General features: G+C 42.9%; 1 protein-coding gene across 1 annotated transcript; it reads right to left on the bottom strand.

Annotated features, from left to right (window-relative positions):
- Window positions 1–7,726: 7,726 nt before the first annotated feature.
- Window positions 7,727–32,818, bottom strand: NR4A3 (nuclear receptor subfamily 4 group A member 3). The gene is made up of 7 exons (XM_009101420.4): window positions 32,691–32,818; window positions 29,236–30,122; window positions 26,915–27,044; window positions 25,791–25,963; window positions 20,270–20,469; window positions 18,929–19,107; window positions 7,727–9,557 (listed from the first exon to the last, which is right to left on the bottom strand). Exons 2-7 carry the CDS (start codon window positions 30,118–30,120, stop codon window positions 9,295–9,297), a joined length of 1,830 nt encoding a protein of 609 aa, XP_009099668.1. The 5' UTR covers window positions 30,121–30,122; window positions 32,691–32,818; the 3' UTR covers window positions 7,727–9,294.
- Window positions 32,819–72,089: the final 39,271 nt, after the last annotated feature.

The raw sequence follows: 72,089 nt of genomic DNA on the forward strand, positions 1-72,089 counted from the left end.
TTGGAAGGACCTTAAAGAGGATCCAGTTCAAAACTCCTTGCAATGGGCAGAGACACCTTCCACTAGAACAAATTGCTTAAAGCCCCATCTAACCTGACATCAAAAAGCTCCAGAGATGGGGCATCCACAGCTTCTCTGGGCAACCTGTTCTAGTGTCACACAAACGTCAGAATAAGGAATTTCTTCCTAATGTCTAATATAAATTTATCCTCTATCAGTTTTAAACCATTGTCCCTCGTCCTATCACTCCACTTCCAGATAAGGAGTCCCTCCCCTTCTACTCTCTAGGCCTCCCTAAAGTACTGGAAGGCCACGACAAAGTCTCCTGAGGCCTTCTCTCTTCCATGTGAACCCCAATTCTCTCAGCCAGTAGTCATGGGGAAGTGTTCCAGCCCCCAGTCATCTTTCTGGGCCTCTTCTAGCTCTTCACTTGGGCACGGCCATGTCCTTCTTATACTGAGGGCTCTAACCTGAACACAATATTCCAGGTCGGGTTTCACTAGGGGGGAGTGGAAGATCACCTCTCTTAACCTGCTGGCCATTCTTCTTTTGATGTATCCCAGAGTACAACTGTATTTCTGGGTTGTGAGCACACACTGCAGGCTCATATTCAGTTTCTCATCTGCCAGTCCTGCTGGGTCCTTCTCCACAGGGCTGCTCTCAGTTGGCTGATCACCCAGCCTGTATTCATGTTTGGGATTGACCCAGGCACAAGAGTTTGCACTTGGCCTTGTTAAACTTCATGAGGCTCATATGGGCGCAGCTCTCTGTATTATTGCATAAAAAATTAAGTGTCCATAAATGCTTTTGATATGCTTGAATTAAAATATTTAATATGAATTTTTTGGACGTTCACAGAACTTAGGCTTCTGTGAACAGAAGGTTTCTAGTCCGCCTTGAGCAAGATTTAGCATCTACCTTTAAAAGTAGCTTGGAAGCTACAGCTAAGCCTCCATACCTTTCCGTACTACTTTTGCACATGCTGATGTAGAAGCCAGCTGGTTGTACTGAAACTTGGACTAATTTGAAGTGGAAGGAATGGAGCTTAACACAAATGCAGGTAGGACTGCAATTGCTTCTTAACTGAGTGTGTGAGAACATATAAGAAAGGTGGCTGCAAATCAGAGGAGGTATTAACTGAATCCTGAGGTCATGTGGGAAAAAAGCTGTACACAGACTGAAGAAGTCAATCGTTAAAGTAAGGTATAATGAGAAATGGATAAAAGAGGAAAAATTATATGGGAACACACTGAAAACATTCCAAGTTGCCAACCCTAATTAGTGTTTGTGAAATCCCTGACTGTTGCCATGGCAATAAATGTGATACTACAAATGCAGCATTCTGACTTCTTCACAGGATCAAGCAAAGTTGGAAAGGAGCAAATCCCTATGTAAACATCAATATCGTCAATTAATTAGGAAACACAGCAAGATAAATAATAAGAACCCATGAAAGGTAAATTAATTTCTGTTTTCTGCCTGCTATATTTGAAAGTTTCTCCAGTATCAAGTATTTCTGTAATTCACTTTCATTCTACATTAATGTTTTATCATAGGCTACTGTGGAAGTTGTCATTAAGAGAGTTTTTTAATACATTATTTAGCAAGTTAAAGACTTTGGCTTATTTGAGCTATTCCAGCTACTTAAAACCATTTCTTTTTTTAAATGTCACTTAGCAAGTTATTTATTTATTTGTTTATTTGAGATAAAATTTCGCCTAAATAAGCCCTGAGTTCTCTGTTCCTTTTAGGAGCTGATAAACAATCTAAAATGGAGCTGATAATCCTGAGTGCCAGCAAGTGGCATATACAGGACCACTGGGGGAATCAGGTCCAGACAACAAGGGTTTATGAAAGGCATGTCCTGCTTGACCAACCTGATCTGTGACCAGGTGACTCGCTTAAGGGATTAAAGAAATGTTGTCCAGCTAAACTTCAGTTAAGCCTTTGACACCATTTCCCACAACATTCTTCTGGAGAAACTGGCTTCACATGTCTTGGATGGATGTATTCTTGGCTGGATGAAAAGCTGTCTGTATGGCCAGGCCCAGAGAGTAGTGGTGAATAACACCCAGCTGATGGCTGGTCACAAGTGGTGCTCCCCAGGGCACGCTGTTGGGGCCAGTTCTGTTTAATATTTATCAATGATCTGGATGAGGAGACCAAGTGCACCCTCAGGAAGTTTGCAGACTCTCACCAAGTTGGGTGGCAATATCAATCTACTGGGTAGGAATATTGATCTATGGAAAGGCTCTCTAGAGGGATCAGGACAGGCTGGATTGATGGGCTGAGGCAACTGTCTGAGCTTCAACAAATGCCAGGTCACAACAAGGGCCCTTGGGTCACAACAACACCAGGCAGTGCTGGAGGCTGGGGGCAGAGTGTCTGGAAAGCTGCTGGTGGAAAAGGACCTGGGAGTGCTGATTGACAGTGACTGAACAAGAGCCAGTGTGTGCCCAGGTGGCCAAGGAGGCCAGTGGCTTCCTGGTCTGCGCCAGGAATATGAGGCCAGCAGGACCAGAGAAGGGATCATCCCTGCGTACTTGGCACTGGTAAGGATGCACCTCAAATCTCGAGTTCACTTTTGGGTTCCTCACAGCTAGAATGACATTGAGGTGCTGGAGTGAGTCCAGAGGAGGGCAATGGAGCTGGTGAAGGGTCTGGATGGGAAGTGCTTCAAGCAGTGAGAAAAGGAGGGGAGAAAAGGAGGCTCAGGGGTTGTGGCAGCAGCTCTCTGGCCACAGAGAGCAACAGATGACTTTCCCAGGCATTTTCCTGGAGAAGGCTGTCAGAAGATCAGAGAAAAGAATGAGAAACAATTCTTATCTCCACTTGCTGTGCCTGTGGTTGTGCACATGTGGAATGTGTTATGGAAATTTGTTTACCAAAGGATGATTTCTTAATTGGACACTGGATGGTGTTCGATTCATTGCCCAATTAGGTCAATGCTGTATCGGACTGTCTGTAAGGGGATGAGTTTTTCAAGAAAGATAGTATAGTATAATATAGTGTAATAAAGTGATGGATCAGCCTTCTGCTATCATGGAGTCAATGCTAATTATTACCCAGCTGGGGGCCTGCAATAACAAGGGCTGACCTCATGGCTCTTTGCAACTGCCTGAAAGGAGGGTGTAGCCAGGCAGGGATCAGTCTGCTCTCCCAGGTAACAAGTAACAGGACAAGAGGAAATGGACTCAGGTTGTGCCAGGGAAGGTATAGATTGGATATTAGGAAAAATTTATTCACTGAAAGGATTGTCAAGCACTCAAATGGGCTGTCCATAGGAGTGATAGAGCCTCTGGGGTATTTAAAAGACACATAGATGGATGTAGCACTTGGGGACATGGCTTTTTCATGGACTTGGCAGTGCTAGGTTAGCTGTTGGACTCTATCTTACAGTCTTTTACAACCTACATGTTTCAATGATTCTACGAAAATATTAAACAATGTGAAAAAAATGCCTTTTTTTTCCCATGGTCTTATCTTTGGCAGGACTTCAGAACCTTGTATTACTTGAGTAATTTCATTATACACACATAAGGGTCTTGCCATAAACCGAACATAATTTATATCTGTGCTGCAGTTTAACCCTAGCAGGCAACTCAGCCCCACACAGCCACTTGCTCACTCCCCACTGGTGGGCTTGAAGACAGAATCAGAAGAGTAAAAGGGAAAAAAGTCTTGGGTTTCTCCCAATAATAAAGACAGGTTAATAGAGAAAGCAAAAGCTGCATATGCAAGCAAAGCAAAACAAGGAATTCATTCATCCCTTGAGCATGCAGGTGTTCAGGATCCCCAGGACAGCAGGCCTCTATCATGCTTGGGACTTGGGAAGACAAATGCCACCACTCTGAATGTCCCCACCCGCCTTCTTCTTTCCCCAGATTTATTGCTGAGCATCATGCTTATGGTATGGAAAATCCCTTGGGTCGCTTGGAGACTGCCTTGGCTGTGTCCCATCCCAAGTTCTTGTGTACCCCCAGCTTTTATCGCTGGAAGGGTGGGGAGCAAAAACAGCCTTGGCTCTGAGTAAGCTCTGCTCAGAAGCAACGAAAACATCCCTTTGTTACCAACACTGCTTCCAGCACAAATCCAAAGCACAGTCCCACATCACCTACTGTGACAAAAATTAACTCTATCTCAACCAAAACCAGCAGAAGGTGGAATCCCATGCTTCTTTATAAAGAAAATCCTTGGTTTTGTGGGGTACGGTCAGAATCTTTATCTCATTTGACTTTCAAAGCCATATAACAATTTCAAGTATATAAACCCCTTCTGTGATCAAATGCAGCAACAACATTCCATATTCTGAATATAAGCATAAAGGTGACTAAAGCTAAAACAGAAGACAGAATAAAATTTGCTGTAAGTGTTTCCATTTCGTAAACAAGTTTTTTTTACTTTTATTTGAGAAATCACCGCATTGGTAATATTCACAAACGCAGGTCTGGATTACATTCTCAAATATGTCCTCTGCTGCTAAGAATTTGATTAACTGGCACCCCATCTATTCAATTACTACATCAATAGTTTGTCATTTTAAAAAGTTAATCCTTTTTGTCCAATAGTAATTATTGTTTAATCCATATCTTGCAATATTCCTAACAGTTAGCTTCATTAATTTAATAAAGGACAGATAAGTATTTCTTTTCTAAATACTATCTAGTCTGGTTGACAAAGCATGTGATTGACCATGATTTTGAATAGTTTCATGGATGACTTCATAAGCAGGGTAAGAAAGGTCAGTTTGAATACCTGGGTTATTTTGAATTTGTCAATGTTTTCATCATGTTTTTATAATTTGATAGAGAGGCAGTATAATGGAATGAAAAGGAAAATGAAGTAAGAGCATTGACTAGACGCTAGCTCAGCAAACAGAAGGTTTTATTCCCAACTCCATGACCCAGATGCTGTATGCCCTTGGGTTGGCATTCTCCTATTTCTTTTTATTTAATCTGTTTGGATTGGAGCTTCTCCTGGGTGGGAACTGGAGGTGCTAATTAGAGTAGGTAGCAAAATGGGGTCCTGATCTCTGTTGTGGCCTCTAGGTGTTGCTATAATACAAATAATTAATCAAAAGACATGTTCCAGTGCCCTCAGAGGGTGTTGCCAATTTTTCCCAGAACCACACTTAATTTTATACAATTAGACCTCTCTCCCCGTCCTCTCTACAGCATAACTGAAATTTTAGCTTTGTATATTGGGCAAATGAACCTGAACGTGAAAAGTAAAAGTAGGAGAGCTGTAGAAAGAGATTTGACTCACCTCTAGTTAAAGTTCCTCAATTTTAGGTGCCTTTGTGATAGTCTCTTGTCCAAGGGTGATCGCTACTAGAGGAACCTGCTATTATATTCCTGACTCAGCCCAACCTTCCACTGCCAAAATCAACTTTTGGGCATCACATCCCTTAGCAAGGCCTCTGCTGCTGATGTGTTTTAGGGGTATAAGCACACAAGGCACACATAAAGACACAAGTGCAGGTTAGATCAAGAGATAGGCCTGTTCTCATGTCTAAGGACACAAGGCCCTAAAATAATTACAAAATGAGATACTTGTAAGTTTAGTGAGGATAAACTTTGTCTTGTAGGGTGAAAGTTCAGACCCTGGTGTGGCTGGATCTCAAGATCAGCACATTTTACCCAAGAGGAAGCTAATATGCAAAACTCATTGTCATTATCATTAACAATCTAAAGAGTCACAGTTAAAATTTTAAAAATACTGCATAGGGAAAAAAAAAACCAAAAAACCCCAAAAATAATTTGGAAGAGTTAGCACAACCTTTTGGTTTGTCACATTTCCAGGGAAGGGGCTGTCAATGCTGCAGCCCAGCCCAGCACATCATTTGATGTAGCCTCCAGCTGAGCAGCTCCTGCGGAACAGCGCTCGCGGAGGTGTGCCGGAGCCATCCGTACTCACAGCAATGCCCGGAATAGCGGCAGATGCCTCTCCAAACTGCGTTTGTTGGAAATGCATTTGTAGCCAAACAGTTTTGTCTGGCAGGGGAGAAACGATCCCTCCTGCAAGGCAACGGCACAGTAAGGAAAGGAGCTGGATGGGCGTTTGAAAAAAATGATGCAGGTGCCTGCTGGAGCGATGCCTTAACAGGATTTACTGATGGAAAGGGGCTGAATACGGGATGGGAGCTCGGTCTTCTTCCTGGCCTGACATAGTGCTATGAGCCCTGTAGCCATATACTCCCTTCTCTGCAGCCTCATCAGCTCTGGATTGACAACTACATTCCCTTTTTGTCACGGAGGAGAAATACAGTGAGGGGTGACTAGTATCTCTGCTCTGGTCTATATGTGGTTCAGCCTCTGAGACAACCATGGTCCAGCCCTCAATATCTAATTGAGATTGCATAACCAGATACTGCAGGCATGAATTTAAAAAAGCTATTTTAATCAAAAGACTAGCCATTAAATTGCCAGTGTTCTTAAGCATGCTTCACCAATTTTTCCACTTTTAAGACTCAAGTAGACAATTTTTTTAATGTTTTATAAATGATAAAAAATTCACATCAGATTTTAACAGAATTAAGCATACTTATTCAACACACATGGGGCCTCTGAAAAAAATGTTATTCAATTTAATAATTTTAATTTACATTGTATATGTACATGAGCATTTCTTTCAACCCACAGGTTAACACCACACAAAAAAAAAAAAAAAAGAAAAAAAAAAGAAAAGAAAGAAAGTACTGTGGTTAGCTGAGTGAAGAAACTCTTGAGACACTGTTGTCTGAAATAAAAGCAAGGCACTCTCCCTTAACACCTGATATATTCCTGAAATCTGCCTAGACAAAGGCATGTTCACACTGAGAGAGCTCTAAGAATAGTAGTAGATTTATTCTGCATTAACTCTTTCTTTTACCACTGTGACAGGTCACCGGTTGTACTCTAGGATGAATCAGTGTATTGAAGTTGACATGAAGGACAATTCCACAGATGATGGGATTTGGGAGAGTATCACAGCTAAGACTGTCTATGGAAGACTGGAGGACACAGACTACGTGAAATCTCACACGGGGCTCTCAACTTGCTTCCTCCCACTCACATTCCACTTAATAAATAAACCTTGCTCAACAAAAAAGCAATTTTACTGTACTATGCTGATTTGCTTCAAAATCCTTGATAAGGGCACGCTCGCAAAAAGCTCCTGCAAGCCCTTGTCTGGCTGGTGCTCAGCACCTGGCAGGATTTGTCCTTAGATAAAAGTAATTTCTCAAGGGACCTTGTGTCTTACACAAGGAGACAAAAGCAAACATTCTTTTTTTGGATTTTATGTCTGTATGTTTTTGTATGCGCACATGTGTGTGAGTGTGTATATATATATATATATATGTATATATATATATTTAGTATATACAAAAGCAAATTCAGTCAAAATATATTTGTCTTGCTGGTCAGGCTTGTTACAGCAACCTACAAGAAACATTAGCTTCTCTGATATTTAATTATGCTATTATGTTTGCACATAAGCTTAAAAGTCAATACAAAAAGCAATACTTCTCCAAATATTATCTGCAGGTAAACCAGAAATATTAACTATAGTGATTAGAAGTCTGTTTCCCTATTGACACTACTATAAATCTTGATATAAGAATAATTTTTTCATAAAAGCACATCCAAACATAGTAAGTGATAAAATACCAGATTACTTTTTGAAAACCATACAGTGACTCGATATCTGGGTTATCCTTTGCAGCAATTAGGCAATTCATTTGGCATCTGTTTGATTGTATAATTTAATTTCCATATAAACAGCATAGTTTAAAAAAAGACAAAAGCTAGAATGTTTAAAGCTAACAAAAGATACAGTGACATCAGGTTGACATTCAAAAATTTCTTTAGCAAAATGACCAACAAAATTTCGACTTAATACAGTGCATATAAAGTTTTTTAGAACTGAACTTTTTAAATATTATTTGAATTTAGCAAAACATGAGCAAGATTTTAATATCAAAGTGCTAAACAGTACTGCCTTAGAAGTCACTGCAAATAAACTGTAAAATAACTCTGCTTGTGATTTGACAGATATTTTATATACAAATGGTTAATAAAAAGACACGCGCACACACACACGCACACAAATATAGGTATATACATATATATACATACACATTATATATATGTATATAGTTTTCCAACTGGTGTATCTGAGTCAGTGTGAACACCCCATTTAGTTATCGTGTGTAACAGGGTTCCCATGAGCTGGCAGTCATTGCAATAAATACAGGCAAAGCCATTACAATATACCATGCATACAAACATTTATACAAATAAAGACACTATGCAACAAATTATCTCATATTAATATGGCATCAACAGTATAAACATACAAAAAGGAGTACGAACACGGAATGTTTAAACGCAGCCCACTATATCCTTCCTAGCACTTACATTCATACTAATTTACAAGACTTGCTTGTTCTTGAAAACCATCTTCTGTCTGCTTACTAACAAGTCGCTTGTGTTAGAAGTCTAGAACTGAACTATCCCTGATACTGACCCTGTATGCTCCAATCACTACTTACTCGGGTTTCCTTAGCTAAGGAACAACTGAGCCACAATTGCTCCCGTGTCTTCCACATACATTTGTCAATAAGTCACGCTACATGGAATCAAGTTTGGAAAACTCTGTCAGGTAAGTTAGTGCATGTAATTTTCTCCCTTGATTTCTTTTGTTTGTTTTCCTAATAAAATAAATTAGTTAATAAACGAGACTTAGTAAGACAGCACTTTAAAAAATTGCACTTGAACATGGGAGCTAACAGCCATTGTCATTTTGCTATATTTGATTTGTATGAAATGTTTAATTGAATGTACTTTGCTAAAAAAGTGAATTTTTGATTAGATTGTGCTGATGTATGTGCCCTTGATGCAGGAAGTATGCTAAAGGTATCCTCACAAAACACATACTACCCTGGCAAACAACAATTTGCTGTTCTTTCAAACACAGCTTCTACAATTTTACTCCTCATAGACCATGAGGTGTTAAACAACAGATTTAAAACAGTCATGTTAACCTTTTACTGCTGCTGGGATAGCATTGTCCAAAAGTGCCATATTAGCCATTTAAAAAACCCAAATCACACGAAAGAAAACAAAGAACACAACCCCAAACCAGTAAGCCAGTAAGTTTCAGGCCTCAGGTTGTAAGGACAAAGCGCCAGAAAAGACCTCATGTTAGACTCGGAGCGGCTTTTCTGTTAAGTGAGGGCAGAAATGTTAGCTGTAAGTCACGATCCGTTTGCCTGCTCTGGCGGGCGTTTGCCTCTCAGGAGGGTGGTTTGACTCAGAAGGGTAAGGTGTCCAGAAAGAGCCTGTCAATGATGGAAGGGGCTGGCACCAAATCTTCCAGTTTCAGGTAAAAGATGCGCTGCAGTCCCAGTGTGCAGAGAGAGCGCAAGTCAGCCAGAACACCCAGTACCTTCGGCTCTGCAGACTCGAGCGGTTGTCCTTTGTTTTGGCAACTGAAAGTTAAGTGATCTTTCAAACTGCTTGTGATCTTGTTGCATAGCTCTTCCACTTTCTTTGGTTCTTTTAATCCATGTCGTTCTGCAAAGCCAGAGGAAAAAACCACATCAGCATCCCTATCACAAATGGAGAGAATGCGTTTTCTTAGGTGCAACTCAGGTGCATACTCTGGAACTCAGAGCAAAAAGTGCTCTGGGAGTGTAGGTTTCTCAGAACAGCTGAGGTTACATGGAGTCAGTTAACCTTTTTGCCACACAAAATAAGAGAGGGCAAGTGCACTTTTCTCTTTATCTACTAAAACAGGTGACAGAGATGCTCAGTTATGACTGAAATTCTCGTACAAGGAATCCAAGCATCCTACGTATCTGACACAATTTTCATGATATGAGGCAGAATTAATTGGGTGATTTTGCAGCAAAACCATCACAGGAGGTGTTTTGGAGATTTCCGTGCTTCCCCACCAGTTGTGAATGCTCAATAACTATGGCAACCATTATTTATTCAGTGAATTCAAGTGGCGATCAATATCCTTAGCTAGCTCCATCAGCACCCGGCCTAGAATTCCACCAGGAATTTGCAGACACTCTTATAAGAAACTAAAGGCAACTTACTACCCTTTGTTATTTTGATCAGCTGCTGCTTTTTAGTTTATTCATCTATAAAAGCTCTAAGATAAAAGAAGCCTGGAAGTCAACTATTTTGCTTTGAGTGAGCAATGCCTGAACAGCTGCTATATTATCCATCACAAAAACCTCAGCACTCCTAGAAGGAAGGAGAGCTGGGGTTTGTTCGCCTTCAAATATCTTTTTAAAATACAACAATGATGTTAAATGAATTCACAGTTTTTTAAGCATAAGTAGAATGAATCAGATTTGTGATTCATTAAAAGCAGACTTTTTACAGGGGAAAGAATTCTATGTTGTTTGCTATCAAGGCTTAGTGGATGATCTAAAGTAACAGAACAAAAAAAAATCAGGAAAAAATCTCAAATTTGTGGTGTATTCATTTGCCTCTGACTTTGAAATACACAGGTAAGTAAGAAATGGCTTCACAGCAAAGTCATAATCATTTACATGTGAAATGGAATGGTGCCAGATACAGTAATCAAAGAAAATGCAGGTTATATTAACTCAATTAGATATATAAAACAATGACAGCAGTGGATAAGGAGAAATTGCGGCAGTTCTTGTGTTTGATGCTTTTGAAGTCATCTCCATCCCTGGGCCCCTCTCCCGCCCCTGGCAGCCAGCAGCCACATTGTGCCCATTGTCCCCAAGTCTTGTTCCTCCATGGCAGGAGGAGCAAGCAATAGACATGTCCTCTGTCTGTCCCCTAATGACCAGTGAAAAGAGTACAGTTCTCTTTACTTCCAGAAGCAGGAGTATTGCCTGCACCAGGCACAGTGGTGCCTTGCCAGGCCTGTGTATATAAACTCCTTGTTCACCACCTGTTTTGGCTTAGATACTCTGTACAAACCAATAAAACAGACAGGATTCAATGAGGGCAGTCAGAAATGCAAAGGTCTGGTTTTCCACTGATATTCACCCATTTTACACTTTTTTTTCCAACTGTATTTACTTAGGCAGAGTCAGCTCCTGGATAATACTGGTTTGGGATCAGAATCAGAGATGTGCAGACATGGACATCTCTGTCCAGAAGTTACTGTGCTTTACCATTTAAGTACTGTCAATCTGCCCTGTTGTTTCAAAGCAATACTTATCCAAGCAGTGACATCTGCTTCAGACATCGTTTTCACCTTGCAGGAATTAAAAACCCTAGGTATTCTAAGTGCCTTGTTTACATTAAAACATGAGAAGTCAATGAATATTTAAAGACCTTCCAGTAAATGGTGTATAGTGTAATTATGTAAGCCTTAACTATACAGGTCACCGAGAGTAAATACTTAGGCAGATTCTGCCATTAAAAATCTTGGCAGATAAATATTTTATACAGGTTGGAAGAGCTGTAGGGTTTTTTTTTTTTTTTTACCACTAGCCTACTGAGAGAATCTGCAGGACATTAAATTAATCTTGCAATCTTTGAAGAGTTCCCATCTTTTAATCTGTTTTGTTTCCTAGTTGTGTAAGTAAAGATATTTTTATAGATGTAGGGAGCTGGAATACTAGAATGGGTCCAAAACCTCACTACAAATTAGCAGAGCACATTTTCAAACCACTGCCTCAGTAGGTGTGTGTACCTTGCTGCAGAGCATGGAAAATTATCTCTGGCTCTGGAGCATGCAACAACTTTGTTAGCATTTCCAGCCAGAACTAAACAGCTTGTCTCCCACTGACAAGTTCAGAAGGTTTCATGAAAAAATCATGTTTTACGTGAATAGCCATGAAATGTAGGAGACAAAACACTATGTGTGCAAAGATTATCATCTTAGTAGCCTTACTTTACATAATAAAATCGTGGAAATTCAGAATTAAGAGATACTCTGTCCTTAAAGTCTGGTGCTACAATATTAAAGCGGTCCCTGATAAACCAAATTGTCCTCTCCTGAGTGAATTGCCATACAATTGCCTTCACTACTTGCACATCTCCATAAGAGTTAATTCCTCATGCCTGGAGCTGCCTCTAGGGGTTTCAGTTTTAAACTCCAAAGGCATCCATAGAAAGCCAAAGCCATCTGTGTGGAAGCCCTTCTGCTAGGGAAGGACACTGCATGCACCTGCACCAGCACTGCCACTGCAGTCCCTGGTGGTAGAAGAATACACTCATCTAAGAATAGGCTCCTCTCCTTGGTAAGCTTGAGGCATCTAGGGCCTAATTTGCTTAAAGACAGATTGAACAGGGTTCAAACAACAGGAAACACATTTTCTTGCCTTTTACACACTCCCAGTTCTGTTTGTATAAAGAAAGACCCACAGTCTTTCTTATACAACCTAGAGGGAGCAGCACGAGGCCCCTGTGGTAAGGGTGTGTAGTGGCACTGCAGCCAAGGGCCTCTAATCATTCACTGTCTTCCACAGGATGTTCTTATCCACATGTGAATGATAAGGCCAAGATTTATCCCAAGAAGTACAGCTGGTCAAAATAGATAGGTTTTCCTTAACTGATTGAGGAGATGTGTAAATATTATGGTAGTCAGACTTTCTTATAATGACAAAGGCACATGTAAAGCGAATACAGGATTTCTCAGCCGGTAACAAACCAAGATTGTGTTTTAGGATATCATTGATTTTTGCGAGAAAAATGGTGACTTATGGCAAAGATGCTGTCAAAATGACTCATCAAAAGTCTTACCTCTAAAGCTCTGCAAACTTAGCTTATCCTGGTAAACTGAGAACAGCAAGTTTTTTACACCTTTTTCCTTTTCCTGGGAAGCTGAATGTGGTTTTGTGCTATCATTACACTGATCAGCAAAAACTCAACAGGAAGAAAGCAAAGACCCTAACCTCTGACCTGAGGTAGATCATGCCAGGGTCAGGCAGACTGAGCACTATCTTTACAGAAAATGCCTCTCAGAGAGTGTGAGTACCTCAAAGACCCTGGGCTCTGCACTCTGTGTCATGGAGTATCACTTTTAGTCTCAATTAATTCTGAGGTGTCCAGAAATGCAACAGATGAACACTGCAGACTTAAAATAGGCCTCTTGATTCTCTTGGTTTCAATGCAGTTATGCGATTTTCTCTTCCCCCTTCACATCTCTCTTCCCCTTCTATAACTCAAATAAGCACAAGGCTCAGTTGCCTACAGCTTTCTCGTGCACACACTGTTCCACAGGAACCTTGCAACTTGGCAGATCCAAGAGTCTCCTTTCCTGTTGCAGTCTGGCCCATAATTATCCTGCCTAACTCTCAGACACTTCACAAGGGTCCCCAACCTTGGTGCACAGACCTGTCAAACTCCTCCCAACATCAGTGTAAGGATGGGCATTTTTAGAAGATTATTACAATTTTAGGTGCATTAATCATCTTCTGGCGGTGCCCTGTATTCTCCATCAGCTGTGCAGGGTACCTGAAGTCAGGTGAGATGAGCTGCCACACAGAACACCATAGTTTGCTCCCTCTTTTAAGAAAACCACAATATAACATGGAAACTGCTGGTTGCTGTAGAAGCAAAGGGTTCTTGCCTCAACAAAGAGGTGGGAGTGAAAAAGGAGGAGTGAGTACTTTACTTTGACGCTGACAGTATTTCCCTCAGCTAAGTGGCAGGGGGAAGGCAGACAATGCAATCTGGAGGGTTTTTTTTTTATATCTAGCTCTCCTACACTCCTTCAGTCTGCCACCTGCTTCTATGTAGACCCAGCAAATGAAGCACCCACTCCAGAGGATATCCTGGCAAGAGGACTGAAGGATATCTGCTGCTGAAGAGTAGGTAAGTCTTGATTCCATTGGGAGGTTGGACAAAGTCATGTTCGGAAGGAACTGCAGCAGTCATACTCATTTTAGCCACACTGGTCTCATCACTGTTTCTTGGTATGACTGATGGTGCTAAAAATTGTGTTTGTAAACTGGAATGGAAAGCCCAACAGCAGGAAGACAAACACAAACTCCTAATTAATTGAAACCTCACAATATTCTTCACTGGTCTGATGCCAGTCTAACAAAGCATTAGGAGTGTGAATAAGCCCAATATATACAGTGGTTCTGGGCTGGTCTGTAACACACTTAAAATAAAACATATGCTGAAAGAGCTTGGCTGAATGAGGGCTAGCATGCTCTGTACTCAGCAGCATCCCACTGAGAGGGTCAAGTGGGCAAAATATAATGGTTTGATGTGGATAGAGAAAGGAAGGAGCAGAGAGGAAAACATAATCAACAAGGAGAATGAGAGAGAAAACACTAGCAGTTCTAGAGCAGGCAGAAATTTGAGGCTAAATTAGAATGTGCCCTTCAGATGATCTGAACTGGACTCTCAGTCTTTCTATTTTCACACTGATTAAAAGAAAAATCTAACAAATGGTCATTTGGGAAGTTTAGGAAGCATTTTCAAGCATAGGCTGAGTTAGTATCTAGTCTACTCAACAAAGCTTCATCTTCAACACTGCTTAGTCCATCATGGAGTGACTGTGAAGGAACACTTGTGATCCATGAACACACTAAACTCATAGAAATTGTCTGTGTGGAATTAACAACAGAATTTGACCCAAGAAGACCAGCATTTCCTTTCCATGTTGGCACTCTTCTTTAGCTCATTAGATGCTACATACCAACAGAATAAGTGATACAAAGGAGAAGAACATGACAGACCTATTTTTTTTTACTTTCAGAGGCATGCGAGGTGAGTGTCATGTGTTGTTTCCCACCTGCTTTCTTCTGGGTGATGCTTAGAGCAACACTCATATGCTGTGGAGGAAGTTGTGTCCAGCCTTTCTAAACCAACTAAAGGAAGTAAAAAAACAGAAGAGAGACAGAGAGAGGAAGATCCTAAAGGAACACCTTACAGTAAGAAGATGTGTTTTGACATGACAGAGTTCTAAGTTAACTGTTTGCAAGCCTCCACAGTACACAAGATGCAACTTCTTTCATTCTGGGTGCTCTTTTAAGCTGATGTCTTGTCTGTGAGGACCTGAAAACTCATCAGCAATCTAATACAATGCTTTTTCTTCCAGGCAACATACCATAGATTTCCAGGACACAGAAAAGAGATAGAAAAAGTAAAAATATGTGGTCTTTCTAATGGAATATATAATGCAAAATATTGTACATACCTTTAGTTTTACCTAAAGCAAACAATGTATGGAACTACACTGAAAAGAACAAATGACCCTACATGCCTATAACCAGGCATTCTATGCTGTCATCTGCAGCAGTGGTTGGGATAGGACACGGAGCTTTGTGGCTCCAAACAAGTCAGCAGGGTTAGTTGAAGGTCACTGGAACTACTGGAGCTCTTACTGGGGAGACAATTTGACATCCCAAAATGAAGGAACAGTCTTCAGTATATCTTAGGACACTGGGACCAGTGGAATGTCTTTTAGTCTCCAACACTGAATTTTCCATTTATTTCCTCTTCCTTCACTGGGAGACAGATATTAGTTCTCCCTGTCACTCTTGAAGAACACAGACAGAATATGTGAAAGAGAATAGTGACTCCTCTTACTCTTCTCCCTCAGCAAAACTGCCAAAGATTGGTAGTATATAAGAAGGTTTGGTTTCTAAGAGCACATCCTTGTTTGGGAAAGCACTCATGAAATTAAGAAGGATTACCAGCTCATTATTCTCAGAAGAAATTTTTCTCTGTCTGGAAAGACACTTCTTGATTTTAATGCTACCTAAGATGCTGTACAGTATTAAAACAGGCTATGACTACTACAGATCATAGGGCTGTTGTCTTGTCTTCTTTTTTTTTTTTTTTTTTTTTTTTTTTTGGTTAAGCCATCAAGTCATAAGCACTTTGTGTGATAATCAAGAAAATTTTGCTTAAGGCAGCATTTTGGTTTTGCAGTGTTGTTACTAAAGGCAAACAATTAGATTCACAATAGAAAGCTTTCTCACTTCTTATTTTGAAGCCTAGTGACACAGATATCTACCTGAAACATGGGAGAACCATGGTCAGATTCCCTTCCTGTTGGAATCATACCAGAGATAGGGCCTTGGGTGTCCCTCTGACCACCAGCTTGTCCACAGACCATCAGACACAACAGCCATTCTGTGGCCCATGAAATGTATGAAGTTCTCTCAAGACAAAAGACAGTGGTACTCAATAGTTGGATATCCTATGTTCCTGGGAAAGGTTGCTCTTCCTTCATCTGACTGACAGAAAGGGCTTGAAGCAGAGTTTGCCAACTACCCATTGCTTCCTACAGTCCATTACAGGAGAAAACGGTGCCTTCCCTGGAGATAAAGAATGGCACCTAAACCACCCATCTAAATCTAAGCCAAGCCTCAAAAGAATGCTTAAAAATGTTCAACATTGCAGACTTCTTCAGGTTTCATCTTTGCAATTTTTCTCTTTGTTATTTTTTCTCTTTTGGTGTGACTAGCTGAAAACCATCATATGGCTTGTCATACTCAAACTGCAGGAAGGAGAAAGAAGCCATTTCTTGTGGGATGCCACATCGGAGCCAAATCTCAAGGTTTTCCTGAATAAAAAAATTCAATACACTAGCTAGAATCACCTGATTTCCTCTTACAAGTTTTATTTTTAATATTGTTCATCATTGTACAATGCTATCCGTTTTCAGGTGACCAAATTTCTGGCTGAGTCCCTGAGTTAGCTAACTGCCCTTGGATATCTGAAACCTGTGAATATAAGTCACTAGAGCTTTGGTCTAATTTAGATCATGTGAAAATACATGCTGTCCTTAGACCAAATCAGCAGAGACACCAGCCTCATGAAATAAAAGAAAAAGTAGAAAACAACATTAATTTTAAACACCATCTCACACCAGAGAGAAAATCAAGAGAAGCTTGACAAACAGAGAAAATATTAAAGCTTCTATACACAGAAAGAGTCTCCTTATAAAGGCAACAATTCCTTCCACTCATTTAGAAATTTTGGGAAGACTAGTTCAATATAGCCAACTCCTGGAACTGTTGTGATCAAGGAAAGGAAGAATGTTGGATGTATCCAATTAAAACCTGTTTCTCATTATCCTAGGGTAAACCGAGCTGGCCACTGGACAACTCTGACTCCTTAAGTAAGGCTAAGCAAGCAGTGCTTAACTGAACAAATTACCATGTTAAAACAGAACGTGGGTTTGTAAGAGCAGTAAGTTTTCCTTCTATACATTTGCTTTTGCTACATTCATGTAGCTTGCTGGGAATCCTGTTCACCAACCTGCATACTCGGTCTCCAGGTACCTTTGGCTACCTAAAAAAGACATATCTCATATATAGTAAATAATCTAAATCACTTATATGTGCTATATATATGAGCATATATGCCTGTATGTAAATATTTATAGAGAGGGACAGCACCTGTCCTTGATTTAGAGCTATCTAAATGCATATACATACATAAATACATTATGTATGTATGTAAGTTTGCACACACATACACATTCATGTAGGTGTTTATAGTACATATATGTAAGTAACTGTGAACATATGCCAGTGGATGTATACCCACAGCAGAAAAAAAACAAAAAAAAGTTGGGAATGCTCTTTCTGACTTAAACATACCACTCATTTTGGGAATTTTTTTATATAGAGTAAAGCAGCTCCAATGAGTTATTCTGGTCTTAAAGGTTTTATCAAAGTAACCATAATCTGGATCTTAAAGTACCCTTTCCAACTGCAGAAGAAATTAACAAAAATTAATAAAAAACCTGAAAATGTTTAAGAGACAAAGAGATACACTAACTCTTCACCAGAATGCAGGAAGACAGCATACTGGGCAAACTCTGAACCCAAAATCCTTGCCCCACAAATGTCAACAGCAATTGGCCAATTTTATTTTTTTATATTTGTCATTGAGTGTTTTATCTCAGGGTTGCCCTGACATCATTTTCATCCCAGGTAAAATGAAGACTACAGCTGGTGTCGTTGAGGCCACTGCCTGCAAAGTAGTGGATACTTGAAATGCAGAAGGAAATCACTATCTATCCAAGTGGAGCTTATAAGCATCCCTAGGAAGATCCAGCTCAGGGCACACTGAAGCCCTGTCTCACACTGATGACACAGTTGCACTGTTAAGCTACCAGTTTTTCTGATATGAGTGCAAGGCTCTTTGTGGAAATAACTTCTGCTCCAAATTCTGCTGTGTGGTTGTCAGACACCCTTTCTCCCAACTCTTTCTGCTGCCATCAGCCATGACTCTTCTATTGCAAGATGCCCAAGGTATGCTGGGCTTTATTGTTTGAGGAATGCAAAAATTACACTTTAAAAGGTTATGTTCCTGTATTTTGTACTTACTGGACAGATTTGGCAGATTCTGACATTAGTTTCCTGCTGTTCACCCCAGCAGGCAGAAAGGGTCATACAATCACATGCACACCCAAAAGCTTTTGCACAACTGCGGAATGTGACTTTTTCCTCATTATTCTCTGATTTTCCTCTCTCAGAAAAGCAGTACATGGAATACCTAGGCTACCCTGGCTACCAAATACAGCCTGCCTGCCTCATGGAGCACTCTTTCTGGTCTAGCTATCCTGCTGAGAGATGAGCTATGCTAGCTGTACGGCTTCTAGGTCTCAGGTTGCCTTGATAATACTATTCCTACACAGAAGACCTAGCTCTGGTAATTCCATTAAGATTTTCTGGGACTTCAGCATGTATCTTGAGTATTTTTGTAGGAGCTACACAATTTGCTTGGAAGCAGTTTGATTTTTAGAAACTACTCCAAGAAAACAATGAAGCTGCAAAGAAATACTTAGACTATATTTTAAGAGGGGTGTCTAATTGCCTAATGGTAATCCACAATTTCAATATGGTCATGCTAGTGCTAAAAAATCATAATCACTTCACCCTGAATATTGCTAAATTAACTGAAATTGCTTGAATCCATTATAAAGCAAAGCACTAGAGTCTGAAGCTTTCTGTTAACAAAGGAGCACTTACCTGTAATCATAGTTAGAGCTGATAGACTTGCTAAGGCTGGGATATCAAGGTTAAGGCTCTTTAAGTTTAAGGAAAAGTCTTTAATAGAGTCGAGCCACTCCCCAAATCCTCGAAGGCACTGAAGTCTATGAAGCACGAGTCCATTGCAGAATACAAACTTATCCTCAGCAGTATCAGACCTCAAATAAAAACAATTGAAAAAATTATAAATGCATCTTCTACTTTACAGAAAAATGCATAAACAGTATTGAAGCGTCTGTCGTTTAAAATCCAAGGCATATTATCCTGAGACATATGTGGGCATTCACGTTTGACAATATGTTTCTCCCTTGGGGCCAAAGTACAACAAACAAGCTTCTGTGACTGCTTACTTGGTAGAGTTATAAGCCTGAGGTTAGCTGCAGCATGTGGTGTAGACTGTCTAATTAGTTAAGATTTTGGTCCTGCCCAAAGGCATAAACAGAGAAGACATTTTGCATTAAACACTGTATGTTTGAACCAAAGGAATACTGAGTGCATTTTGACATACAAAACTAATAAAAAGATAGGTTCTGCAACCCTCAGCATTTACTTAGTATCATCTGCATTTTTCAGATTGTAAAAATTGGCAAGGAAAAAACAATGGAGAACACACGCAGTAATGCATGCAATACACATAACTGCATAAACTCTTTTATATATGAAAACCTGTGTGCAAGAGAGAAATTATAGCCAAGCTCTCCTCTTCTTCCCTCTCCATTACCAATATTTTTGTTAAAAAAACACATGAAAAGGTCATGTTCAACTTAAATAAACTTGAGCATAACTGAAATCACCAGTCTGCAATTTTGCCAGTTCCTGAAAGTGAAATTGGTAAAGTGTCTTAAACTAGTGCTAGACTGACAAACAGCATCTCACCCTATTGGTATTAAAAAAAAAATCTGAAAAAGATTTTAAATCTTCTTTATCCCTTTCAAAAACAGATGGAAAAGAGAAAAGAAAAAAAATTTAATACTTGAAGTGCGTTTCTATATTTCATACTTTTGAGTACAAAGCAGACTTGCTCAAAAAGTACCTGAGGATCAATTTTGTTTACTATGTAGGAGGAAGATGGGACAGATCAAATAAAAGAAGCACATTAGTGACACCTATGATCTCTTTTTAAATCACCTTCTTGATTTTTCCTGCAGTGTAAAACAAATTAAACACCGTATCCTTTGTTTGCAGACATTGCTGATTTTTTTGTGCTTTTTTCTTGATACAAATGACAATGTTGAAAGATAATACCATACTTCTTCCTTAAAAATATTCAGATGGATGATTTTTCACATCATCTTAAGAGAAAATTAAATAAATAGTTACCTGATGGAGAGTCTTAGTACAAACAGCTCCAAAAAAGCTGATTCTATGAGTAATGTCTGATCTTCTTTTGGGAGGTCAGTAAATCCTGGGATTTTTTCTGCCCAGCCTCTAGTTATGTCAATGGAGGCAGTCAGAAGATTATAGAACTGTTGTACATGTTCTGCATCTGTGCCTGCAGCAGCCTGATCAGTGGAACAGTACTAAAATGAAAGCCACAGAAAGCAAGGTTATATGCATTTAAGGGCATTCTGTGAAACATACAGCACAATTTGCCCGACAACATTTCCTTCTGTGGCAAAGCTGGTATTATTTATAAAGACATAAAAATAGGTCTACATCTACCTACTTATTTGGTTACCTACAGGCATTTTGCTATTCAGAGAGATATTGCAAAATATTTCCATATGTATTGAAGTAATTTCAAATTTATAACTAAAATATAATATCACATTTTACAAGTACCTATATGCTATTAGTAAACAGAAATAAAAAGCTGGTGGGTAGGGTAATTTGCATCACACTAGAAGAGGAACATTATTTGGCTTACTACAATGAAACACTTTTCCCATTGATGAATTTGTCTCAGTATGTCGGAAATGCAGATTTCTTCCAAAACCTCACAAAGTGCATTTTATCTGACAGTGATAGAGACACATAAGATAAATCACATTTTATCTGGCACATGCAGCATTGCTTCATTTGAATACAGAATTGGTTCAAAGTAAACCAGCTGCCCCATATCACCTCTTATCCTTCAAATTGAAGCATTTGAGGTTCAGCAGAACCTATTATCCTGCTTATGTGGCCATAACTCTTCCAGGCAACCATTTGACAGTCTCAGCTTGCTCAGCTTCCCTGTGACCCTCTGACAGCTCCCTCCCCACTATCTCCTACTTCATCACCAGTGGATCCCTGTCAGTCCTTTGACACTTCTCTCTCTGTCTCTCTTGGCAGAAAATAAAACAGGAGCTTTTGTGGCTTAGTCCAATTCTGCACTTGGAAAGTGCTGCTGGTTTTCTGAGCAGGTACTGAATAATGTGGCATTAATTGTAGTAACATCCTCATCATCAGACACCTGCTGGGGTATTTCTGGGAGAGACTTCATATCCACTCTCTCTCTTATGGGTTCAGCCAAAGAAAGGCTGAGGTAGCCTCCATGGCTAAAAGAAGCCTGCATACTCTTTGGAAACAACTTCCCACATGCACTCAGGCCTGAGTCCATCAGCCTAAAGGCCACTCCAGCAACTCTCCAAGTCAGAGTGGAAGCAGAAAAAACTCTCTCCCCATCAGTAACAGTGGTCTGGCAGCATGGGAGGACCTTATTACAACCATGGGCTGCAGGTATTATCCAAAAGTCACCTCTGTGTAGGACAGAGAGATGGGGCAGCAAGAAGAACTTCTCAGATAGCTGTCCTGTACTCTGCCTCTCCTAGCTGGAGCTCATTGCTGTTGGCAGGTAAGGGATGAAGGACACAATGTCAGAGTTGCTGACTGATGGGAGAACCACAACAATCCTAGAGACTTCTGTTTGTATCTGGTTCCTGGTGCTAGCTCTTAGTGACTCTGTTCTGCTTAGTCAACCCTAACTGCATGAGTTTCTCATGGTGCCTTCCAGCTCACATCCCTAATAAGATGGTGAAACACGTGCAATCCTTCATATAAAGTTCATACAGAGACAAATTTTGCCTCAGCTGCTCCAAAGGATCCTGTGACACTGAGGCAGGTAGAGGCCACAATACAGAGAAGATGGGGAGCATCAGTAGAAAAATCTGTATGCTGCATCATATTTTTGTGTTCAGACCCCCACTTGAATGGAGCAGTTGAGGATGCTCAAGCCACAAGAATCAACTATTCCTGGCACTGGACTGCAGCAAGATGCACATAAGTAATTAATGGGTAGACAAAGACAATTTGCTTTTTCAGAGACCATGCATGTTCTGGACCCTCTAGAAGTGACCATGCAGAGCAAGCCACAACAAGTGTGCATTTTGGCACTAGGAGATGTGCTTTGCTACACAGGGGGTGACCTATGACTCTGACTCTTACTACACAGAGTAACAACAGGCTGATGGAAACTCCTGCCTCACAACAGGTATTGCTAAGCTGAGCTATATCCTTGATCCTTTGAGCAGTAAAGAGGAAGGAAAAAAAGGACAAGAAAAAAGGTCTACCATTCCACTACCCATTCTGAATGGGTTTATTCTAAATATAACTCATCACAACTCAGCATAATTATGCCAGGTGATAATTTGTTGCCAATATTTATAAAACATTCCTTTGGCAAAGGTAAGGCAAAGTTTTAACATTTTCTAATGAAGCTGAATGCTGCATTATGTCATGTAACTGTGAATGCTACAGTGTGGTATACCCCACACTGGGCACTGAATCAAATTAAATTAATTTAAAAAAATGGTAACCTGTACTTTTTTTGCATAGTCTATCCCATGAGAGCAATTTTAGAAGAAAGGTAAAAGATCACATGGAACTGTATAATTTTCAGCCACTGCAATACATCACTGCTCACTATAAAGTATTAGCACTTACAAAGAGTTGTTAAAAATAAAATATTATTTACTTGTAATAGACTTAGGAGCATACAAGCAACCATAAACAATATGTATGTTTCTGTTTCATGCACCACAATTGTGGGTTTTTTCCATGATTATTTAATGGAGAAGAAGTGATATTTGACCTAACTTGTGACCAAGACAGCTGGCAATCCTGCCCTTGGTCAGGAGGCGTCACAGGACGGAAGGGCTCCCTTCCTCCGATCTGCATTTCTAAACCAGCCCTATGCAAACTGGAGGCAAACCAGGAGAAAGACAAAAGGCAAAGCTCTGCCCCCCTCCCTTCCTTGGAGCTCCTTTGGGAATTAAATGAAATATGACTGTTACTTAAGGAGGGGGTTGCATGTGTAACAAGCAACATTAATTTGTATATTATATCTGAAGAGATTTGGAAAGCCTGAGGTTGGGAAGCCCGATAGCACAACTTAGCTCTGCCCTTTGCCTGCTTTCATCAGTCCTTCATCGATGGCTACAGCTGCAAAAGCCTGACAATAACTTCTCTGCACAGAAGAAAGCCTACACTCATTTTTCCAAAAGCCATTATGTGCTTAATTTTGTGGCCCAGGAAGGGGGGGATTATTGCCTAAATGTTTCACTCCCCCTCTGAAAAGGCAACACTTACATTTACATTGGTGCCTACTCTGCAGGAATAAAAATGGCAAGGGTCTGTTTCTCATCTCACTTCCTTAAAAGTGTAAACTCAGGGAATTGTACCAGTAAACAGGTGTGAGACCAGACTACGGCCCTTGGCAATTGCCTTTTGAAACCAAGTACCTAAATATACCACGGCTGTGGACTGGTAAGTTAAAACCAGTGCTGAGATGAAAAGCAGCCATGTTCTGAACAGAACTGTTTCCAATGTTTTGGTGTAAAGTTTGTAGCTTAAGTAATTTATTTTTGGTTTTGTTTTTTTCCTGGGTTGCTCTCTGTGTGTGTGTCTCTACAGGGTTTTCTAGAGGGAAGGGATACAGCTTTTCTCCAAAACTTTTATCAGTAGTTTTAAGACGGTCAAGATATTACAGCTTGTAAACATGAAGACCACGCTAAACATTAAGGTCGTATCTGCAGAAGTGTCAGGGCTGACTCCAAAGCCAGGTTTCCAGATCTGCCCATTTGTGGTGCTCATCAGGGTCACAGCCTAGCTGAGTGTGCCATAAATTAGTCTTTACAGGTACAGGATTATTCTAAATGGGAGTATTTTAGCATTGTAGTGTGTCTAGGATATGTTTCATTAAATTAATTAAATTCAATTAATCTTGCTCTTTACACAGCATTTGTTTTTTGACCTCTCCTAACTTTTCAAAGAAAAAATAAGGGTCTATAAAAAACATAAGAGTCTACTTATTTCTGGTAGAATATTTTTGTCATTTCTGTACCACTGGGCATAACAGACTATTATATATTTTAGTGTAAAGAAAAACTTAGATATTAATATGCTCTAACAGATAATCATACTTAAATCTTTTAGCTACCAAGACTAAATTAATTTACTGTCAATCATATGCTCCCTGTAAAGTCCAAGAATTGTTCAACAATTAAATCTGTGTCTTGTTTTCATTAAAAGAGAAATAATTACTGCCGGACAAAGAAAAAAGTCACATAAAAGTACATAATTTTTGTTCTGTTTTCTGTAAATGCAAAACAACTTTATATCAATAAATAAATACAAATTATGGCCCCTGGACTCCTGCAATTTTGTGGAACCCAGCAGATTTCTATCAAAGAGCACAGCTCATCACACACCTTGCTATTTGTAGAATGATCCCTGAGACATTCTGGGTAAGTTAAGGTATATGTATTTGTGGCTAATTCATTCTCCCTATAGTAGGTTGTCAGACACTGAACAGCTAAATTCTTGATAATAACTTGAAAAATAATATGATTTAACACTTCCAGATTAGTTTGAAGAAAATACGTAACAGCATGCTTTAAATTGCTAAATTATATATATAAGTATAGTCTAAAATAGCATAATGTAATTTTTATATAATTGCAGTAAATATGCTTTAGGATTAAATATTACTTAGCAACAAGTGATAAATGGCCAATGGAATTATTGTCTGAGTACAGCTGCTATTTTAAACAATCTCAAATTTAATCATTTTTCTTTTAGGGGGAAAAATTTGATTTTGTTTTTCTGTAGCTGTAGTTTTTTTCTTGTCCTATATCAACCTGCCCAAAAATTGCATTTAACAAGGCATTTTAATGTTGTATTTTAATAGCTACAGAATTTTTTTTCAGCTTTCAGAATATTCCATGAATATTTAAATTGTGACTATACTACATTAAAGAACAAGGTTCCAAAAATATATAATCTTTGGTAAAGCTTTGCTGATTTTTCAGAATTTTAATTTTAAAAGGCTTGTTTTAAAAATGTGAGTTTTACTGAAGGAATATTTAGGCTGGGATATCCAAAGCATATGCTATTCTCATTTAAATAATTGCAAAATTCCTGTTGATTTCAACAGGAATGGTCCTATTCATCCAGTTCAACACTCTGCAACCCTCCTATCTGAATATTAGGGAAGTGCTATTAAATTTTAGCATTCAGAAAACAGAAGTTAAGATATTGGACATACAAGTACTACTCCTGGTTAATCAATGGCATCATAATTGATCGTGTTTTGGCACAGCCTAAGAAGAATTGCAAGAAGAATGCTCTATTTATCCATGCATTTTTTCTTTAACTCGGCCACTGAATATACTGCAGACTATTAGATTATTTTGGGATTGAGATCCTCACAATGAATAGTTACTAACACTAATATCTACTGCAGTTCCTTTCCTCTCATTGTCCACCTATCACGAAAAGACAACGGCTGGCTGGACCGATTTCTACCCTCATCCAAATTTCACACTTAATTTCATTTTGGCAAAGCAGCTGGTAAGGAGAAATGCGGCTCGCAAATCATTTCTGTGTGGAAAGCAAGCAGGGAAAGAAAAGTGAGACATACTCTTGAATAGTCCAGCTCCCTGGGCGTGGAGTCGGTTAAAGCTCGAACGAGGGCATTCATCATGCTGATGGGAGGAGAGGGCGGGGAGGGCTGAGAGGGTTCTTGCTGTAAGGGGCTCTTTGGTTTGGAAGGCAGCCGACCTCTTCTCCCTTTCAGGCTGTCAGTACGGACAACTAGGTGAAAAAAAAAATCCCAAGGGAATCAGTTGTGAAGGTACCAGCAAATGATGGATCAGAATGAACACCCTGCTTTCCTTACGGTGGCCAGACCAGCAAAAATAAAGAGTGCTAAGTGCAGCACGTGCTCTTGATGCCTTTGATTGCAAATGAACACAAATGGCACCAGAACTGTGTCAGACCTACGATCATAAGCAGCAATGTCGCTGCTTAGTGAGAGCCCAGCTGTGTTCCTTGTGCCCATGCTTTGTTTGCAGCATGTCAGTGTGCCTGTGACACTCCACTGCTGAAAACAAGCTGAATGTGAAACACAGATTTTAATGTTTCTACTAGCAGTGTCCCTTTTAAATGGCAGAGGCATTCATTCAAAGTAATTTTAGCTTTCTTGAAGCATTTGAAAAAATACGGTCACACTATATAGGTAATATTATCCATGTCAGTATTTGCAATGGGACTGCTCACACAATATTACTCACATGCTTAAATATTTGCAGAATTGGGACTAATGAGTTGATCCTGTTTCCATTTAAATTAATTGCAAATTTACAATCAGCTTATGGGAATAAAACGAGATCCTGTGTCAAAATGCACACAATCCAGTGCAGCCCCCAGTGAGAGAACAAGGGGAAGCCAACAGCATTATCGAGCAATGTTCAAAGTTAATAAAGGAGACATTTTGGCCACTGTCAAATTATCCTCTTGTGACCTTGCTGTTCTTGAACTCTGGGGTCTATAGTCTAAATATGATAATAGGGGTGAAAAAGCACAAAATCAATACATTATTACATAAATGCACATATTTTGGGGTAAGTTATGAATCTCATCACTGTCAAATTTATTGTAGAGACATCCATGCTCACACACACACACACATACACACACACAGACACAGACTCTTAAAACATAGTATTTTAGTTTTCTGAGATCATAAATAGCCAGAGTCCTTACCTTCTTTAACCATGCCGACACTGAGACACTTCTGGAACCGGCAGTATTGGCATCTGTTACGGCGTCTCTTGTCCACTGGGCAGTTTTTATTTGCCAGACAAACATATTTTGCATTTTTCTGAACTGTTCTCTGAGAAAATGCAACACAAAAATAGTAAACTGATTGTTTCTTGAGCAGCTTAGAACCTGACAAAATGTGTTTTAATTACAACATGAAAAGTGACAGTGCAATTCATATAATTAGATAAAATTAATTTCCTAACACACTAGCCTGCAGGAAAAACAATTTTATTAGTGCTAGCTGCTGACAATGAAAATCATCTAGGATTTTTCTGAAGCAAGTCTCTGGAGACAGGCAACTTTGAATGATAAAATCATATCTGAAATTACCAGGTCATCACATCTACCTTTGGGGATTAGATTATCTCCGCTTTTAATATCCCTTTGGGAACAATTTTCTACTTGGTTCATTCCCTTGATTATTGCTGACCTTATTAAAATAAAATCAAAATGATCTGCAATATACTTCTCTTGCTATCACTATTGTTAGTCAAATACCACAATAACTGGTTTGGTTAGCCATTAAAATCATCAGGGAGAAAAATAAAAATACCAGTAACCCCTACAAAATATGTTTGGCTAAACACTTTGGGAAAGTTAACCTGACCTGAGGAAAAAGGACAGAATGATGACATAGTTATGTAAATTTAATTAACTCTAAAGCCATGTTAAAAAAAATAAAACAAAGTTAAAATGTATAGAAACCTGGTAAGCTTTGCAAGAATGTAACAATTATCAATGCAAAAACATATCATGCTGTCATACTTAAAATCAAAGATACATCAATAAATAACATTCAAAAAGGTATTACAGGAAAGACACCAGGAACAAATTTATCAACTCAACATTCAATATTAAATCTTTAACTGTGATTAAATTAATGGATACATTTTATTTCATTATTTGTGTTTGTTATCAAATAACAGCCTCAATGTACTAAATATATGAGTTACAGCAAATACAGTTCATTGTGATTTGCAACTGAAAACAGTCTAATTTTGCAGAATAAGGTACTGTTGCAACTCAAGGGTATGCTATTGATTTCCACAGGGGCAGGTTTGGGATAAAAAGAGCTGCTATTTCCATGTTATTTGTGTTCCCTTTTCTAGTTATATTTAAATAAATTAGTTTTATAGGAGATGTGTGTGTTACCATGTGGTCAAAAGATTATTATTAAGTAACACTGACAACTCCACCTACAATAAAAAAAAAAGCTGTAAGCCCTCCCCCCAAATATTTTGGGACTGTTTTTGTTCCCATTGTATCTTTTACCAGAATAGGGGCATAACTGCTATCTTAGCAAGAAAAAATATACAAAATCAACCCCATATGTTTCAAATCTTAAACTTGTTGTGCAGAACCATCCTACCAAAAGTCAATCACAAGCACTTCGTTAAACAAGCTATTTCTGAAATTGATACTGGAATCTGGACCTTTAGACTCTGCTGAAATGAAATTACAAAGCACCCAAACTTAAGATCTAAAGAGTACATTCAACTCTTGAAAATATAAGCGCAAAGTTCCATCTGGGAAACTGCTGTGTGTAAGTTATTTGCGTTGCTACTCAGCTGCAAAGCTGCCTTCATTGCAGAGCAGGCACCGGGACCCTGTGCAGTGCTTAGTCACTGCTCTGCAGGCAGCCTTCCCCTGGGAAGGGCTCCCCGGATTCCCGAGCTGAATGGTAATGACAAGGCAACTACCAAAAGGAACTAGGAGTACTTGGGTTTATCCCATGAGTGAAACCAATTTCTTCCCGATGCTAACCACCCTGCATTCCTCCTCATGCCAAGTTTCCCTGGACATCAAATGGCACCGCTGCCACCACCTAAAATATTAAGTGGACTTTACGATTTCAGGGTTTCTTTTCTCATCTAAAAACAAAGTGTAATTGGAATTGGTGACTGAGTAAAACCCAGGTTGGATGTACTCCAGATGAATTTCACTACAAAATAAATGCCGTTTATAGCTTAAACTGGGGTGACCCACATTTCACTGAGGAATGCTGGCACACCAGAGGTGGCTCCCCCAGATCACTGCCATGGCTTCTTCTCAGCAGAGACTGGCTGATCCTTTTATCCTACACAGGCCTTTCCTTGACCTTCAAAAACTTCGGGCGTCCCTCCCACCCTGCTGGGGGGGCCTGAGTTTCAACACACGATGCCCCTGAAGCCCCAAGTCAGGACCAGGAGCATGTGGGGACAGAGGGAATGGGAAGTGAGGTGGGATCAAGCAGGGAGGGGAGCAAAGCGCGGATCTCTCACCTTGAAGAAGCCCTTGCAGCCCTCACACGTCCGCACCCCGTAGTGCTGGCAGGCGGCATTATCTCCACACACAGCGCAGGTGCCTTCCCCGGACGAAGAGCTCCGGCTGGGAGGAGACGGGAGGCCGCTGCTGCCGCTCCCGCTGCTCTCCCCCATCAGGCTGGAGGTGGCTGCGTTGAGGCCGAGCGGTGAGAAGGCTAAGGTGGCTGGTCTTTTGGCCAGGTGAAGCCCGTAGGAATGGCCCTCCATGGGAGCCTGGCTGGCGGCGGGCCTGTCGGAGCCCAGGGGCAGGCTGAGCGAGGCCGGGTCGTAGCACATGTGGGCGGCCGCGGACGGCGTGTGCGGAGGCGAGTGCTTGAAGTGGAAGAGAGGGAAGCGCGGAGGCACGGTCTTCATGGGCGCGGCGTCCATCAGGTGGCCGGGAGGCAGGCAGGTCTGCGTGGGCTGCAGCGGGGGCTCATCCCACAGGGCCTGGTGAGCAGGGAAGCCGGGCGTGGTGGGCGTCGAGGGTGGGGATTGCTTGAAGTACATGGAAGTGCTGGGCATCCCCTCATCCGTAGACGGGGGCAGTGAGGGCTGGTATGGGGACAGCCGCGTGTCTTCCATCTTTATGAGGGGCCTCTGGCCAGAGGAGGCAGTTTGCATTTGGTAGAGGCAGGAAGGCTTGAGCTCGTAGCTGCCAGAGTAACCCTCCATAAAGGTGCTGAAGCTGGGAAGGGAGGTGGTGGCAGTGGCAGTGATTTCGGTACTGCTCAGGTCCATGGTCAGCTTGGCATAGTCAGGGTTCATGATGTCTGAGCTGTACTCCGAGCCATAGGCGTAGGTCTGGGATGCATAATTCGAACCGGGCGGTGAAGGACTATACTGCGCTTGCACACAGGGCATATCTGCAAGGGCAAAGGGGCACGTCAGCAGCGAGCCCACTGCACTACGCTGAGGCCCAGGCCATCACAAACTTCTTTGCTAGAAGCTTTGCCAGAGCCCAGATAGGCACCCAGCTCCCATTTGGACATTTAAATTAGCCTCGAGCCTTTTCCTTTCAACAAGAAATATGCACCAGGGACCAACTAAGCATTCAGTACTATGGAGTCTGCTCTCATCTAGTCAAGGGAGAAACTCACATTTAAACCAATGTCACTGAGAGAAGAATCCGTCTCAAGCTGCCCTACATCTGCTGCTTAATATACATAGGTGTCAATGAGAATTAGATAAGAGCAATGAGAACAGTTTATGACTCTAAATCTACCTCTGTATGCATGCAATCATGCCGTCAAATTTTCACAAAGGGTGAACGACATTATCAAATGCATAATATTAAAAATTATATTTCTTTTAAAAGAAGCAGCATCTGCAGCTGGAATTACTCAAATCACAAGGTTTGCTACTCAGGACTTGCAAACATCAATTTTGCTTACTCAGCTCTGGACCTTCGAAGAATATTTCTGGTCAGCTAATAATTTAAAGTTGCTGTTTCATTATCAGTTTTAAGGTTTATCTTTGGTAGAATGTTCTCCTTTAAAAAGTGAAGGGTACAACATCCCCTTCAATTTGCAAAAATGTAGGATAAAAGGTATGTGGTATTTCTGTTTTCAGAGGAAAGCAAGGTTGAGGCCAGTAATACAGTTGGTTTTATTCATTAGTCATGAAACTTAATGTGGTTCACTGATAGCTGGGATGGTCAAAGCAACACAGTGCCTGGCTAAAAAGATCTGATTGTTATTTTCTTTTACATTTTCTACTAGTCTGCCATGTAATTTGCTGGTCACAGGAAGTAATAGACCCATTTCTGCAATTCACTGAGGTTTGCCTGACTAAACACTGTGAGATTCTAGACCCATATTTGCAACTCAAACTAAAAGTGTGTGGTGTATTTTGGTTCCACAGTAGAGGAATAAAATGCATCAATTAGTATAAATTTTCTCATAAAGAGAAAAGTAAATACGGATAAAATGTATATCAAAATTAAGTGCAGTTCATCTCTTCTTAATCATGGTAATTTATATTCCAGAAGCACTTGAGAAATAATTCATGTTTAAAAAAAAAAAAAAAACTGCCTTGGAAATAATGAGGTTTTCCTCATTATTTTAAGAAGTCTTTTCACTTACAATTTTAAAATATTCACTCCTGGCATGCAGGAATCCAAATACTTTGTGTAAATCAACTTTTAATTCTTTCCTGCCCACTTTGCAGATAAACATATTTAAACTAAGCACCAAATTTGAATTATCACGCTGTCACAAACCATTCACATCTTTCTTCTTCTCGAGAAAACACTAAAATCTGAGAAAAAAAATAGTGCTCTTTCCTGAAATTAAGACCTTCTTTGCCTTAAATCCAAAAGCTTGAAGAAGGAGGCAGGACAACCCTCCCCCCCCCAAGCCTTGCCTCCCAATATTATTTATGTATTATTCTACTGTTCTCTTCTTTTTCCTGTCAATTTCTGTCCATGCCATTCCACGCACACACATTTCCTGGCAAGTCGTATCATTATCATTTGTTAGTTTAAGGACTGGCTGTTAAAACATAGTGATCAGTGCTTAATCAAATAAAAAGGGAAAGAAATTCTTTCCACACATCTCCACTGAGAGCTGACTGAGGAACACAACACAGTGAGTTCACAGCTAATGTCACAACTGGACGTGTTGATACACAGCTCTATGAAGGAAAGACGCTTTTTTGCTAGCTCAGAAAATGAGCAGGAGTTCAAAGGAACAGATCATTATGCACTTTTTCCCTGCATTTTTCTGAGAATAACCGAGTTATGCCACTGAATTCTGTGCAAAGTGGAGTAGAAAAACAGAAGTCTAAAATAACTCCGACAGGAGGACTGAAAAAATATCCCTAACCTAAAGGTCTGGTCTCCCCTGGCTCTGTGGGACTCCTCCTACCTCGCCTTTTGCCAGCGCACTTGTCTAAGTCTAACCCCTACTTTTCCACTTAGGGCACCAGTATTAATTCCCCTGCAAAGTAAATAACCTGGGATTTTTTTTTCTTTACCCAACAATATTAAAACAAGAAAAGAAAAGGCCCCTCAGGAGGTGCATTAGAGAGCAACCTGTCATCAAAACCTAAATGAATGGCTAGAAGCATCAGGGCAGGGACATTAGGAGCTATTACCATGGTGTTCTACTTTCTTTGTGAGAACGTGAGGTAAAGGATGCCCAGTTTAACGCCAGGCAAGCTGGGCGCCTCACAGGGATACTAGCACCCCCAAACAGCTTCCCCTTAAATCTGGCACGTCTTTGGCGAGGGGATCGCAACCCCGTGTGCCCAGGCACGGCATCGCCGAAAGCGCTGCGAAAGGCACGCGCTGCTCTGATCCTTTTGGGATTTAAACTCCCCGGGACGTCGGGGGCCGATGATGCCAAAGGGATTTGGGAAGGGTAGGGGCCGCGCCAGGAGTTCCCGCACCCCTCTCCTCCTCCTCCTGCCCTTCTCCCGGAGCGGCAGCTTACCTGGTGGGTATCTTGCGCGCTGAATGGTGGGGCTGGAGGTGCGGACGGAGGCGGCGGCTGGCGGCGGCGGCGGCGGGGTGGGTGCCGGCTGGGACCTCTCTGCGGAGGCGGGCCCGGGGCCTGGCCTGGGCGGGGGGCGCTCTTCCGACCCGGGCTCTGTCCGCCGGCGGCGTGAGACAAGGCACAGTCAGGGGCGGCGGTGCCCGGCGGGGCAGAGGGGAGCCCCCCGCCTCCCCCCGGCGCAGCGACTCGGGGGGACGTGGGGGCATCGTTCCCCGCTCTCGCCCGCCAACCCCCCGCCTCGCCCCGCGGGTGGGAAGGGGGAGCCGGACCGGGGAGCGCATTCCTGCCGGCTCCCGCTCCCTCATCATACAAAAGGCAAGAGAGCACCGGACTGGGACAACAGAGCCGCCGGTAGCCTGAGAAGGCAAGAGAAGAACTCCTGGCGGGGTGACTACAACAAGCGGGACAGCATCCCCGAGCGCCCAATTCCCCGTGAGAACTTTCTCTTTTTGGGATGCAGAGACCGGGAAAAAGCAGGCTGGGAGTTTCTATGCAAGGTACTGGCCAGACTCGAGGGGTGTCCTGCCGGCCCGGCTAACGCTGTGCGGTGTCTCCGAGCCCATCATCGCCGGCGCGGGGGAGGGACCGCAGCCCAGCCGCCTCCCCCCGACCCTCGGGGCGCTGCCAGCCGGGCTTCGCGGCAGCGCGGGGGATGCTCGGCCGTGCCGGCCCCTGCCCACGGAAGCCGCTCCCCGGCGACTCTTTCTCCCGCGCCACGTCTTTCTTTTGCCTTCCCCGAGCCCCTCGCCTTTGAACCCCCGCCAGTTCCTGGGGTGTTAAGTGCCTGTCAGCTCATTCCTTTTTCTCTCGAAGGTTTGCTCCCTTACGAGCTCCTACGAGGCGGTTTCCCGCTCGGCGCGGAGCGCCCTAGGGCTCCTCTCTGCCCCCCCCGAGCCGCCGGTTACCTAGAGACACTCGCTGCGCTTTTAACCACGCAGCACCCCTCCGGGCTGCCGCCGCCCGAGCCAGGAGCGCAGGGCCGTAAGGGCTGTAAATTAGGAGGAAATAACTACCCTTGTCAAAGCTCTTTTCTTCCTCCGTGCACTTTACATTCAGCCCCGAGTGACACCCCTCCCCACCCTGTAATACGAGGAGGAAACCGTGAAACACTCCATTGTGATTGTGACTTCTTCAGGCGAGTTTCGAAACCTTCATTTACCCGGGAGGGACTGCGGAGGGGGAAGCTCCATTCAATTAAAAAGTTTCGTGCTGGATTTCCACCGCCGGTTAGCTGGCGATTTTTTTTTGGGGGGGGGAGTGGGAGGGATCGCCCCGAGCCGCACGGTCACTCCAGCAAATATCCACGAGATCGCGTGAGATTCACCTCCGAAGAAACCGTCTGGTCTGGTTTAGTCCATTGTTTTTACCGGGGCTTGACTCCAGCATACAACGGTCTCCACGGAGGAGAGAAAAATAGGGCGAAGAATGTAATCGAGCGAAGCGGCTTGGATAAAAGTTAGCGATTCATTCCCAAACTTTTTTTCCTGGAGAAAAAAAAATCCTATCCCAACACACTAATCCCCCTACATAAAACAGTGTTTTACGCCCTTTCCCTGGGACATATCCTCTCACAGATCTCATCGTATCCAAAAATTGCAAGTTAAGTAACAGCGTTCTTAACTAGCAGCTCTAAGGTGAGCGGCATCTCCGCCCGGGACAGGCTATCGCGATAATGCTGTCCCGATAACTGTCCCTCTACATAATATCACAACCCAACGCCCGCGCTTTCTCGCCTCTTTCCAAGACAGAAACTTCTTTCGCAGCTATTAAGGCGAGAAGGCAAAGGCGAGAGGCGCCGCGGGGGCAGGGAGCGGGGCAGCGGCGGCGCAGCCCAGCCTCCCCGCACGGTACCGCCCGTGCCGGGGCACCGCGGCCCCTCGTTACCACTTCTGACCTCCGAAGGGAAAAGTGCACATTTCCGAGGAGCAGATGCCGGGCAGACGTGCCGTGCAAACATCCCGTCTCATTTCAATACAATATGTCACATTCCAGCAATTACCTCTTGGGCGAGCTCTTTGGGCTGCCGAGGGGGGCTGCTCTCTCCCAAAGTGAGATGAGCTCAACCTGCCTCGCCGTCCTTATTAGACAACTGAACTTGTGCAAACAGAACCACCTATTTCCCAAGCGCGGCTAAAGGAGGGAGACAAATTGCTGCCATTCATCACCGGCGCTGTAAACTCCCCGCCGCCGCCGGCAGCATCATTTCCATGACAACAACTAGCAGAAATACCTTAGTACCACCGGCTCCGGCTCCCTCTCCGCTCAACCACAGCCCTCCCGTTTGCGAGGAGCAGCAGTGCCCCGCGCACGGCAGGAGTTGCCGAGACGGGCAGGGACGCTCGGAAGACGAGCGGCAATTGAACATCCACGGGGACGATGGGGGAGGAGGGGGGGAAGGTGAGGGAAAAGTTTCAGCGAGAGCCCGGCACGGCAGCGCGTCGGCTGAGCCGCGTCGCTCGTAGCCGGCATCTCCCCAGCATCTCTACCCCGGCGGCGCAACTTTCACAGAGTGGGGACATGCCGCGCTGTCCCTTCCCTCAGCCGCTCCCGTTCACTCGCATACGTACTCGGTTGCTGTGGAGGTTCCGTCTTTACATCTAGTTTGTAGGTGCCCGCTTCCTTAAAGGCGTGTGTGGGCGCTGTCCAGCGGCAGGACCCGAGACACAAAATCCCTCAGACTCCGGGTAGCTGCAGGTCCAGAGGGTGCGTTATCCCGAGGCATGGAAAAGGATTGAAAAAGCCTGAGGAGCCAGGAGCCCGTCCCCGGGCGAAGGGAGGGAGTGAGCAGGCGGGCGGGCGAGGGATGCCGAACGGCGGCCGCCGCCGCGATGTGCCTTTGTGTGTGTGTGCGGCGGGAGCCGGGCCGGGACCTGTGCCCGCGTCCCGGTGCGAGTGCCCCGGGGTGCGCGTGTGCCTGCGCCGGAGAGAGGGGACGGAGGCGCCTCTCTGCGCTGCTCTCCCGCTCCCTCTCTCTGAACGTCATTTATGTGAGAGGAGCCCTAGCGGCCTCTCCATAGAGCGGCTGGAATGCGAAACGTCAATAGTGACGCCATGGGAGCCTGACGCTACTGACCCCCCCCCCCCCGCCCCAGTGTGTGCGCCGCGCTCCCGCCGCACCGCGCCGAGCTGTGCACAGCCGCGCACAGCAGCGAGGTGCGGAGCGCTGCGGAGCTCCGGCAGAGCCGTGCTGAGCCCTGAGCCGCCGGCAGCGGGACGGCACGGCCGGCCGGCCGCCTCGGGCCCGCCTGTCCGCCACAGCCTGGCGAGTCGCTCCCAAAGCCGATAATAATAATAATAATAGTAACAATATTATGAATAATAATAATTATTATTAAGATAGTGAAAATAACAAATTTATTATATCTTTACTGAAGTGGCTCAAATGAAAAGAGCTTTGCTTGGTTACTCAGTGGAACTTTTAGGATTAATTAATAAAGGTTTCTTTCACTTTTATTTTTAATTTTTTAAAACGTTTTTTCTTTTTGCATTTTAACTTTTTCCCGAATTATTTCCTCTTCTCCAACTTTTTCTTTTTTATTTTTTTCCTTTTTTTTCACTCTCTTTTTCTTTTCTTTCGAAACTTTCCAGTGCGCAGGAGCAAGAAGCAGGTTGCGGGAGGTGCCGCTCACAGAGCGGGCACAAATGCGAGCGGCCCTGAGAAGCGTCCGGGCTGCCGCCTGCTTGTGACTGTGTCCGTGAGTCTTTCGGTGTCCGTGTGTCTGCTGGGGCACGGGGCTGGCGGCGGACCACTCTCCCGCTGTCCCCGCTGGCAGCAGTCGCCCGCCGCCGTGCCCGGTGCCGTGTTTACATCCACCGCCGGCGGCCGGGATGTTCGCGACTGTCACTGCAGCCGTGACGGCCGGTGCTTCGCACAGAGGGGCTCCACCAAGCGAGTCCTCCCGAGGGACGGGAGCCGGAGCGGACGAGGCGCCTGCCGCCCCGAGGAGGAGGGACCGGCGGCAGCGGCGGCACTTTCGCTTTGCCTCTCGCTCCACCATCCCGCCGCCGGCACCGCCGCGGAGCGTGCTCCCTCCCGGGGAGGCAAAGTCGGGGCTGGCGCAAGGTTCGGCGGAAGCCGCGGACCGGCGGCGTGACGGCCACATCCGAGCTCGGGATCCCCTTCCCGAGGCGGTGCGCGCCTTTTTCCCCCGGGAGCCGGGGCGTCCCTCCCTCCCTCCCTCCGGGGCCGCGGCGCTGCCAGACCCCGCTCCCCCCGCGGGGGAACCCGCCGGGCTCCCCGCGCGGCCACGCTTCCCCTCCGGACGCCGCCGGCCCCCGGCGGGGGCCAGCCCGCGCCCCCACGTCACCGCCCTCGTGCCGCCGCCGCGGCCAATCCACGCACAGGACGCGGCGGGCCCCGTTCCGAGGGGCGGGGCGCGGCGGGGCTGACGCACGGCGGCCGCGTCATTGACGCAAGCGGCGTTGCTAAATTTAGCCCCGCCGGGCCCCGCGCGAGGCGCTCGGGATCGCGCGCGAGGGAGGGGGCGGGGCCGGAGCCCATTGAGCCGCGGCGGCGGCGGGCGGGAGCGCGGGGCTATTTTTGGGACACCCCCCTCCCGGCCCCCCCGGTTGTGATCCGGCCAAACCAAATATAGATGCGGGCGGGTATTTATAGTATCAGCAAGTCCCATTGTCGTGGGGCCACGCCCCCGCCCGGCTTCCTCTGCGCAGGGGGTGGAGTGCGGGGCAGCGCACGGGGACCCCGGCGCGCACACCCATCCTCCCGGTGGTCCCCACGGTGGGGGGGGGAGGGGGAAAGCCGCAGCCGCACGCTGGCGAGGGGTGCCAGACCCGGCTTCCTCCTAAAAGAAAAAGTCTCTTGGTGGCTGTGGCTGGAGTTCCCCTCCGCGTGGCCGGCTCGGTGCGATTCCCTCGGTGCGGCGCGCTGCCTTCCCTCCGTATCGCATCGCACGCCATCCCTGCACGGCCCCCCGGTGAACCACTGCTGACATTCCCGAGCCACGGCCGAGCGCCCCCTGCGCGGGGGGGGTGGTGGTGCGGAGGCGGGGGAGCGGATGGAGGCAGGATCACCTCCCCTGGCCCGCCGGCGAGGGACAGGCGTAGCGGCGCGGGTGTTTCCGCGGCGGGGATGCCCCGCTCGGTCCGCCGCGGCGGGGATACCCCCTGCCTGACGCAACGGAGCGGAGCAGGGGCGGCGGCGGGCACGGCGCATAGCGCCGCGGTGACCTCATGGCAGAAGCGGCTCTGGTTGGGAGTCCTCCCCCCCCCCCCTCCAAACCAGCCCTCCCTCCCCTCCCGCCTGTTGAGTAAGCGCCGGGAGAAACGAAAATGCCATGACGGGCCGGTGCGCTCATCCCCGGTGCTGACACGGCGCGACAAGGGAGATTCCCTTTGATGCCGCTGCCGGCGTGGGCGGCTGAGGGCAAGGGAGGAGAGACAGAGAGAGGGTGGCACTTTCCGCCCACCCCTCACCCCGGGCACTGGCCCCGATAAAAATACTCCGTTTTCCATGCTGTCATTTCTCCTTTGCATCTCGGCCTCTCTGCTGGGAAAGGGACTCCGCGGAGCGCCGCCGCCCTCCTCCGGGCCCCTTGCCCCGCTCCTGGCGGGCTACCCCCCAGAGGGGTATAAAGTTCCAGAGTCATCCCGAAACTCGCAGCTCCGCACTGAAAGTGTGTGCAAGAACAAAACGTCGGTGCCAGGTGGACTGTCCTAGAAACCGTATTGCCCCCCCCGCCTTTCCTCCCCCGGGTACTCCGTGCAACTTCGCAGCTTCCTCGAGCTGTTCCTGTCTCCCACGACGTGAAAATATCGTCATGCAAGAAAGCTAAAAAAAAAATCCAACCAACAAAACCCACTCCAAACCCAAAACCGGCGGCAAGAGTGTTTTGAAAGCCTTTAAAATAATCTTTGAGGTGCTATTTAAAGAACAGGAAATGGGATGTTTGGAGAAAATGATTAGAAAGTGGCATTGAGTGCGCTATGTACTTCGGGCAGATGCGGGTGTTGTGCAGGGAGCCGGGCACTTGCACACCGACCGACACAAAGCAGTGGTTCCCTCTAGGGCGAGCACGGTCTGCTGTCCTGCGTGAGAGGTCACTCACTATACTCTGTGTGCTTCCCATGAAGCGAGAAGGAAGTTCATCGTGCAAGGAGCTCCCAATCCATTAAGCACAAATACCGAGGCGGGGGTGGGGGGAGAGATAAGGGGACAGGAACAACAGTAGGCAAATTGTCTAACTGGTGTGTACGCAGCTTGATTTGCTGGAGGCGGCAGTGCTGGAGAGAGGGCCAGAAGGATGTCATTCCCAGGGCTTATTGGATAACTCGGAATAATAAAACCAGGCACTGCAACAACGGGAGGAAGCCTGCAGCAGTATGAAGGAGGCCTTGGGTGAAATAAAGTTCAAGGAAGTGGGGAAGGTTGTTGAGGGACGTTTGCTGGGTGTTGCAAGAACTGGGAAGACTGAAGGTTACACTAGGAGCAGACAGTGTGGAGAGGCTGAGGAGTTCACTTCCAGTACCCATGCATGTTTACATTTATGGCCAAAAAACTTGATGACAACTCGTTATCAGAATTTGTTCAGCTTCCCCAAGACCAGGGCCAGTCTTTAGGCTGCAGATTTCTGGGGCCAAGGAAATGAAATGACACTGTTTTTAGGGTTAGGATACCCAAGTCAGACTTCTGAAATCCTGACGGGCTGCCATCTATCCCGAGGCACCTAAATGGGACAGTGATAAGACAAGGGAGAAGGGCCTTAAGCTGAAGGAGTGTGGGTTTAGATTAGATATTATGAAGAAATTCTTTACTGCAAGGATGCTGAGGCACTGGAATAGGTTGCCCAGAGGTGTTATGAATTCCCCATCCCTGGAGGTGTTTAAGACTAGGCTGGATGGGGCTTTGAGCCAGGGGGGTTGGAACTAGATGATCTTTAGGATCCATTCCAACCCAAGGCATTCTATGATAGATTCGGTAATACCATAGAAATGGCATGTAGTCTAACCTCTTATGCAAAGAGTATCCCTGGCATTATTTTAAATAAAATTTCTTGTCTTCCTCTGGGATGTAGAAAACAACTGATCATCTACCTTAATGCCATTCTAGGGAAACCCCAAAGAGGAGCTGGCTGGTGCACCTAAATTACACAACAGCTCAGTAGTTCCAGCACTTGCACAGAAACAGGACATTCAGATTCACTGAGTTTGTCTGGGGCAGGGAGGCAAGGATGGGAACGGGGAAACTTAACCTACATTCCCCACCTCCCAGGAGATTGCTGTAATCTCTGTATCATTCTGGGTGGTATCTCAACCACTTGCTTGAAGTGGTGAAACCATTTTCACGTTTGTGTGCAAGCACTGTAGTCTAGTGCTTCAGGCTGTCTGCTAGGATGGAGGAGATCTGCCTAACCTATCCATTCCTGCTCCAAGAAGGGCTTGTGTTATTTTATGTTACACAACTATAGTATAAAAATACTGCCATGGCCTTAAGAGAACTTTCTTGCCTGACTGAGCATGATTTCTGTGTTAAAGTTCCTTTATCCCCTCCATACCTTCCTAGACAACCAATAACCTGGTGATGAGGCCATTCTTTCAGATACAGGTCAGTGTGGATTTGAGTCTTCTTAAGATAAGAAAGGAGCCGAATCACAGATGTTCTGTTTCTAGGGAGTGCTGTAATTGTCAGAGCTACAGAAAGTAGCATCTGTCTCCTTCCAGTTGTGTATTTGAAAAATCTCATAGGTGAGATAGGGTTCTAGTAGCCTAAGACTTCCTGCTGTCCTAAGCTACATCTCCTTGCTCCAGAGGGATGGGATCTGGGATACGGCCCTTATCATAGTGTTGAACTTGGTCTTGTTTTGTACCCTTTCCTTACCCTGCAATCATTTGAAGGGTTAAATGATTAATTTGGATTTCTGAATTTGTGGGCATGGGGCACTAGAAAAAACACTGCAGTTTTTAATCTCGTCATCTAAAACATTGTTAGATTTAGGTCTGAGTCAGAATCCTACCCTTCAGAGGTATTCTGTTGTTCAGAAAAGAAATATAACACCTTCTGGCACTGATCAAGGTGACTAAAGTCTTGAAAATATGGTGTTACCCTGGTCAAAGTGAAACTTAGCAGAGTTTGATAGCCTAGAACAGCAGTTCTGCCTCAGCTGCCTTATAACGTTAGTCCAGCATGTTTCTAGATGAGAGGTAGCATGCTACAAAAGGTTGTCAGTTTATCTATCACTGCTGGGTTTCCAAACTGAAAAAGGAACTTGTTCTGCCTCCTTTGCTTGAAAGGAGCCTTTGTCATAGAGAGGTCATGATGAGGAAGAGAGGAAGGCCTATCTTGGTCTTTGGTGGTGTATTTGGCAGGCCGTGCCCTGCTAAAACCGGGTCCTAGTCTTCAGTAAATGAAGTCCCAATATAATCCAGCCTACTGTCCTACTTTTACAGTCAAACATTTATCTTTTCTTTTTACAACTAGTTAAAGACATGGTTGCAAGGTTTATGCTCAGATTTTCCAAATGACTATAATTGGATTGCGGCCATGCATTGGAAATTTTTGCCCCAAAGGAAGAAATTTTGAGAAAGTTTCAAATGATTCAAACCCAGTCTTTTATGAATGTTAGAAATATGCACAGTATGCTTTGTTCACAATAGCTCTGTTTTCCCAGACAGAAGCTCCACCAACTGGTGGAATTGCCCTGGAATTCTGCAATACCACAGATGGGGAGGCTTGAATATTCCTGGACTGACTCAGCCTGTTCACTTTGCCTGACTTGCAAGACAATAGACGATTCTTCCTTGGTTGTGGAGATCCAAAATTAAAAGTAAAGGAGGTCACATATTAACAAATGGAACGACTGCCTTTTAGACAAGCCCACAGACTGAACTCTGATCATATTAAGCAGAGGGGCTGTTGACAGTATAATTCCTACTGCCAACATAAGAGCTGATTAGGAATAGGAGAAGCCAGGACCAGACAAGGTTCAGACATGCAAGCACAGCAGATTATTAAATAAGGAGATGAAGGAGCATTCAGAGGGATCTTAAATGAAGTACATTAATTATGTAATAATGAAGCAGCTTTAAACTGGACTTATAATGGATACAAAAGAACTACATTTTGCATTGGCCTTGATGCTTTCAAAAGGACAATCTGACTTGATTGTGCTCACTTGAAGAAAAAGGAGACAATGGGGAAGAAAAGAAAAAGGCTCAAGCTCATCTTATCCTAGGCAAAGATCTCACAGACTGTAATGTTTATTACAAAGAGATGGATTTTAATAAAAGATCAAGGCCATGGGACTGGTTACAACCCCCAAAATTTAATATTTTTTCCCTCAATCTCATAATTAATGAAATTATAGCAATTATTATTTTTTAACTTATTTTTCTGGCTTCCTTTTGGGCCCTTCATTTCTACATTTCATTCTTGACTGGATTGTCAATCTTTATTCCTAAGAAGAAGTCTATTAACTTAGAAATACACATGAAATACTAAACAAATGCAGCTCTATAGTTGTAAAAAAAAAATAGTTTATACCAGGTAATGATTCAGGCTTGTTTAGCGGGCATTGCCTTTTTGGCAGACTTTCTGTTTGTGTCGATAAATGATAGCTCCTCAAAAGCAACAACTTGTTACTTATTTACTTTTTCTAAGATCTTTTAAATTTCATCTGCTTTCTACTACACTGACTTTCTGGTTACTCTGTTTGTTTTGCTCCTAATGATTTCCAAACCTATGGCTCTTTCTATGTTATTCAGCGTTGCATTTCATTTACTCTCTTACCTCTTCTTAGACTGCATTTTCTCTGTTTCCTACTATTTCCCTGTCTGTTTCTTTGTCTTCTCACTACTGTGCTATCTGAATTGCCCATTCCCAAGACCCAAGGGGTAGCAGTTCTTCAGCTGTAGTAGGATGAGGGGTTTGAGGAGAGAAGTGAGAGATACCAGCTGCCAGGGCAACTGCCTGTCCAAGTTTGCTTTTTGCTTCATCTCTGTCCTGGCTTGTGCCTTTGCACAGTTTCATTTACCTTTACCTCCACCGTTTCCTTATCTGTAAAATTACAACAGAGTGTTTAAGAAATAAAGGCACAGAAATGAAAACTAATTACTATTATTGTTTATTTCTTACTAATGCACAAGGCCTTAAACTCCTCAATGGCAGTAATTCCCTTTCTTTCCTCTTATATAAAAAAATGAATCATTTACCTGAGAGGATCTGGACTATTTCTTTCAAGCTTATCATATCTTAAAGATCAGAAGTGGGCACTAGTATCACGTCACGGGTTAAGAGAGTTTAAGCATCAGCTTTCTTCAATCATGTCTAAACCTTCTGGCATCTCTGAATCAGCTGAAATACTCTGCTAGAATGAGCTGATGAAATCAGCTCCATTTCCACCCCCCTGCACTATATGTAGAGGTGTATGCACCTGAACTTACAGCCCCAACTCCCCAAGCAGGGTGATGAGCTCAGAGTCCAGTCCTTACGGTTGTGAAAATCATGAAATCCAAACTTGAATGAAACTGGCAAGTTGCGGCTGCTGCAGCCCAGGGTGGGCTGGGAATGCCATGCCTGGAGTTGTGTAACACGTGCTCCTCTGTGCAGCCCTCTGGAGATAGTGGGAATGAGGAGTGCCAAAACAAACTTAGGAACAAAAGGAGCAAAGTGCACTGAGTGCAGGTGTGCTGTTTAGATGTCGCGGTTTAACCCAGCGGGTAGCTAAGCGCCACACAGCAACTGGCTTACGTGCCCCATCCAGCAGGATAGAGGAGTGATATGGTATGGAATGTCCCTTGGGTCAGTTGGGATCAGCTGTCCTGGTTATGTCCCCTCACAACTTCTGCATGCCCAGTCCACTCACTGGCGGGTTGATGTGAGAAACTGAAAAGTCCTTAACTTAGTGTAAGCCCTGCTCAGCAACAAGCAAAACATCAGTGTGTGTTCCCAAAAAACTACACAAGAACTTACAGGTGGAGTGATGTATGAGATGATAGTGTGATTCAAATAGCAAAAAATTTGAAGTATCGTAACAAGAAGTGAAAGTCAAACACATCTAAATAGTTTTAGAGAACAATCATCACTGCTTCTGGGGCATGTAGAGCAGAGATCCAGTTACAGAAAGCCTATGTGTCTCAATGACAGAGATGAGGGGGAGAATGGCAGCAAAAAGATTCTATGCCCTGCCTTCTGCTTGCTTAAGAAATCCTCCTCTGAGTGTTTGAGCTTCATGAAGGCAGGCGGAAAGCACCAAGTGGAACTGAAAATCAGTGAAGGTGCGCACTGCTCCACAGATGAGCCATCCTGAGCATTGTTCAAAGCCAGGCTGGATGGGGCCCTGATCCACCCGATCTAGTGGAAGGTGTCCCTGATCATGGCAGGGGGGTTGAAGCTAGATGCCCTTTGGGGTCCCTTCCAACCCAAACCATTCTATGATTGTATGTGTTTCTCTGGTGAAAGGACCTTTGCATGCTCCAAAGGAAGAAGACCAGCAAATGTCTTTGCAAAAGACCTTGTCCTGCATAGTTTGGGCCAATTTCAATACTCTGACTTACTGGAAGAGAGCAGAATGTTGCACAGCAAGAGAATTAATGAAGAGAATTATTCTCCTATTTTGTACTAGGATATGTTTTGTATTTTATAAGAAATTCGTTGTGGATGATGAGGCAAAAGCTTTGTCATGTTGCAGTTAAAATTTGCAATAGAAACTAATTAGAAGTTCTGGGCAATTTAAAAAGCAAATTTCATTCCCTTTTTCTCTTCCCATTCACCAAAGCTTTCATGTGCTGAGTGCAAGAATAACTGTGGTGTTTTCACCCTACCAAAATTCCCCACTGATCATTCTGCGCAGTTGTGGTTCCGTGCAAGGGGGGAAAAAAGCTTCCTGCCATCTGTTCTAAATTAGATATCTTTTCCTATTATATTTCCCTGTTTTATTGTTTTTGTTGCTGATGAAGTAGTAAGTTAAATTTTCAGTACTTCTACCCTTCAGAGTTTAGGCAATTCCCTTTATTTTCCATGCTGCTGCTCTTATATTAAGCCATAATATCATGCTTTCAACAGAAAAGTAACATCACTAAGCTTTACAATTTTATCATTCATTATACCTGTTCCTAGCATGGTATTTAAAGAATGACAAGAACATGAAACCCCCAGTTGGATCCTTTCTAACACCGGAGGCCTTTGGATTTCCTGTTTTCCATCTCCTATAGCATCATCAACCTAGTAACCAGATTATCTCACCAACAGACTCCTTTACTATGTACTGCTTTTCCACCTAGGCATTAATGGATTTTATTCTGTCTATATGCACATATCTCTTGGGGCCTGGGAAAGTCCTTCTTGGTCAAAGGTTGGACTGGATGATCCCGGAGGTCGTTTCCAACCCTGATTACTCTGCGGTTCATAAATAGGCTTTTATTAAAAATTCTATCATTTCATGATTCCTTTCTTTCTAGCTGCCCAATTGGCTCTTTAATCGCTTTGTCTTATTACAAACACTTCTGTGGGGCCCCACGTTACCCGCAGGATTTGTGTCACACCAGCACACTCCACTTAACTCCCTTAATCTCTCATTTCTGCTCACGCGCTGCTTTCGGGTTTGTTTTGAAACCTTCACCGGCGGAGCCGCTGCCGCTTCCCCACCTCCCCGAAGAGTTTGCTCCCTTTTGCCATGCCGTGGGATGGAACCCAGCCAGGATTAAGTTAAGCGGTTGTTCCCAGGAAAAGCGGCCGCAGGAAGCCAGCTGGGACTATTTGCTTTAACCCCTTTCTCCCACCGTTTACCGGGAGGTTGGGGTGGAAGGGGGGAAACCTTCCATTTCCCCGTTTCCTCGGGGCTCTCCCTCCCGCCCGCCCTGTTCCCCGCGGGACGCGGGCAGGTGACAGCGGCGGCACGCGCGCCCGGTCCCGTGACGCGCGCGCCCGGCTGAGCGCCGCGTGACAGCGACGGCGGCGCCAGCAGGTGTCCCCGCGCCGCTTCCCGGGACACCCCCGGGCTGGAACGGACCGCTGGAGATCATCTAGTCGAAAGGCCCTGCCAAGGCAGGGTCACCTAGAGGAGGTTACACTGGAACGCGTCCTGGTGGGTTTGGAATGTCTCCAGAGAAGGAGACTCCACGATCTCCCCGGGCAGCCTGTTCCAGCGCTCTGCCACCCTCAGTGTCAAAAAGTTGTTCCTCACGTTGATGTGAAACTTCTTGTGATTTATTTTATGGCTACTGCTTCTTATCCTGCTGATGGGCACTGCTGAAAAGAGTCTGGCCCCACGCTCTCTTCACCCGCCCTGGAGACATTTACAGGCACTAATGAGAGCCCCTCTTCACTCTTCTCCAGAATAAACAGGTCCAGCTCCCGGAGGCTGTCTTCATAAGAGACACTTCAGATCCATTTCGGGTCTGTCCTTGGCGCGGGAAAAAACTCCGAAAAGCCTCTTTGCAACTTTCGGGAGCTGGGAAGGGAACCGGACTGTCACCGAGAACAACAACTCCGGCTCCGGGGAACGGCGCGTCCCCAGCACGGGATCTGCTCGGAGTCCCTTCCCACAGGGGACTCTCCGGCCCGGCGGGGGAGCCCCGCTCCCGCCACGCTGGGACGTGGCGGTGGCAGGAAGGCGTTCGGCAGCTGCCGGGGGGCTGCTCGTCCCACGCAGGCGGCGGGAGGAGCGGCGGCTCTGGAGCGGCACTGCCAGACCCGGGCGGGCGCAGCTCCGCTTCCCGGAAACCCGAGCACCGCCACTTTTACACTTTTTATTTTCCATTGGGGGGTTTCCCCGGGTTGGGGGGGGGGGGAACGACGAGGAGGGGGAATCCCCCCCGCGCGCCCCGCCAGCTCGCGCCTGCCGCCTCCCTGCCCCCGTCACGCGCGGTTCCCCTCGCTCCTGGCCCTGTCACCTGACGGCGCCCACGCCCTCCCCCCACCAGCGCTTGCGGACGGCGAACAAACGGCCCTTTCCTTTCCTTTCTTTCCTTTCTTTTTTTTTTTAATTTTTTTTCCCTTTCCCCTCTCCGCCTTCTCCCGGCTATAAATAGCTCCTGCGCGCCGTGCGTGTGTCACGTTCCCATTACGTGCGCCTTACGCTGACGCACGGGGGCGGTGCGCTCCGTGACGTCAGCGCGTATCCGGGCCAAGCTATAAATAATCTTCCGGCGGCCGGTGCCAGTGGCCGGCGCGCGCTGTCGCTTCTCCTACGGCTGCCCCTTCCCGCGGGAGCCGCCGGCCCCGGCGGCCCCGCTCCCTTGGGCGGCCCCGGGCTGCGTAGGGACAGGTCCAGCCAGGGCAGGCAGGGCAGGTCACTGCTCCTTGAGGGGCGTACTGTGCTCTGGCAGCAGGCGCTGCTGTCTCTGCCTCCGCCTTTCGCCCGGTGGCGTAAGGGGCCCTGAGCGGTGGCAGTTCGCAGCCTGTTCACAGTTCAACACCGTGAAATGTTAAAGGCATTGGAAAAGACCTTAAAGATCAACCAGTTCCAACCCCATCTGCCACGGGCTCTCACATCGCCCACCAGACCAGGCCACTCACTGCCATATCCAACCTGGCCGTGAACACAGCTGTGGATGGAGCATCCATGTCCACCCTGGGCAGGTTGTTTCAGTTTCTTACAACCTCACAATAAACAATTAGTTTCATACATCTAGCTGAAAATTCCCTTTTTTCAGTTTGAACCCATTATGCTTTGTCTTAGCACTACAACTCCTGATAAAAATTCAGTCTCTGGCTTCCATGTAGGCCCACTTCAGGTACTGGAAGTTTGCAGTGAGGTCTCCACACAGCCACCCTCTCTCCTCCAGGCTGAACAGCCGCAATACACAATATTCTTAGCGTGTCTTTGCAGACACACAAATCATTATGTGCCCAAGTGCTGGCTGTGAGTTAGTAATTCAGGAGTCGCTCTGCAGACAGTGTGAGTCCATGTGCAGCCAAGATGGGAGTACATGGCAGGAGCAGTAGCTTCAGCTGCTGTTCTCTCTCTGTAGTCTGAAATCCCAGACAGGGTTACAGGCAATCTGTGCGTATTTCAGCTGGTTATTATAAACATAGGCAATGTATTCCCAGCTATACAGTGGGTGTCTCAATAGGCTTAGCTGCAGCCATCTCCCAAGAGGTAGGAAATGGGTTTTTTTTGATCCCTTTCGATCCAGGAGAGAAGGGAATGTTCTCACAGCCTAGGCAAGTTCTTTAGCTGGTGGTCTGCTGTGTAGAAGTGGCTGTGATGGCTGGTCTCTGTGTGTCAGCAGTCTCTGTGTGTCAGCAGGCACAGGGCCCCTCGGGGCTAGGAGTGTATGTAGCAAGATAACTCATTTTGCAAGCAGCTGTGCTGGCTGAAGATGCAACTCTCCCCCAGCGATTTGCTGCCTTTCCTCTGCCAGAGTTACCGCCCCCACAGCTCTTGAGTTGATGTTGGATAAGCGAGCAGCTGGATGAACTGTACTAATACTGCCTGAGGCACCCTAAGGAGGATTCCTGCGATCTCTCTTGCTGACAGAGGTTTGGACTCGTTTTCTATGGCTGGCTGTGATGGCAGCACTGCATGGCAATAGCACCTATTGCAGTAATGCTCAAAAGGAGATGCCTGCCTGTCTCTTTAGGCATGGGTCAACTTTCCCGGGAGTACGTGGGGTACCTGGGATTTGGGGTGGGTACACAAATCCTCAGGTATTACCTGGTTGGTAACACCTCTGGGTCTGTTCACAGCAGGGCTGTATGCCAGGAAACCTCTTTGGGTGAGAGTGTAGGCATGGGCAGTGTGTTTGGCTTTCCTTCCTGGCCGTCTCACTTGCAATCCTAAGTGTGTAGGGCTAGGCTCAAAGGTAGGCCTGTCTGAAGAATCTAATGGGAAACAGTTCTGTAAAAAGAAATTTAATTCTAATGCTTAGACTGTTGCTAAATAGTGTTAAATCATTACTTAGTTTTGATTGTAAGGTTTCTGAGTACAGGAGCATCACAGTTGTCTCTCATACCCCTTACTGCTAGCACCAAGGTGTGTGTTTCTTCCAGAGAGTCTTTGCAAAGCAGTAACAAAGAAAATTTAAATGGTAGATTTACTTAATAGAACTTTTCTAGTGCTTGGGGTTTCAGGAAATCCAGCCATTTTAATGGCTTTCTAGTGTGTGGTTTGTTGGCCTTCTTTGTGCTTCATTTTGTAGGTTAACATCTAAAACTTGATTGGTTTGCTTTAATTACAAAGTACTTGATGTTACATTTTTCTTCTCCTGGGCTTTTGTATCAGTGGAGTTCAGAATAGCAACTTCTCTTACTTGTGGAATTAGCCACTTTGGTGATTTAGGGATTCCACTAAGTTCTGTGCATTTGGGGAGTTTTTGTGTTTTCTAGCCTTGATAGAGCAGCCAAACTCATTTCTGTCTACAGATAAAGTGAAAATTTTACAACTAGTAGTGTGTTGAATAGTGATACTTGTAATTTCTAATTGCTAGTCAGCTTTCTAGGGCGTATTTGACATAGTAATTTCTTGGACAAGTGTGAACATTTTTAAATCTCAGAGTGTTTTGGATGTATGCCCTCCTCTGAGGTACATGGTCTGTTGGAACAATGTGCAGAGACTATGTCAGCCTTCTACCATCACATTTGATGATAATGACTGCTTCAGTTATCAAGAAAAATGGTTTACTTCAGTAATTGCATTCATGGAGAGAAGCTCAGTGGTTCTGCAGTTTCTTTATCTTTAAGGAGGAGAATTTTCCTACACTGAGATGGCTGCACAGGTGAGCTGAAACTAGGAACAGCTCAGTCATCTGTGACAGATTTCTTTTGGCATATTCCACCATTGCAATTGGAGAGATTACCTGTGACATCATCAGTGGGATAGATGGTATCATTGCCATTACCTAGTCATCCCCAAGTTATGAATTCCAAGCCACTAGCAGCTGTGTAGAGGCAAGGGAGAAAGATGAAAGGATCTAGTTATGAACAAGCTCTCAACCAACCTTTCTGAAAATGGTGGTGTCGAGTCACAGCACTGTCTTTCCAGGAAATGTTGGCTTAGGATCTATTTCCCATGAAATTTCAAAGAAAACTTTGGTGAGAGCTGTCGTACACTGTACTGCTGGTGGGTGAAAAGTGATCTTTAGATGTATTTGACGAAAAACACTCTTAGCAAGCTTCCATAAAACTCATCTTGAGGTTTTGTTTGAGGTTCAAGTGTTTTACTGATGGGTGATTTAAGGGTTTTTGATAGCAAAAGCATTTAGGAGTGCAGTAAACTCTCTTCCTGCAAAAGGTCTAGATTTGAGACAGTTGAGAGTGGGCCAAGAAAAGCTAGCTTTAACATCATGTCACTTCTTGATCGTGGTACCCAAGGCCTTGAATTAAGGCAGGAGAAAAAAGTGGGAAGTCAGAGGTGGTCTTGGTGGGGCTCAGCCCAAAACAAAAAAATAGCAACTCTCAGTTCATGTACATGGACAAGAGTTCTACCAGTGTAGTGATTAATATGAAGAGAAGAGAAATTTAACCAGGACAAAGATAGAGCTTGGGGAAAAGCAAAGAAAGATGAGTTTGACACAAACTCATACTTTGTAGGGTAATAAAGCAAAAAGCTTGTCTCTTTTATAGCCATCTCCTCTGGCTTGGATGCTTTTTAATGCTCAGTGTTGAGAGTAAACAATCCCCTACAGTGATGCTGTCTGTGATCAGGGTAATCAGAAGTGTTTCTGTCACTGCAAATGGTAAACAGTAAAAATATATTTGCAGCAACAATTGGTCAGATATTAAAATAAGAAAATCAGATGTTAATTTGACAATACTGTACATTCTTAGAGTACTTCAAATGAAATTCTTGGTGGTTTTTTTTTTTTGTTTGTTTTTGTTTGGGTTGGGTTTTTTTGTTGTTTGGTTTTGTTGTTTTTTTTTTAATATCTATTCTTCCTAAAGGTTAGATCTCTAACTTCAGGTGGACTGCGATACTTGTCAGTGAAGTCACTCCAGTCTGTTTTACAGAATTCAATGTGTCAGATACATATTCTAAATGCAAAAAAGAAAGGCATTCTATTCCTTCTGTGATATATGTCTAGGAGCAGATTTGCAAAGTTTTATTTTAAGCAAATTCTTGTTGATTTTTTTCCAGAAGTGTTTCATTTGTTGAAGTGAAGAAAATTAATTTAGAAAAACACGTTTGGATGGAATATAACAGCGTGCATGATTGTATTAAAATCCAATTTGGTATCTGAATTACAAACAAGTGTGGCTTGGTACATTTCTTGAATATGATTGTAACAATACTGTATGCAAGGGTTCCATGTTCTAAAAAAGATTTAAGTGGCATTGTTTTCTTTCTTCCCTTGTTTTGCATTTAATGAGAAGCAAAAATGGGATAGAGTGGGAAGTCATAAGCAGACGAGCACAAGATAATGTGGTTTGTTAATGTCAGCCTTCAGCTTATGTCTGTGGTCACACGTTAAAATGCCCTTCTCGGTTTCTATGTTTTCTGTTCTTCTTTTCACTCTAATCTCTCTTCTGTCTTGTACCTCTAGAGTTTCCAGTCTCTGTTTTGGGTCTCCTTGCTTCCACAGTAGGCCAGTTCTGGACTTTCCTGCTTCACATATCCTATTTGACTGATTTTTTTCATTTATGTAGTAAAATTAAGAAGTGATTTCATGTTAACTTTCTAGGGTTTTAGTAACTCTTATTTACCTTTTTTTTCCAAGCTTGTCTCCTTGTGGGAGAAGTGCTAATGAAACCTGCTATTGTCTAAAGCATGTGTGGCTTTTTCCTTTCTACATTCAGCATTTTTCTAAACATTTTTTGACATTTGTCTTTCGTTACGCACTCTTCTACTGACTTTGTTGCTCAGACCTGAGTTCAGTCATAAATTGAAACTAGTAAGGAGTTCTGCTCTGGGGTCTGGCATGTGAGGAAGACAAAGTTGCTTATGTATGATGAGATCTGTGCATGCCGTTATGCATCATGGCCTTTTCTACTAGGGAGTAGATCTTCCCCATTTAGTTGGTCTCAGCTTGCTTACTCTTCCATGGCAAAGCTAAAACTTTTGCACTGGCAAGAAGATTCAAGCCTGAGATGTGATATTCTCAAGGCTTTTAGAGCAAAAGAGCAGCAAGTAGCCACAGAGGACTGGTGGCTGCTTTCCATCTCCCGTTCCTCCAAGCTGATTTGGAGAAGGACTAATTTCCTCTGCATGAGGAGAGGCAGTGTGGTATTTCTTTGTGAGAAGGACACTGGTTACTATGTATTCTTAGTAATTTATTTACAGAAATATGCTTGGGTAAGTTTATTGCTTGCTTGGAATTAATTTGATACCTAAAAAGTTCATGATGATCTTAATTAACTACTTGCACTTAATTGTGGAAGAAGTTCTACAAAAATAATGGAAGGTAACCAATGCAGTCATCTGCAGGTTGTTCTAATTTCATTTGAATTACCTCAGTCAACGGTGAGGGAAACGCTAGAAAATGGGTGATTGAGGATATAGGCGATTGGTCTTGGCTGTGATCATTTGGACATTGAGCTGATTATTGGTGGACATGGTTGGATAGGGGAAGGGTAGACGTACAAGAGAAATTGTTTGAAGATGTTGTTGATCGAACTAGCTTGGAGTGATAAAACAGGAAGAATAGAAGGAAAGAAGTCTTGGTAATACTGGTAATACTTGGTAATACTTGGTAAACTTAAGATCTCTTAAAGGTTGTATGGACTGGAGTAAGTGCATTGGGAGACCCAGAATTAAAATAATGGAAATGTCACATTGAAGTTCTGCAACTCCAGTAAAGATTGTGGTTGATTTAAAGCTTGTGGTTTGCAAAATTTTATAATGTAGACAAAAGCTGATCATTAACCACTACTTCAGAATGATGCTTGAATTGCCCTCGTAAAATCAGTTTGTGCATCCTGGTATAATAATTGTATCAATGTAAAGATTTGAGCTTCGATGTACACTTTCACATGAATACTTGCCTTTTTGAAAACTCTGCTAATTGTTTTTAAAACTGAAGAAAGGAGTTAAATGCTAAGCTAAAGTAAGTTCTTGGCTGAACAGTGTGTGGGATTCAGTAGATTCATGGATGCATAATTGTAGTGATAGGAGGAATGGGTGTGTATGTCTTTACGAATGACTTGAGAACAAGGATCTGAATGAATGGGTGTGGGGCTAGATGTTGCAGGGGAGATATGTAGTAATAGGATTCCTAGTACCTCAGCCAATGGGGAGAAGAGGAGGGCAACAGCAGTTTAGGATAAAAGGAGGCTGGGTCCTCCAACAACTCAAGACCCCACAGGGGTATGACCCAGTGGACTCTCCCATTATTTGAATAAAGTTGGTTTCTGCAGGGCTCCTCTGTCTCCTTTGTGGACACAGGCCTTTGGCAGTGTGATTTTCCACACAGTACAGATTTATTTATATTTAAGCAGTTTCCTGCATTCAGATTGTGCCTGTCACTTGTATAAGTACTGAACCATTCCCTGCCCCCATAATTTTACCATAACTTTAGAAGATACAAACCCTTGTGCTTGGGTTGGCCACTGACTTTTAGTAGCCAGTCATATGGTATAGATTTGCAAAGCTGACGCAAAATGGAGCCATTCATCTCCTCCCTATTACAGGCTGCTGAAAGCATATTGCCCTGAAGTTCTCTCATTGCACTGTAACCCTGCTGAGCACCAAGGCAAGTTCAAGGTTTTGGTTTTGGTCTTACACTTTACAATGCTTGGTGGCAGCAGCCCAGGCTGCCTGAGGGAGCACCTTCTGCAGTCACGGCTGCTCATGACAGCTGCATTCCTCTGGAACAATGGCATTGTTGGTGAAATGGGGAATGAATGGGAGAGACAAACTGCTTCTGCAGCTAGCCCACAACTGAGGGATTGATTCCTGGAACACATCAGAGCAACTATAAACCTCCCTGTCCTCGGAATTAAGTGAAAATTCACTTGCTTCAGCCTCGCCTTTCCACAATGACCAGGGGAAAAATAATCCCGAGGGCATAGACAAGGATGATTTCCATTTCAGTTTTAAAAGCCCTAATAACAATGTATGTGAAAGTATAGGGTAAGAATAGGGTAAATTTTGTCTGCTCTCCTGCGCAGTTTTTGGCAGTCTACCTCAGAACTCCTGCCCTCACAACTTTCACGTGGCTGGCCAGCAACAAAAATGTTACTTAAGCTTGGGGTTTTTGGGTGAGGAAAAATCCCAATCAAAGAGGAGACAATAGAAAGTCAAGCAGAAAGACTACTCAGAAGAATGTTTCTAAAAATTTTAGTTTAATTTTTTCTGCTTCCCTCTTTCCTCTGCACATCTATTTTTAATATACTTAAAATTTACAGATGTCTTATATATAGTTGAAATGCAAGAGTCTAATTTATTAACTGTTTGCAGTATTGTTGCAGCTGCTCTTGGGACAAGAACCTCACTGATCTGTTGCAGCTTTTAAATTATAGATCAAATATCAACAAGAAAATACTTGCTACAATTTTTTCCAGGAAAGCACTGGACAATGTTGATAGCCCGTTTGACTGTTGTTGTCCTTTTGCTCAACAGTTCAGTTTTGAGCCTGAGCCTAAAGAAACTCTGAATCAGTTCACAAATAGCTAACAAATGTTTCAGTCTTCAAAAACAGAAGCCCATCAGATGATGGGTGTCATTAGAGGGTGACTAGAGCCCAAGTGTCAGTGTTGCCAGAGGAAGCTGGGGGTGCCACGTTCAGAACAAGAGGAGGTGGTTCTTTGCACAGTGTGTGGCTAAGCTCTGACATTCTACGCCTGATGACATGACAAACACTACAGGTTTCTCTGGGTCCAGGGAGACAGCAGTGCGGAAAATTGAGCCAGAACTATAAACACAGCATGCAAACTCAGGAGTAGTCAGGAGTAGTAGGTGTTCCAGGGTTGTGTTCTGATGATATTCCTTGAGCATCTTTGGTTTTAGTCAACAGAATGCTTAGGGGATCACTGATATGGCAGAATGCATGTTTTTTATGTTTAAAAGTTTTTAAACATAAAAATTTCTTTTAAACATAAAATAAAGTCTTTTAAACTTCTTTAAAGAGGAGAGTGAGGGGAATGACAAAGCTTACAGAGACATCAAACCTAAAGCTGGCTGTAAAGCAGCTTTAATGCAGAAAATCTTGCAGTTCTTGTATGACTGAGTGAGAGAATGGCAGAGGAAATTCAGAACTGATAAATGTAAAATAATGCATGTGCACTAATTATATGTACGCAGTGATGTGCTCTGTTTTGTCTATTAACACTCAGAAATTATCCTGGACTCACTGTCAATAGTTATGTGAAAATATTAGGTTGATACTCAATAGTGTTGAGTATATATTCTCATGTATACTCAATAGTTCTGCTTGCCGTTTTGGGGTCAATAGGGATCAAAAAGGCAAGCAGAACCATTTAAGGAAAAGGTAGAAAGAGCAAAAAGTTAAAAAAAAAAGTGGAAAAAAAGAGAAAATTCCATTAAATTGGTATATGAATCCATGGAGATCTTCAACATTGCATGCATTTTCAGCCACTTTATCAATAAAAAGGTAGAGTAGAATTAAAAAAAAATCCAGCCTCAGCAAATAAACAAGAATCATTGGAATACTTTTCATATAGGAACAGAAATGTTTTCCCCCTTAAATAATAGATTTCAGGGAGAGGAGTTGATAGCTCTTTACAGAGAGATAAAAAGTGGACAGAGGAAACACATAAAACAATTTATTTCTCTTTAATAAACCATAAATTAAATTTAGGTCTTCAGGATGAAAGCTGAAAAATGAACCAGAGGAGGTACTTCTAAAGGGAAAAAAACCCCACAAATGAAGGTTGTGATGTCACTTCTGTTTCAGAAAGACCTTGAACTGGCTCTGGCCAGGAATGGTACTATGCTTTCCCCAAAGGGAAGCTAGTATTGGCCACTGTCAGGCATGGCAGAGTTGGTGAAATTACAAGCTGTTGTGGGAAACTCAGCCCTGATATCAGGAGAAGTTGCTGTGATGCTCCCCAGTGTGACCTGTAGTGGAGGAAGCATCTTGTGCACAGGATGTGGTGTGTGCCTGTAACAGCTGAGAAAAGGAATGCTTAGTTTCTGAATATAAGGAAATTGAAGTGAATCAAATTCAATGTAAAATCATACAGAGGACCTGCCACACCTTGGTTTGGTGGGTGATTATAATATCAAAATGTTTATATAAGCTTTCTGTTGGCTGTGGAAGATGATTACTGGGATGGTCCAAAGCCACGTAGCCTCAGGTGCATCTTATTGTCAGTGTACCTGTTTTCATCCCTAAGCTTTTAAAATGCAAGACATGAAGGAAAAAGTTTTTGTTACCCACCTTCTGGGTATATTAACTTCATGGTCTCAGGGGAGAACCTAGCAACAAAGACAGCTGCATTCAGACATGCATTCATTGTTACCCTTTAGACCTGCTTATATTCTACATTTCATTGTCAATATTTAGATATTGTATTAGCAATAAATCTAATCACAATCATCCATGTAATCAGTGGTGTATTTCTGGTGCCTGACTGAGATAGTTCTCTTCTACTACTCTGTTACAATGTATTCAATCAAATTTAGTTATTCTGGACTGATAGAATCTGTTAAAGTTTTCCTTTCTGCAACACTAAGGAAGTTATAAGCTGGTAAGAAAGCTGCTCTTCTGTTCAAGTATTACGCCATGAATTCTTTATTGTTAAAACAAAGTACCCATTCCGGTATGCTATCTTTTCCTTTTCCTTTTCCTTTTCCTTTTCCTTTTCCTTTTCCTTTTCCTTTTCCTTTTCCTTTTCCTTTTCCTTTCCTTTTCCTTTTCCTTTTCCTTTCCTTTTCCTTTTCCTTTTCCTTTTCCTTTTCCTTTTCCTTTTCCTCTGCATCTCCCTTTCCCTTTCTCAGAATTTAGTCAATTACTAGACGCCTTTACTGGTTTGATCAGTAGATCAGACATACTGATCTTTGGTTTCTTGGATCCTTCTTCAAGTCATTAAAAATCTTTCATGTCCAGTATCTGTCATTTCCAGAGGCTGAAACAGACAGAAATTATGTGACAGACATGATAGTTTACAATTTGGTGAAAAGTACTTTTACATCTTTGGTTTTGTCCTAAACTGTTACAATACAGGATTCAGCTGACTCCAGATTTTGGCCTAGTGTTCAAACTCCACTGACCTCATAAAGAGCCTTATTCATCCCTGATAGAAGTGATTTCTGACAATGTAACTCCATTACATTGTGATTAAAATAGAGTAAAACCCCCACAGCTTAAACCAACCAATAAATCCAAAAGGTAGGGAGGTGACTCCTTTTCCAGAGACTCCTTTTCCCAGAGTTCATTCTGGTAGTCAGCCTGTTGAAAAAGGAGAATGCTTATTAACCTTATTAACCTTATTAACAGCATTTTGAACTTCTCTGTAAAATGTTTTTTTTTTTGGTAAAAGTTGTCTTTGCTCATCCTTTGTATGCAATTCTTCCACTGTTTGTTTTTGTGGTTTTTTTTTTTTTTTTTTAAATCTGAATCACAAAGGACTATGAAGTTGCTGTGTCCTTTCTACAGGGGCAGAGGATCAAAGCTGTGATGTGCACTTGGATGTAGGCAGTCAGCATCCATGTTTCCAGCACTTTCTCTCTCTTTGGTCTGCTGGCTCCTTTGCTATTTCCCTCCATTCTAAGTGGGAACCAAGAGAACGGGAAGGTAAAGAAGGAGTGTGTTCAGCAGGACTGCTTTCCCCCGATACTCTTCTAAACAGGATCTATGGAAAAGGGGCCTTCTGCTTCAGGACTGTCATGCATCATTAGTGTGATGTTTAACTGCATTTGGAAAGTACCCATCTGGCTTTGTGGTTTTTGCAGGGAGCTTTTGTGTGCTAATGACTTGCCTGGTGAAGAAAGCTTACCATGTGAGACTAAACTGGGCCAAATTGAGAAATTTTGCCAGCTAGGTGGAGCTCCCCCACTAAGTTTCTTCCTGTCTTGGTTTGTACAACCAAAACTTTCACAATTGCTGAATCTGAGAGTTCATTTAAAAGATGGCCAGTTTACACAGACTAAATGTGAGACAAGCTCTCTCTTTGCCACAGGTGGAGGTGAGCATACAGTAATCCAGGGATGTGTAAATCTGCATCGTTGAGCCTCTATCTCTCACTGATGTTTTCATTCAGTGTAGTCCTGGAAGTGCTGGTGACACTGGTGAGTCATTTTCTTTGTGGATAACAGAATTTTTAAAATACTTTTCAATTACTAAAACATAGTCTGTAGTTTGCTGTGAGATAAACTTACAAATTAACTGTAACAGACACCTCATAGCAAAACTTACTCTTCCCCCTACAATCAAAAAGGGATTCTGTAAGCTAGGCATCTGTTTCCATACTTGCTGGGTCTCCAGAGAGCACCAAATCAGGAGATTTCTGTCTATGTGTGATGAAGATGAGCAGCCTACTGCAGCCTGAGATCTGAGGATCAGATGAAATTCACCACACATTTCTATTGTCTCTACAGTAAAAAAAATGCAGAACATTTTAGGCATTGATCTACATTGAACCACATGATTTTTCTATTGGCCTTTAGTGGTGCTGAAGACACTTAGTCTTCAGTTATTTTCAGTAAATACATGAAGTGAAGCTCAGTACATGGTTTTGCTGATAGTTCAGGCAGAAATGCAGAATCTAGACTGCTGTCTTACAGTGAATTTTTATTTTGGAAAAAGATAACTGCATTGTTGGGGTTGTGAGAAGAGCACAGTGTATATCCTGACAAGTACTCAAAATAAGGGATCTGATTTTGTTAAAAGCATGTGTGGGGTCAGTTACTGCTGCTCAGCTGTGGAGCAGTAATTGTTATATTCCAGTAAGATGTTTGTTGTTTGCTGTGATATCCATATGGTGGAATAAAAAGTTATGGTTCTGGATTTGAAATGTAATAAAATAGTGCTAGTAAGAAGCTAATTTCTTTTTCCACAGAGCTACTTTTCATAGTACGTTTGAAGTTTTAAGGACCATGTTGAAGTATAATTAAATAAAGCTTTTTGGGGAAAAAATGAAATAGTGAACAAATAACTCTCTGTGCCTATAATCAAAGACATTTGATTGAAACCAAATTTCTCCAGCAGAAATTGAAGTATGTTTCTACTGTAATATGACAGTAGACTGTAGCCTTATGTTTGATATGTATGAAATATATTGAACCACTTGCAGTCATTGTTTCAATTCACCAAATAACTAATTAAAAGGAGAAAAACAGTATCATATAGCATTAAAATTGGCAAGTAAGTCCTTTTTTCTTTTTCCTGAGGGTATGCATACATTAGTGTAACACTGAAATTACTTTAATTCCACCCGCATTGTGTAGGAAAAGTTTAAAGATTTGAAGAATCCCTTTAGTTCAGATGAAGGCAGTCTCTGAGATACCTGCTGACTCATTTCTGAAAAACCGTGCTCTGGGGAGAAGCAAACTTCTATTCGTTAATGTCTCATGTTTTAATCAATAATGGTGGCACATTAACACATTTTGGGTAGAAAATGAAACACCAGAAGGAGACGGCAGGAATTTGGAGAAAATTTCAGCAAGTCATTTTCACATGCCTGATTTGGAATGGTAACTACATTTATGAAGTTGTGGAAAGAAGGATATTTAAATGCAATGCTAATTTAATTTTATAAATACAGAATTATTATGAAACCAAAATCTATTTTTACATATTTGTCATTCCATAACATTGGAAAAGCTGTTGACCCTAATGCATATGCAGTTTTTGAAACTTAGCAGCCTGTGGATTTATTCACAATTACAATTCAAATTACTTATTAATTGAAGATTTTTTAACATAGCGTGTAGAATGATCTCATGTATTCTGTGCATTGGACATTATGTGCCTTCTCATCACAATGTAGACCTAAGCTATCCAATGAGGACTTGTGGCTATGAGCTCATTTAAATTTTGGAAGAAGATGAGAGTTTGGGGACTTGGTTTCAAGGAATGGATTCAATCTTCTCTGCAACCTAAGTGCAGTCTTTCATCTGATGATTTTGACGTAAGGAGTGACCTGATGTTCATTGAGTACCATTGACCGTTGGTTCAAGGCAAACGTTCAAGGCATTATCTGCATCAGTGACTAAGGATTTATGTCAGTACCATAAGTTTTGGTTAGAACAGTTAATTTAACAACAGGATAATTACTTAAAATAAAAAAAAATATTTGACTACTTATGCAAAGCTGTGCAGAAAGATCTTCATGCTCTGGACCAAGTCACCAGAATATGTCAGTGCAAGTGTTCTACTTTTCATGGAATCATGGAATTACAGAACTAAAGAACAATATGAGTTGGGACTTTTAAAGACCATCTAGTCCAATGCCCTGTCCCGTGGGCAGGTATATCCTTCACTAGATCATGTTGCTTAAAGCCCTGTCCTATCGTAGCCTGGGTCCCCGCCAGGTAATAATTAGCATTGACTCCATGATTCCAGAAGGCTGATCAATCACTTTATTTTACTATACTACATTATACTTCTAAGAAACTCATCGCCCTTGCAGACAGTCCGATACAGCTTTGACCAGATTGGTCACTTGAATCCGAACACCATCACCAGTGGCCAATTAAGAAATCACCCTTTGGGTAAACAAATCTCCATAACACATTCTTCATGCAAGAGGTGCAGCAAGTGAACATTAAAATAGTTTATTATTCTTTTCTCTGATCTTCTCACAGCCTTCCCCAGGACAATGCCTGGGAAAGTTGTGCCTGCTGCTCTCTGTGAAGAGAGCTGCAGCCACACTGTCCCTCCCGACTTTGAATGCTTCCAGGGATGGGGCATCCACAGCTTCTCCAGGCAACCCATCCCAGTGCCTCACCACCTGCACCGTCAAGACACTTCTTCCTTACTTCCAGTCAAAATTTATCTTGTTTCAGTCACTTGCTTTGTTACTACAGGACTTGGTAAAAAGTATCTCGTGTGAGGCCTTGAAGTGTAGTGTTTCACTATACTCTAAAACACTCTCAAAAGCTCTCAGTATGATTGGCTATCAATAGGAATGAGTGCCATGATATTACGTGCCTAGGGGGAGAGTTGTTAGTTTAAAAACACAATGGCAAAGATGTATCAGAACAGCTTATAAAAAAAAATTTCTCTCAGTCAACTTCTCCACTTCTGGAGCTGACACTTCAGAGTTAGTGATTTTTCTATTTCTCTAGACTCACAGCAGAGAATTTAAATGACATGATATAAGCTGCTAACATTTCAAACCAAGCAACAGGGCTGTATATTTGACTGGAGAGGTTTGATTATGTATTTTTTTGAAACCTTGAAAACTGAAGATGGTGGAAATTTTCCCTTTAGGTAAAGGCATCACTTATGTAACTGAATGATTTCTTACTTGTTGGCATAATGACATCACTTTTCTCCTCGGCTGCCATAATTTAATTGCACAATAATGGAATAGTCAAGCTTTCACTGGCACCCTCTTCTATTTTAGACCATTATCTGAGGACATGAGGGTGTGTTTCAGTCCTTCTAAGATGGAGCCACTGTTGAAGTTAGAAGCCAGATTTCCATGGGTGATGCAAACAGTGATTTATATGTATCTGTTTATTTATGGCAGGGGTTATTACCTATCCTTGAGAAAGTATGTAGTCACTATCTTCAGACCTTAAATGTTCACCATGGAGGGGGAAGCCTTGAAGGCTGAATGGGGCTAAGTGCTGGATCCCACGAGGCCTTGTTTTCTTCTGAGACACAGTCACTTCACAACCAGCTGCTGACTTCATAAGTAGCTGGACTTGCTGGAGATGTTAAAATACCATCTCTCCATTCATTACCCATCTTGCTACTGAAGAGTATCATCCTGGTAAATCCTGTAATGGAAATAAGCATGCTTATGTTATCCACTACAGGCCCATCTAGAAGATTGGGTTAAAATAGCTCATAACCTGCTGACTGGACTGATGTGAGTGAGGTAGGGCTCTTTTGATAGTGAGGCTCTGCAAATGGTAACCTGCACCTGATGGGCTATGAGGAGCAACCAGGAGGGGTGGCAATTTCATTCTACACAGCTAGATCTGAAAGAGGATACATGCATGCGGAAGAGCTCGTTCTTACTCAGAGTGCCACAGTTTCAATTTATGTTGGTATGGGAGAATGAATACAACTTCCCCTTCTCCAAACACAATTATTACTAGTGCAATGTTGTGTTTTAGCGATAGGCTGTGCCAGTGTAATGCCAGATTGGTATCTCTGTTCCTCCTAACAGTTTTGCTTAAGACATCACACCCTTTACTGAAATCTTCAGGTGTCTGCAAAAACAACAAAAATGTTAAGTAGTTGAGTATTTTTGTGGTTTCTCAGTAATGTTGCTCTGGACAGGTAAATAATTTAAAACGTTAAGTCAGAGGGATTTTTTAATAGTGTAGACTGCTCATAACTGTGTTAGAATAAATAGGACAGGTATTTGTTTTTACTTGTTGAGTACAAATATTTAAAAGAGATATTAATCCTTGGTTGACAGTGTTTTGGTTTTGTTTTGCAATTTGAAAAGAGAAACTCAGAGAAGGAAGTGAGAAGTATTTTACAACTTGAATTAGTTGTAACCTCCAACAGACTTGTTGCAACATCTGTGGCAGGAGCCTGTGGGGAACATGAATATTCTGAAAAAGAAAGCTTCAAATCTACTAAAAACTTAAATTGTATATTTACTTGTTTAGCATCAGTAAATGGAGTGGTCTTGGCACTTCAAGGCTCTTGACTAGGAGAACAGTGTACTTCAGAATGAACATAGTTTACAGACTGTTTTTCTTACTTCTGCATATTGTTGGATTCAGTAATACTTATATATTTTTTCTTTATAAAACACAGTGCAAAACCATCATGAGATGTACATAAATATATATATTGCATAACACATGCTGAAAAGATTATACCTCATTGGAAATAGAAGGAAATTTCAGAATAATTTTAATATAAAGAGACTATTTTGAATCACAACATCTTAATTCATAGGCAAATGTATTACTACAATGGAAACTGTCCTTGTCTTTGTGTCACATATTTAAATTAACTCCGTAGCCATAAATGAAAGGCTATTAAGGTAGCAAACAACAAAACAAAGAAGAAACTGTACTTTAATATTTGTAAAGTAAGGAAAAAGGACAAATACTATGATGATGGGATTAGTGGGTAGGGTTTATAGTATCATGCCCCCTACAATTTGAAGGGGGGGGCATGATACTATAAACCCTTTTATAGTAAACCCTTTCAATGTCTCATTGAAGCAATGAGACATTTTTAATTGTAGATTTGATTTGTGATGATGGGTCTGGTAAGTGAAGAGAAATACACACATGGGATATATTGATGATATTGACCATGCTCTGCTTGCCTGCAGCTGGAGATTGTCCTGCACTTTTGGTTATAGCTATCATATCATCCAGATAAAAAAAATATGTACACATTTCTCCCCAGTTTTTACAACACACATGCAACTTTTGCTTCTCTGCTCTCTACTGTTTTCTACACTTCTAATGCGACTAATATCTCCAAAGCAGTATGAATATGGACTCCCTGTGCTGTGCTAGGGAGAGAGGCTGTTTCAAAGGGTGTTCAGGACCTCCAATGGAGTTGTTTTCAACAGTGACATTCTTTGAAGTTATTGACAATTCACAGAATATAGGGCAAGTACTTCACATTGTTCATACTTCTTGATGACAGTTTTCCTGCCTGTGTCTGCAAAAAAGTGTCCTGGAGAGTACAGAAAAAGGCAGAAAGGTGAATATAGTAGTGCCAAGCACAGGAAAAGGATAGAAAACTTTTAAGTGTTAAGAAAAGCTAAAACTTTTTGATGTTTCAAACCCTATTCAATGATTTATCTCCTCAGTCCATGATCTGTCCCTAGTTTTCCTAGTTTGTTAAGTTTCTAATGTGTCACTGATCATATTTTAAGAGTACCAGGGCAAATTTCTAATGAGTGAGGAACTGCAGTAGACAGCAAGTCTAATCTTGGGTATGATGGTAATTCTCAGAGAAGTAGCAAAACAAATTCTAATACTAATTTGAGGAGCAGCTTTGCTTTATTCTGCTTCTAAACAGGATATACTTGGAGATACAGTCAAGGTCAAATTCAAGTCTTGTTTTGACCAAGAAGACATTAGAGGGTGGTATGTTCTCCATCTGCACATCCAGGAGGGGGTTTTAGAATGTTACTTCTTTTAAAGATGTTAATGACTTCTATTATGCAATTTGTAAAACCATGAGACAGGCATCAGACTTACATCTAAATTTGATGGTAGCTGTTGCACGAAAAAGATAACCTATAGTATCTCCATCTTAAAAAATATCCAAAATGAACATCAAAGATCCTATATATCCTGTCAGACAACTCACATGACATTTGTAATTCCATAATCCCATTTTTTCTTTTGGTGAGTGAATCAACTACATAAAGATTCCCCATATTGGTTGCAGTACAGAAATGGGTAGAAAGTAGAGCAGCACGTGGTAGGAAGAAATATAACCTTTATGGGAGTAGTTTTTGGGCTTGTCCATAAGTGAAGGCTGGGTTGAGAGCAGAGGTCAGAGTAATCCCAACTGTGAGGTGTACCCTCAAGCCTGAGCACCTTCTGCTGAATGACATTGTGTTTCTGTGACCTACCTGTGACACCATTACTGGCTTATCCAAATTTGTAGAAACACTTCTTCTGTCCCAAAACCACAATGAATGTGTCTTGGAAAGGCACTTTGTCTCTTTTGGTGCTTGGAAGGAATAGCCATGATTTAGAGCAGTTTCTTAGGTAATGAGCCAGGCACTGCGGAAACCACAGTGTGGTTTGAAGCACAGAACATCCTGGTCACTCCTTCCACTGGTAAGAAAGGGGAGGAGAGACATCTGTAGCAGCATTGTTTGGTGTGAGTTCCTCTTGGTTAAAGGACAGTCACATAGTCCGGCATGCTGCATAGTCAGCAGCAGGGAACACCACCACTTTAATTTCAAGTGCCCTCTTGTAAATGACAGGAGACTTGTAGGTGTCAAAAATCCATCATTCTCTTTCTTAACCACAGAAATCTTACACAAGATGAAATCAGGCAATCTAGTGGCAATAAAACTAAGTTGGGAAAATGTTGGGCAATACCTGTTGACATCACTATCTCTAGACAGCCTGTATGTGACTGCCTTCATTAGAAGTATGTAAACTTCACTGAGCTGTGGTGTGCTGCCAAGGCTATGGTTACTCATGCTGGAGCCCTAGCAAAAGGTCTCTTGATGGAAGCCCACTTTGGTGACTCTTGATACTGAAAAGAACTGAAAAGGCAGAGTTTTTCTCTAGGCAGGGATGGCCACATCTGCAGGGTGGTCATCAAGGTGAGCGTTGGTGTGGCTCTGGAACCTGCTGCTCCTCAGAAGAGCCAGAGCCTTGATGGAGAAGGGGAATCTTGGTAAGGGTGTGCACGTGCTGGAGCTTTAAATCTGTAGAGGTATAGCAGGCAGAAGGGGTCTGAGAAAAGTGCCAGGAATAGCAGGATGGAGGGGAATGTGGGTTAGGTTGGTAGCTGCCAAGGTTTCTGATGGATGGGTGCTTGTTGGCCTCATTCTTTCTCTGGTACCACCACTGGGCTGTCTCATCAAACCTTTAAAAGAGCCACTGGGCTGTCTCATCAAACCTTTAAAAGAGCCACTATTGAAAACAGTGTTTTCATAGACTTTTGCCGGCCAGCCTTAGATCATTTAGCCTGGCCTGCTGCACCATACTTTGGGAATGCCTTCTTAAAGGGATTTCTAGTCTACTTATTGTAATAAAGTTCTTAATTCATTGTCAGAAGACTGAAACTCTTTTGGGGATTCTGCACTATTGTCATTTGACATGGTGGCTGTTGGGGATTGTGGATGGTTTGGAGGCTTATGGGGGGTATTGGCCTATCACAGATTCCCTGGAAGCTGCTGTGTGCCATGGGGGGCCTTGGAGTCTATTCTGTCTTGCAGAAGGAGCATGCTCTACCACCCCCAAGGAACAATAACTTTCAGACAAAGAACATTTTTTCCAGATCTCTTTTGCAAACATGGAGCTGAGTATTGAACCCTTTCTGAGCTGAGAGGTAGCTGAAGAATTTTGTGCATCTGCTCAACCACGAAGCCATGAAGGATGAATATTGGACAGAAGTGTCTTTAGAGGGTGGTGTCTTGGGACTGTCTAAGTGCAGATGATTCTTGTTACTCTAAAATCAGAAAAAGAGCTCCTGAACCCTAGACAGAAAGTTTTCTGTCCTTGTTATTGAAAACAGACCCACTGAATTATGGAGTAAGTGCCAAACACCTTGAAAAGCCAAATGGAGTGCTCTGAAGTCATAGGAGGTAGTTTGACTCCTGAGTAAATAAGCTAATTTTGATGGAGTTCCAGGATAGCTAGTGCATCACTAAGATAAATTGTGGATCTAGACCAGGTGTGGAATGTGTGGTACAAAGACACAGATATGTCTTCTCAAGCAAGATCTTTTTTAGGGGGTGGGACAGAATGAGCAGGCACACCAGATCACCACTACCATAAAATGAGATCCTCTACCCTTCTCTCCCTTCCTTTTTCCAACATATCCTTAGTGCTTTCTTTGACACTTGTATTTCTCCAGGAGCTTATTTGATTCACTGAAATGAAAGACCCATTTTTGTCATCTACGTTGTGGGCACTCTTCTGAAATTTCAGCCGTAAAATGGGACAGTGGACTATGGTGGCTTTCAGAAGGGGACAAGAAAGAGAAGAGCACAGAAAGTGAGGAGGAGGAAAAGAAAAAAAAAAGGGCAGACAGACTTCATATTTTCAGCTGCAAGGAGATATTTATTGGCTTTCTCTACCCATTGAACTTGTGCTGTGGCTTTATGCCACTTAAAACAATTTTTCCAATTAAAATTGAAGTTTTTCTTACTAAAAATTGCAAATGCCATTTTTCCATTTTTTTCACTTGCATGAGGAATTGATAGATAAGCTGCATTTTTAGCTCTTCACATGCCTGAATTTTTCTGAACTTGCTAAATTCCATGACCTAGATGTTGGTCTTCTCTTGTTTCATGAGGTATGTTCCATGTCTTCTGTAGGTTTTTTTTCACATGAATCACTTAACTTCTAATAAAATCTCCAGCTAAGGGAAAAATAGATAAGTAAAAGTCAAACAGCAACAAAATACTGAATGTCAAGCATATGGAACTCCAATTTAAAATGTGGAGTAAGCTTCACTGCTTTACCTAGTCCTTTGTTCCTGTGGACATTCAGATTAGACCAAGAAGAGATGGGGCATATGTACACTGAACTTGAGAAGCAATGACTAATAGGGAAAGACAGGTCAAATATCAACCAACATTTTTAGCCTGAGACTCATGAGGATTATACACTAACAGCAAATATAGGATCATTCTCCTAAGTTCAGACAAAATAATTCAGGACAGAGAAAATTTTATGTGGTTCAGGGCCCACTAGGAAGAGCAAAGTCAAGTAATATATTTTCATAAGTTCTAGTTCTTGTTTTCAGTGAACAAACTGACTTGAATGACTGACAACTTCAACACTCAGTTGGACAGAACAAACCTGTCCCTTTCACTGATGACTGTAGAATTTTCTTTACCAAAGACCTTTCTCTCTGTAATAGAAATTTGGGAAAAACAAGATTTTACATTTGGGACTATTAGACTACACTAGGTACTTTGTTATTTTAAAAATTGTGTTAGTTGAATAAAAATAAAAAGCAGAAACAATTAGACCTTTTTTTTGGCAGTATCAGTAGTAGTGGTGTAAGAATTAGTGGTTCAAGGATACTACATTTAGATTTTAGAATATTTGTCAGGGAGTGTTTCTGTTTATCATGACATTAAGTAAAAAATGAGATATTTATAAAAAAGTGTTCAGGATAACATATCTTTGCAGCCAGCTAAGACCTTTGGGCATTTCACCTTCACCCTGGCCCTAGGTAGTGTTTTGCATACAACTTTGATGCAGGTATTTCAGGGTTCCTTTTCCCCCTGCTTGCCAACTCAAAACTGTGCTTGCTCTTTGGATGGGACTAGACTCTGGAGTTTTTGTCTTTAAATGGTTACGAATAATTACCAGTGGACACTGCAGCAGCTGTCATCAAGAAGGGATGAGGAGCAGGCAGCCCCACTGGAGGGAAGGGGCTAGAACACTTGGATGTGGGGGCAGTGAATGTGTGCCCTGCAGAATCAAAGACCCTCATATCAGGAACAGGGGAACAAACACGGGGTCACACAGAACACTAACTGAAGATGAAGAATGGGAAAAGCAGGTATAAGGTACACACGGAAAATTAGGAGCATGAGTAAAAGGAAGAATGTGAGTGTGATGTGTTACAGCAGTTCTGCTGCTTTAGTCTGTCGGTGTGATGTGACAGTATGAATGGGATCCGCATTTCTGCCATTCCTTACACATTCTTGTCACATTGGCTGGTTTGCAGGCATATATCAGAGAATTCATTTAAATTTTTTATTTATATCTGAAATCTGCTCTAGAGGAATTTGTAGGTCCTTTGCCATGGATGTTTTTATCCTTTGTCTTCGTAAAAGCAAAGATCAACCCACAAACGTTCATATTTCTTTACTAATTTAGTACTGAGATGTTTATTACATCTCTCTTGCCTGGGGAAAATCCCATTTGTCTCGAGCACACAGTAGTTTCTTCTGTTTCCTGTGAAAAGCTGTTCTTCTCAGTAGGCTGTGCCTCAAAGGTACTTGCTCTAAAAGGCAGGCTCAACAAAAGCCATGCAGTTTGCTCCATCCTATCTGGTTTAAGCAATTGTGCAGCAAGAGCTTCTCCTAATACAAACAAACAGTGCATTCTGAAACCTGAGAGTCTTTGAAAAGGTGTTGATGGAGAAGCATAAATGAGAAGAAATCAAGTTGACAATATTTTTTGACCTACTTTTAAAGCTTCCTTTAAACTTAAACTTGGAGTAAGTAGAAGGGTTGGAAAGGAGTGGGGGGAAGGAAAAGGATCTTTTGCTCTTTCTTTCTTTCCTTCTCCTTTCCACTTTGTTTACTCTGTCCATGTGCCAGCACAGTGCGGGTATTCAGTTTCACTCTTTTCATAAGAGTTTTATGCAGACATGCACTGAGTTATTTTCATTTCTATGATTATGGAATATGGGGGATGTGAAACCTGTTAAAAAAAGTAGAGGTTCTACAAAGCCACAGAAAATATCCCATGGGATTTAAGGACAGATGTGGGATTTGCCCTGTTTCATACCACCTTTAGATTGGTTAGATTTCACTGTGGTATAGTTGCTTTGAAGAGATGGTTGCCACAGACTGTATGCTAATGGACTGCTCGAAGGGTGACCTCAGGGCACGGTGAACTACTTTTGGCTGCTCCTAGGAGCAGGTTTACAACTTTTAGCTGCAGCAGCATCCTCCCCCTTCTGGTCATGTCTGCTGGGTAATATCTGACAGGGGAACAGTGTAATGGTTCTCTAGATATCCGATCAATCTCAGGAAATAGCTGGCACACAGTCTTGCTAATCTTTTATCTGAGTTTGGTTGCATGGGAGAATTTTCTTGCTTCTTCTCTCCATGGTTATAATCTACCTTGAGTTTTTTTACTCTAGATAATATCTGATAAGAGATTAAGGACACGATAAGTAGCTGTTTCATATGAAATTTAAGAGGCCATTAACATTCCACTGAATTGTAAAATTGTCAAGCTAAAACCAGCTCTCCTGGCGTTCTGCACAGATGCAATAGCAAATCACTGAGTCACAGGAAATGATTCAGTCAACATTTCTAAACTTTCAATGTGTGTTTTATGGAAGAAACTTGATGTAAATGTTTAGACAGTTATGGTTTTGGAGATAAATATTGCAGTTTTATGTAGTTTTGGTTTTGACGTACCAGAATTGTGGTGCACAGTTGTCAATTTACTGAACATCTAAAGCTGTTCCATCATTGTATTTGATTCCAGTGTGGGATGTATTTTCTGTGGCTAATGAAACATTGTGTTATATTTGGGCATAACAGATTACACATCAGAATTTCAGAGAAAAATTATCTTTTAATGACCTGGGATTCCCTCTGCACTGCTGGAGGAGAGCTTGCCTGGGCTGCCACACTGTTTTCCTTGATTGTTTGTCTCCTCATCCTGCAAATACAGTGCTTCAGTGATATGACCTCTCATGGCAGGTTATCCTCTGCCCTAAACGATCTCTTTGGGTTAAACTGCTTTAGAAGGTTAAGTTAAAATACTTCCTTGCTTCTCATTTTAATTTAATTAATTAAAATAGACAGAGTACTGACAATTCAAAATTCACCTTTTATTATGTTAGTTGCTTGTAGTTAAAGTGTTTCTTGTGTTTTTACAATAATTTTCCAGTAAGATTAAAAAATGTTTTACTTGATAAGTAGATGGACCTACAGGGTGCTTCAAAGACATTAAATCAGTGTTATGGTTCCTGTTATCCTTAGGTATACTTCTGTGGAGAAGGCTTGCTACCAGCAGCATGATAGAAAGATTCTGCCTTCAACCATATAATTTCCCTGTGCCTAACTTGTTTCTAGAGGAAAATAATCCCAGGAGACAGCTTCTGCAGGTGAGCAAGTGTGTTGCCACACTCTGCTGGTGGGGGAATCAGTGAACCTGAGACAGTGGAAGAACAGGGTGTTGAATGTTTCTGGCTGTAACAGGTGAGGACAGACTGTCAAGACTGAAAATGTCTTTATGGTTCTAGATTTCTCCCTAGAGGTGGGCTACACTGGAAAGATGGGAAAAGAGACCCCTCTGAATGACCAGAATGAATCAGCCACCCTGTGCACCATAGGGCACCAGAGGGTGACCAAAGAGTTTGGTTCTGTCTGGGCCATGCTGTACGAGCTGCAGGTGCCCAGGTGCTGGCAGGGGATGCTGCAGGGATCTCTGTGGCAAGCAGCTAGGACTGCCCTTTGCTGGCCACAGCCCATTCCAGACAAATCCAGTGCCCCCACCACAGCCCTTGGCTGAGCCTTTGGCAGCCAAGGTGAGGGTGCTTCAGAAATAATGTGTGTTGTAAGGGCAAAATGCTGCCTGGCAGTGAGGGGTGAGGAAAAATATGAGATACAGCCCTGAGAGCCCTGAGGCCAGAGCAGCAGGAGGGGAGGAGGTGCTCCTGTTGTCCCAGCAGAGACTCCCCTTCAGTTCTTAGAGAAAACCATGGTGATGGAGGTGGACCCCCTGCAGCCCACGGGGAGGAGAAATCCACATGCAGCTCATGGAGGACCCCGTGCTGCAGCAGTCTTATCCTGAGGGAACTGCAGCACAGGTAAAGGGCCTAAACTGGAACAATCCATTAAGATCTGCAGCCCATGAAGAGGACCCAGGCTGGAGCAGAAAACAGCACGAGGAGAAGGAAGCAGCAGAGAGGAGCTGCTCTGGGCTGACTACAGATCCCATTCCCCATCACTTACCCTGCTTGGTGAGGAGAGGGTAAAGGAGTCAAGGGTAAAGGAGTCAGGGGTAAAGGTAAGCCTGGGAAGAAGTTAGAAGCGAGGAGTAGATGTTTTTACTTATGTCTTTGTTTCTCAACATCTTATTGTATCCTGGTTTTCCTGTGGCAGTAATTGATGACTGACCTCCTTGTCTCTATCCTTTCTAATTTTCTCCCCCTGTCCTGCTGAGGGAGTAAGACAGCTGCTGGGTGGGCATCTGGCAGCAGAGCAAGTTCAGCTCACCATAAATGCATTTTGTTGTATGTGGGCACTATGAATATTCTAATTAAACCAAATACTTGCTGTGTAATTCCTAATGATGAAGTCTTTGATGTTTAATTGGTTTTGAGGGAGATGTAAAGAAAAGGTGAGCAGGGAAGCAGACCTAATAGTGAGTAGATACTCAAAGAGCAAAATGAGCACAGGTAGCTTTCACTGAAAATTGTCTTAATTTTCTTGTAAGATTTTTAATGACAATGTTTCTTGGTTTTATTTTTATCTCCAGGGTGAATTTTCTTAAGTAAAAAGCTAATAATAATAATAATAATAATAATAATAATAATAATAATAATAATAAAATCACAATGCTAGTGATATGTAGCAAAAAACCCCAACCGAGCCCCCAAAGTTTAAAAAATGAAAATGTGTTCTTTGTTCAACAGCCTGTAATAGCTAGCTTTGGTAATTCAGTCCTGAAGCTTTTGCATTTGCTTTCAAAAAATTTAAACTTAGTATTGATATGGCCATTTGATAGTCTTCTTGGAAGGACAGAGAAAATCATCCTTATAGGGCTTATACCCTGTATTCAGTTTTGTAATTATAGCATTTTTTTTAAAAGTGCACTATTCTTTGTGAAATTTCACAGGCAGCAGATGGCCAGAAATAAATTATTTTTACAACAAAACAAAAAATTCCTTTAGTATCACTGATACATGCAATTAATTGGAACTTAAAGAAACTACTGTTAATTAATTTGTCAAACTTGCATCCTTCACCTATAAATCTTTTTCAAAGTA

The sequence above is a fragment of the Serinus canaria genome, chromosome 2 (assembly GCF_022539315.1).
Source record: "Serinus canaria isolate serCan28SL12 chromosome 2, serCan2020, whole genome shotgun sequence".
NCBI lineage: Eukaryota > Metazoa > Chordata > Aves > Passeriformes > Fringillidae > Serinus > Serinus canaria.

What these genes read in the sequence shown, in the direction of transcription:
- NR4A3 (XM_009101420.4), bottom strand. Translation starts at nt 30,120, where the DNA reads ATGCCCTGTGTGCAAGCGCAGTATAGTCCTTCACCGCCCGGTTCGAAT. An exon ending in GCTGCAAGGGCTTCTTCAAG is followed by an intron (nt 27,045 to 29,235) that starts GTGAGAGATCCG and finishes GCATTTTCTCAG; the next exon opens with AGAACAGTTCAGAAAAATGC. An exon ending in GTACTAAGACTCTCCATCAG is followed by an intron (nt 19,108 to 20,269) that starts GTAACTATTTAT and finishes TTTTTATTTGAG; the next exon opens with GTCTGATACTGCTGAGGATA.